Source organism: Chenopodium quinoa, unplaced genomic scaffold, assembly GCF_001683475.1.
Source record: "Chenopodium quinoa cultivar QQ74 unplaced genomic scaffold, ASM168347v1, whole genome shotgun sequence".
NCBI lineage: Eukaryota > Viridiplantae > Streptophyta > Magnoliopsida > Caryophyllales > Amaranthaceae > Chenopodium > Chenopodium quinoa.
The window spans coordinates 762383-833124 of record NW_018742607.1 but is presented as its reverse complement, the minus strand read 5'-3'; the positions used below and the strand labels follow the sequence as shown (position 1 = coordinate 833124).

The window sequence follows — 70742 nt, the reverse complement described above, 5'->3', positions numbered from 1 at the left end:
TTTTCTTTAATCAACGAGATTTGATATCTAGGGAGTAGTTTTGCTAATAAATGGATGGCCTTTATGCATCAAACTGTACCAATTCCGAGTTTGAAGATATTTCAATAACAGAAGGAATGACAACATATACCCAGTATTGGAGCAGTCTTAAGTCCTCACATGCCTTTTGAAATTTACCACTCCTTAAACTTTATTCTTCAGACTTCTCACAAACTTCCTTCAGTTCCTTGCACACAGTGGAGAATCCTGCAGCTAACACAATGTGTCCCAACATTCCCAAGTGTTTTATCTCATGAATCTTGAGAATATATATTCACCAAATTTTGCAAAATGGTAATTTCTAAGGTGGATTGGAAATTTGTGAGTTATGTAGTTTTGTGTTGATGGTGCTTAAAGACTAACATTGTAGGAGGCGGTGGCCCGGGTGCGGGTGGTGAGAAGGTTAATATTATAGAGGCATGCTGAAACTCTCATCATAATAGCAAAAAACCTGACCCATTGCTACCGGTGCTTCATTGTAATCATTATCTTTACACCTTTACTGTGATTGAGAACCAAACAACCAAGACTTGCTCCCTTGATATTCTTGCTTATAACATGTTTCAGTGTCCCATAATTCATTAGAGTACTGTGTCATTATATTGGTGTTAAAGTCTTCCCTCTGCTATTTTTGCTATCGACAATTTTAATTGATTCTGGAAACATATCAAGGGTACTTAACTTTTGTCTATTTTGCAATAACCTTTTATTTCTTGTTTGCAGTTTTGCTGCCCTCTGTTGCTGCTGTTTGTTCGAAGAATGCTGCTTCTAGTCGCCTTGCTCTACTAGGTATTCTACTGAAAACTATATGTCCCCCTCTTGAAGACTATGTGTCCCCTTCTTGAACGCATGTCCAATTATGGGCATGCTCATCTGTGAATCATCAGCATTTCTCTGATGCGCACATCTGCTGTCTTTATTTTATGATCAGAGCTTTTATTATTGCAGAAATCAGTATTCGTAATATTATTTGAACTGATGCCTATAGTTTGTAAGTAATTCCAAAATCTATGTGAAATATCTTGATAAAATTTGAGGTTTGCTCTTAATTTTATTTGAATTATATAGATAAATGTGGGCTATTGTACATTTTGGCGCCAGATCATGTTTTCTGTACATATTACACATTAGCAATGAAACTATAGAAAGAGATTTGAACCCTTAACCTCGTGGAACAAATATCACATGTCTAGCCATCTTAACTAGCAATAAATTACGATCCATTCATTCACATAAATGTAAAAAAAAAAAAAACATGAAACTCATATTACTCTTTAAATTTTTTTCAATATCTTAACGTGAAAATATATTCTAAATTAAAAAATTCAAACTCTTTATTAAAAAATTATATATATATATATATATATACCTCCCTTCGTTACGAGTTACTCGCAACAAACATGAGGATTGCGGACTCCTAGGCAAAAGATGTTAAGTGTAATTAATGAAAAATAAGGGCATATGATTAATATTATTCCAAAAAATAAATAAATAAATAAATCAAACACAACCCAGAAAACCACCAACCACCATACGCAGATTATTCGAACCACGCAACTAACACCACCTACCACCACCACCTAGCACCGTACCACCACCTAGCATCGTACCACCACCACCACCACCACCTAGCAACCCAGAAAATTTGAACCACCGTACCCAGACTATTTGAACCACCGCACCCAGACTATTTGAACCACCATACCCAGATAATCGAACCACTATACCCAGAAAATTCGAACCTAGGAAATCCAAACTACCAACCCAGAATTCGAACCCCAAAATTAACCACCATACCTAGAAAATTCAAACCACCTTACAAAGGAAAAAAAACCAATCACTAACCTTGAAAATTCGAGCGACCAACCCACGAACCCAAAAAATTCGAACCACCAACCAAACAACCAACGAACCCAGAAAATTCGAACCACCAACCCACGAATTCAAACCTAGAAATCCACCAACCCGGCACCAAAGTTAAACCACCAACCACCAAAGCCGATCCACCAAATTCAAACCTGGAAATTCGAACCCAAAAAAAGTCAGATCTGGAAAATTTGAAGCTAGAAAAATTCGAGCCCAGAAAGAGATTTAACAAAAATGAAGAAACAACAACAACAAGGAAGAGAGAGAAAACGAAGGCGACGACAAGGAGAAACGCAACGGCGGCGACTGGTGGTGGTGGTAGTGGTGGTGGTGGTTGCTAATGAAGATAGAGTGGAGATTAGTGGTGGTGGTGGAGGTGGTGGTGGTTGCCAATGAGAGTGATGATGAATTTAGATGGAAGGTGGTTGAAATTAGATGGAGGTGATGATTTTGGTGGAAATGTTTAAGTTAATCAAGGTAAGGTTTAAGTTAATTAGATAAAATTAATAGTTTAATAAGGGTGTTTAAAATAAAATAAGGGTAATTTTGTAAAATCACATAAAAAAACTTACTAAAAAAGGAAAGAAAAAAGTTTGTTGCAAGTAATGTGTACCGACCATTTTTAGTAATTGTTGCAAGTAATTCGTAACGGAGGGAGTACATATATATATGAAAAAAAAAAACTTTAAGCAACATCTCAGGAACGCCAGGCAAGTGGCAACACACTAGTTGCATTATTAAACATACCATCAAATCATCAATGACGACAATAATAAATAATTTGAAAAAATCTTCCTGATGTTGTAAAATAAGGAGAAATATAAAGATTGAGAGGGAATTGAAATGTATATGTATATATATATATATATATATATATATATATATATATATATATATATATATATATATATATATATATAGTACAATTGATAGAGTTTGCTTGAAGAATAATAAACCCTAAACTCTAGAAAGTTCTAGAGTGATACAAGATAGACATCCACAAATATGTTTAGATAAGAATAAACCATATATCTAGAATATTCCGGAATGATATAAAGAGCATAATGGTCATCCACACGATATTTCATAACACTCCCCCTTGGATGTCCATTATCGAAGACTGTGCCTCGTTAAAACCTTATTAGGAAAAACCTTGTGGGATAAAAACCTAATGAAGGAAAAAAAGTACAACATTCTACGTAATACGCTTGATATGCTGCCTCATTAAAAACCTTACCAGGAAAACCCAAAGTGGGACAAAACCGTGGTCAAGGGAAAAAGAGTGCAGCGCGTATTTTTTTCTCCTGATGAATACATAACTTGAGATCTTCTAGTGCCGCAACAATGAATTCAATATGTTTGGATATCTTCTCATATGTAGTAAGTAAAATATCATACGTTCATCTTCGAATCTCCTAAGCTGAAATTGCATCTTCAATTCTTCAAGTCTTCAATTCATGTGAACATGTGAAGTGTCTTCATTTCACCATACATGTGTTTATATCTAATATCGTTATTTCAAATATCTGTTTGACAGTTGATTTAAAAATTAAACTTATGCGATTATGACTTCTTCTGGAAGTTGTTAATAATAGAAATCGATGATCATTATTTGATCAAACATTCATTAATAATCATTTGATGACAAAACTTGACATTATTAATTTCATTCTTCAATCTCATATGAATTATAATATAACATATGTAATTATATACATTGATCATGGTTCTTGTGGACAATAAGAAAACAGTCTCACGCATAAGTATCCCGTTTCTTTAGAAGTTTCGTAATTAACTACACGATAATTTTTCTGCGAATACAAACAGTAAATCTCACTAACTCTTATATACTCAAACTTCAGGTTGAGATGTCAATGATATAGTCACATAAAAGTTTCAAGAGTTTGATAATTGTAATATTCAAAATTTTGTAGGGCTTGGTATTTAAATACGTCGTATATAAGTTTTTCAAGAACTTTTCTTACATGATTCATAACATGTTATTAAATCGACGTTTTCAATAATTTCATCACAACTATAAGTCCATTGGAATATAAATATTTCTTTGTAATTTTCTTCAAAGTTACAAATACGTCATACTATATATATTTTGAACAAACATTCACATATACTACAATTATTGTATAGAACTAATGCATCAATATGAGACATAGAAAACAAAATATACAATGAGTAATGTATCTAACAACTTTCAATATACGCAATGAATAATCCATTAACATATGACTCACACATGTATATGAACATACATAAGACTCTAAATAATGCAAGACACTGTACAGTGTGGATTTAAAAATCCATAAATTTCATTAGACTTCTGGTCCATGATAAACTTATTATTATTATCATTATGTCGACATCAAAATGGACATATATTTCAGATCTCTTATTCACTAGTCTACTCTATTATGCATATGCATATTATTCATCGGTTTCATTATGTACCGGTATCATAAAATTCCTTTAACTGACATTCCGCATGCTATTTTACTATGATATCTAAATACATTTCTCATTGGTACCATCATAACTTACTTACATCATAGGTCATCTATTATAATAATTCAGAAATCTATATCACTTTTAGGGTATTTCATTCACTATGGTATTTATATACTATTACACTATTAGTGTTAACTGCACTATCTTGCCAAATATCATATCTATTAAACATATCTTTATTTTGGAACCGATCATATACAACTTACACTTCAGGTGTAGTGATTCAAGTACAATTGGCAAGATTTTATCTCAATGTATATACATATTTAATGTGACCAAAATGTATCTTCAACGCTATGCAACATGAGTCATAACTGAATACAAATCAAATCATAAATATGCAACATATCTTGATAATGTATAGTATATACAAAAGTTGGCATATATATAACTTTTCAAACTACCATTATAGGGATAATAAATATTCTTTATTTATTTAATTTTTTTTTCGATTTTCTCAACTTTTGCTATTTCTTCTCCCCCTAAGTTGGTAAAATATCTCTTTTATAGGGACGTCTAATTCTATACCAACTTAGTATATAAATTTGCATAAAAATTCATTTCATTGGGAGGATCACAGTCAAAATTTATCTCTTATGGAGAACAATTTCAATGAAGAATCATTTATTCATTAACTTTATATTTCATGTGTATTTATTATTAAATTTTCGATAATATTTTCTCTTCCGGAGATCAATGTCAATGGGGAGACATATGTTGTGCAGTTGTACGTTTTTCTTTCTTCTCCTATTTCATATGTGCTGACATATAATAGCCTCAATCAAAAGAATTGTTATACAAGCATAAATCACTTGCTCGTAATTCTAGTAGGTGATGATCTTCTAGATCTTTAAAAACTTAAATAGTATATTTGGTGAGTTTCTGATCACTTAATAGTTGACAATAATATATAAGTTATTTTGGTGAAATTCTAGTCAGTCATTACTCCTTTATCAGTCATTACTCCTTTATATAAAAAAAAAAATCAAAACATATTAAATCTTGAAATTTTCATCAATACAAATTATTATAACTCAAATCCAAATATAACTCAATCTCAATGTTACGTCTTGCCATCCAAATATTTAACATTGAGAAAGCGTCAGCACATTATAAAATGAAACTTCAGGTTTCCATTACGGGTAATTATTATTAAACCCGGATGGCCTAATTTAATTATCACATTCAATCACTTCTCTAAATTTGAACTCTAGTCAGTTTTCAACACTAGTGATCACTTTATTAAACTTACTGTATGCATAGTTACGAATGTGATGTGATATTAGAACACCAACATGTGTTTCTTTATACAACTGGCTAGACAATCAACTAATTAATATTTTATCTAATAATTACTTATATATACTCTGCTGGAGTTTTGACTATAATCTTGATACATGTTAATCCGTTGGACATTTCATACTCTTCTGGAGTCTTTTACATAATCATGGAACATATAAATCTTACTAAAAGTGATTTTATTCTTAGAAATGTAATGAGATTTATCATTTCCTCAAATTTGTCATCATTGTCAATAGATACTCCATTCCTTTTCCAAAAGTTCTTATATTTTAACTCTATTGGACTGCAACGCTTCAGACGTACATTAGGTTCATTAGTAACTGATATTGTACTTTTGGGACAATAACTTAATTGGAGCATTTATAATTAGTATATGATCAATCATTTATATCCATCTTCAAGATGGTGTCATTTAAAAATATTTAAATAATATGCATGTGGTCAAAATAAATCGTTGATATATAAGTTATTATATGTATCAAACTGACCATCAATATATTCTATTATTTATATGCAAGGATTACATACAATCTCCCCCTAATCCTTACATATAGGGGTATGGAATGAATCAATCCAACAAACTTTAAATCCTTGCAACTTTTAAGGCATAAATTCTTTTGACAATGTCATGTATCAAGTAACGTGTTCCTTTTAGCAAAAACATGCTTATATAAAATTATACTTATAGAACACTTATTATGTTCCTCATGCCCAATTACATTCATCTTAAAAAAACGAAACCTCTTATATTTATGGGCATAATAAATAAACTTAATCATTCGTACATCCATCTTAAACTGAATTAATCATAATATTAATAAACATATATATTTACAAATATGAAAACTTTACCTCTTCAATTAAATAAACTTAATCTTTCGTACTTAACTTAATTCAAATTAATTAGCCAATTTATCTACACATTATAGAATGAGGAGGTAAAAACAATATGAGAACCTACTACTTCACGCTTTAATAAAAAAATACCTGAATCGATTGAATCAACTACACCGTCAGATCAATTATATCAATATATTGCCTGATAAAGCTTAATTAGAAAATAGAAACAAGCACATAAACAATCAAAATTAACACGTTCACGTTACATGGCTCATATCATACTTGAAATATAAAAACATAATTCAATACTTAAATTATAAATAGTTTCACATGTGCCTTAGGCTTACTTCGTACAATTTACAAGCATTCAAGGCATTAGACATAGAATTTCTCAAACAAATTATATGGGTAAATAATTGCTAAATACCAAAATCTAGCATATATGTATTACAAGTTCATGAAAACCATACGTTCATAAAATTAACCCCGATAATAATTCTACATACCCTTTTAGATTCAAACTAAACAAAACTCATAGTCAAAACAAAACTATTAATTATTTATTTTCTGCATCAAATCCAACTATTCCCAAATTGCTCATTGAACTCCAGGAATAATAAAAATACGAAAATTTGGAAAACAATATAAACATATTATGTAAAGTTTTAAAATTAACAATAACAGGATAGTTGAGAATGAACTTTCCTGATATCAAAATTTTTCCCACTATAAAAACCAGCCTTATCGTCAACTTCATATTGTCAACGTCATCTGCTAGCCTGTACAGTGGCGGATCTTGGCCGAAAATATTATAGGGGCAAGGATTTAAATGTTTTACTTCTTGTTCAAAGCTAATCACTATGTATAGGCTATTTAAGTTCATTAAATAATTAATTATAATAATTTACGGGGGGCCTGGCCCTGAATGGCCCCAGTGGAAGGTCCCCATCTGAGCCTGTAGCTCTTGAAAACGTCAATGAAAAGAAAATAAAGTATAGCCCTTGATTAAGGCTAATTTATTATATTATGGATAGATGAGAAAGATAATTCAAGATAAACAAACCAATGCAACCAAAAAATAATACGAGTAGTTCTTTGTAACCAAATTATTAATACCGTGAGACTCCTTGTACTAGTCCCAAATTAATTAATGAGGATTGTGAATGATATAACATTCTTGAAACGTGTGATTTCATTATTAAAAGATCAAAACCCACGATCAAGATTAATCTCCTTCTAATTTCTTCCCAAGATGCGACACAACAAGATAATAATGAGTATAATTTAGCACATTCAGTATACAACGAATTAATCATTAACCTAAGAAATCAACAATAAAATTTACATATTGATTAGAGCTTTGGTGCTGATAACGTGTTGTAAAATAAGGAGAAATATAAAGATTGAGAGGGAATTGAAATGTGTATTCTACTTATATTATGTTTAGATAAGAATAAACCATATATCTAGAGTATTCCGAAATGATATAAAGAGCATAATCGTCATCCACACGATATTTCATAGCACGTAACACGAGTTTATATTTACCACCTAACTACAAAATTATCATATTACTTACGAAGAATAAAATAAGAACAATTCAAAGTTGGCATAATGAGTCATCTAAAATTCTGAATCAAAGAACAAATGAATTGAAAACACAACATACGTAGTACTCCCTCCGTAACAATTTACTCACAACAATTACTATTTTTAGCCGTAATACATTACTCGCAACAAAGAAAATTATTTCCTATTATGGTATGTTTTTAATGGTGAAATGACTATTTTACCCTTAGTTATTTCTGAATTTTTTTTTTAAATCCCTAAACACTAATTATCTAACTTATAATCAAATACACTTAACCTAATCTAATCTAACCATTCCCACAAAAAATAACCCTCCCTTTTCTAATTTCATTAGAAATCATTCAACTCCCCAACTCCTCAACTACCAGAGTTGAATGAAGATCAATCAATTCTCCTCGTTCATGGTGCCGAGACTCTCCTTATTCTGGAGAATTCTCCAGATGAACATTATAAACCCTAGATCTACTCTATTTGCCTCCTTTCTCTCTCATGTTCGTCCTCTGTTCTCTCTCTTGAGTGAAACCCTAGTTCTCTCTCTGTTGTCTCTGTTTAATTTCTGTGAAAATGAGTTCCAAAAAAGCAAAGAAAGAGTCCCAAATTCGTCCAAAAAAGGGTGAAGAATCCACTATGTACATCGCTCGTAGGGGATCTGGTGTTATCAAACCAGTTCGTCGCAGTTCTTCTTCGTTTTTTCGGTACTCTGGAGGCAAAATTGGAGCGAAATTATATTTTTCAAGTGACGAGGAGGAAGTTCTAGAAGTAGATCCGGTGCAGGCCGTCCCTGTTCCGGTGGAGGTGGTTGCTGAACTACCTCCTCCTGCTGTTGAAGTTGTCCGTGCTGGGAAAACGACGAAGGAAAGCCCCAAAAATGCTGCTTCGGACACCGTGGTGTCGCCTGAGAAGGTTTCAGGCGACGGGGCGTCTCCACGGGGACAGAAGAGGCCTAGATCTGTCTGGAAGGACGACTACATTGACTGGGATCCCTGCTACATGGCGTATTTGAGGGACAAGTACCCTCATGACTTTCCCCCAGATCTCTGAGCATGTAGCGTAACTATTACTAAACCCTAATTTTATGAATTTTGCCTAAATATGAGTCCCTTTGACTGATTTTTGGTTGTGATATTCATTCCTTGTTTGATATCGTTGGATAAAACTATTGTTGTTTGGTTTTTGGTGTACAAAATAAACAATTGTGGCTTTTTTGACCTGTATTTATGTTGTGTATGGTTGTTGATTGTACTTGTTGAGTTGAATTTGTGGATTTCGTATTGGCATTGTTGGTGATTGTGGTTATAAATTGGGGGTGTTGGCTCGTGTGCTTATGGTGGTTGAAATTGTTGCTTTGGGTAAGGGAAATTTGTTGTTGTTTTGTTATATTGGGCACTTGACTTGAATTCATTGGCTGCCTGTTGTTACGGTTATATTGTGAGCATGAATTTTGGTTGTGATTTTCAGTTGGGATTGCTTTGGTTTTTTGTTACTGCCTCTGAGTTGCTTGGCTTGTGTGGTTTTTTTACAGTATGGCCTATGAATAGGGTGTTGTGGGTTTGTTTATTGTTGATCTGAGTCTGTGGTTTGGTTATTGTTGATATGAATAGCCTTTGGAATACTCTGGTTTGATGTGTGTTGATGTTGTTGCCTATGAGTCCCCACAGTTTCAGTGAGTCCCTCTCATTGGTATTTTGTGATGATGCATTGAGTCCCTCTACCCACATTGCATCATAGTTGTAGGTTTTCCATATGATGAAGGGACTCTTAAGACTTGAGCCCATTACTTAAGGGAGCTCCAACATCTTCTAACAGAGGATGTTGTTGAGGTGCCTGTTAATGGTGGCTTATATGGTTAAACTAATCCCATCTGATGGAAAAAAGAGACAATAACCAACCCATACTTTAAACACAGTGTCTACTTGTTAATGCTATGATTTCATTTGCCCAAAAAATTGTTGATTGTACAAAGTTCCATTTCAATAATAACTACCTACTAAGACTGCCTACCTACTCTATTTAACAAAATACACCTAACCATTACAAAAAAAACAAAAACTTAGTTTTCAAGTTAATGGTTATGTGTGGTAGTCTTTGGTCTTCTGACTTGGTTGCTGATGAGTCCTTCATTTACAAAAAATTACTTGTTGTCTTGTTCATTTACAAAAAGTTCCATGTTCTTACTTGGTTGTGTGAGCCTCAATCTGCATCTACTTCCATATCTTCACTTTCTGGTTGAGGTCCTGTGGTTGGAACAAAGAGGTTGTTGAGATATTGCACTGTGTCTGCAATTAGTGTCCTGTCTACCTTCAAAATGTCCTCCAAAGTCCCTTGCATGTCTTGCCTTGCTTTTCCCATATGTGGTGGATTGAAGTTGTTCCCACCTTGTTTTTCCAATACCTTAATCATGCAAGTCTGTAGTGTGATCCAAGTGTACCTATTTAGTGTTGGATCAAACAACTCAAATGCCTCTGCACTTTCTCAAGTAGCTCATCAATATTTGTTGGGAATGACTGGTATTGTATGGATTGAACTGCCTTGAACAAACCTACGTCAAACACATTAAGGTCTGGTGATTGGGCAGGTTGGAAAACAAATTGAATGTTAAACCCATTAGCTTGTGTTGCTGCCAAAAACTCTTCATCTCTTGGTACTTGATGTGGCCTAGAATTATCCCATTGTATGATAATATTCTTTTATAATTGTGCTGGCCATTGTGCATGAATTGCTGGGATGATTTTGTCTAAAATCATGTGCCTGATAGCTTCTTTGTTTACATTCTGAATTGCTTTAGTCTCCATTGTGCCTGCTTCTCTGTTTTTGCTTTTCTTTTTTGCCCTCTCATGTTTCACAAAAGGGAACAAACATACTTCCCTGAGTGAATAAGAGTCCCATCTGCAGCATAAAGTGGTTTTCCCACCATTCCCATGAACATTGCCTTTATCTTAAACCTTTTAGACTGTTGTGCTCTGTATGGGACCTCTTCATTTGGGGTTAGATAGAAAGTCCTTGTCTCTGGGTTTAGGTAGAACCACTTCTCATCAATGTGTATGTGATGTTGCATATCCATAATTGTAGGGTCCCCCTCACTTGGAATTGGATGAATGTGTTGCAAAACCCACTTAAGCCTTGCAACTTTGTGATTTTCTGATAATGCTGGGTGATTACTTGCTGACATTGCCCTAAGTCTGCCCCTTTTCTTCAACCTGTGTATCACCATATGATTGACATGTAGAGCAGCACCATAGCTTCTATTTGTGGTTCTCTTGTAAAGTGGGACAGACATAAGCCACTCATCAGAGTATTTAAATAGCTTGCGACCAGTTTTCCCTAACTTTTGGTTCTCACATCCGCTACTTCTCCCAGTCTTGTAGTAGATTTGTGTACATGATGTTTCTTTGCCAATGAGGTCAGCATTCCTCTTGGCAGTGTGTCTCCTACCATATTAAGCTAAATATCATCAACAATCTGCCTTTTTTCTTCAATGTTTAATTCTCTGCTGCTCCTCACAAATAAGTGTTGCTGATTTTGTTGCTCTGTATCTGTTTCTGATTCTGCTGATGAGATATGTTCATGTTGTTGCTGTTGAGTTGCCTCTTCAATTTCTGACCCAGAAGAACTGGAATTTTCTTCCATCACCAATTCCTGGGGGTTTAAGTTGAAAAAATCATCCAACATTTCTGCCATGAGTCCCTTATTATTATTATTATTATTTCATATTTGATGGTAGGTGATGAAGTGGAGGTGACTTGCCTTTTTTTGGGAGCTTTCAGTGGAGCCTAATTCGTATACAAATTCACTAATGCTACTACTACTAACACAGCAATTAGGAATTAGGACTAATTTCAAATTATGGTTTTTGTAATTTTCAAACAGTTAGTTGTATTCTCTAACTTCTTATTTTGAAGAATTCTAATCCCCCCCCCCCAATACCCTCCTGTGTTTGAATGAGGGTCTTGAATGAAACAGGTACTCCTTTTTTATAAGGAGCTTTTGGATTGCTAAAATTGTTACTTTTGCTGCCTTTTGAATTTTTTTTTGAATTGCTTTTAAATTTTGTGAATTTTTTGGGGGGAAATTGAAAATTTTGGGAGGCAAAAAAAATTCCCTCCCAAAAAAACCCCTCCCTTTGCGTGAATAAGAGAAGGAAAGAGAGGGAAAATAACAAAGGGGCCACATGGCCTCCACTAAAAAGGGACCACCTTTTTTTCCCTCCTTTTATTACTCTACTAATCACATGCACTTTACTTTAATTTACTTCCTTAAAAACTTTTGCCTAGGAGTCCGTTCTTCCCTAATTTGTTGCGAGTAAATTGTTACGGAGGGAGTATTATTTATTACTCCGTATTTTTCTTTGCCCAAGTATTTTTTAAGAGGTTTTTGGTGGAACTTTAAATTCTTATTTTGGAAAATAAAATAGTCACTAACCCAATGGATGTAATTTGGGCTGGTTTTGAATCTTTTCATTTGCTTATTTTTTTTAGTCTTTTCGAGTTCAATTGATTTTTGGTCCTATTTTTGAGCTCAAAATCCAACCCAATGAATGAAAGTTTAGTATTCCTGTTTAGGGCTATATAGAGTGTGGTTTGAAAATTGTGGTGCGGTTTTTAAAGATGATTGAACTGTGGTTTGCGGGTTGGTGCGGTTTTCAAAAATATTTTTATCAAACCGCAATGCAAACCGCACTTTAATGTAATTTAAAAATATAAAAGAAAAAAATATGAGCTAATCTTTCACTATTAGTTGATTAAAGGTAAAAAAAAGTTTAATATTTGAATAATAAATCAATAACTACAAAATAAAATAAAAGTTTAGTTTTAAAAAGAATAATTATAATTTTAAAAATATATAATTAAACCGAATCGCCCAACAAACCGCATTTTATGGTACTTTTTTTTTTTTTTTTTAAGTGCGGTTTGAAAAAATTACAAACCGCAATTTTGTGGTTTGGAGCGGTTTAGATTCCATATCGCACCACGGACACCCCTATTCCTACTAATCCCGATTCTCTCATCTCCCCTCAAATACATACTGTGGAAATTGTGGGTCGATAGCTACAACAGTTTGAAGAAAGAAATTTAAAGATATCTTTCTAAGGTAGAATAAGGGCATGTTCTCATTAACTGAACTCAGCTAAACTGAACTGAACTGAATTGAGCTGAACTGAACTGAACTGAACTGAGCTGAACTGAGCTGAACTGAACTGAAATGAACTGAACTGAATATTTTATAAGAGAAGGAAATTAAGAGCTGAGCTGAACTGAACTGAACGGAGCTGAGCTGAACTGAACTGAACTGAACTGAATTTCAACGTAAGAGAACAGGCCCTAACTTGGATCAACTTGTATTACTTCCTCAACTTTTGCTAAGCTTGATCTAATGTACAGGTTTGTCAATTGGACTTAAAAACCTAATTTCAAGCCTTGAATTAAACTTGGAAAACTCATTTACGTAAAAACAATTTTTCATGTACCAGATGTACTCAATTTAGATCCACAATATGTACTAATAGTGGGCGGAGGGAGTGATATAAATTTATTCTTATTAAGTGCCAGAGCTTGCTCAACTCGTGCTCATCAACGTCTCAAGTCGAGTTCGAGTTGCTCACGAGCTACTCAACTCGATAAGCACCGCTATGCTCGACACACTTGAAAATGAAATAAAAGACTTCCATATACAATCCAAACTGGACCTAATGGAAACGACTTGTAATGCCTAGACCTCCTATGGGCTGAGCCTTCAACTTATTATACACATTACCCAGAATCCTTACCCCTCTCCCTGTAATTAATGAATAAAATCCCAAATTAAATCAGAAACGGTATGGCAGTACTGAGATGGCCAGAGCAAAACAGAAAGGTGGCCGTTGAAGTGGCTGGTGAACACAATTAGCCTACTATCTTCAAGGGCAATGCTCCATGTACTACCCGGATGCTGCAGGGTGGAGGCTTGCAGAGTATATAGCTGCAGCAAGTGCTTGACGACTGCAATTTTTTCATTGAATCATACTCTTTCATCTTTTTGTTTATCGAAGTGTAATGAAATTGCTCATCGTCTCAGTCTAGTTATGCAAAGATCTAGGAGTTCTGATGTGTTGAGTCGGACAACCAATGGTTTGCTCATTGTTTCAAGTCAAAACATACTCTTTTTTTTTCACTTGCCAATAAATATTATTAAAAGCTTCAACTAAAAAACGTTTAGACAAATAGCAAATGAATGTTGCCTCTTAACCAACAGCCATTGATTGTCAAACCTGGGAGACACAAACTTTGCTGCACTTACAGTATCTCTGTAAATCATACTCCGTATAAAAGACGCAAAATACTAGGCTTTCCATCAAATTGGGGAAAGTACTTCACCATAATTCTACATGTCCATAAACCAGTTTGCCTACCAAAAAAAAAAAACAGCAATACAACAACAGCATGATAATAAGCAGGGGAAAAATAATCCATACTAAACATACAAACTACAAGGTCCATACGAACTCTGGTGCATCTTTCCTCGGCCCAACCAAAGTTCGATATAGGTACATCTTTTCTACTTTCTGCCTGTCATCGTCAAGATTGAAATCCCCTTGCTCGTTCTCATCGATGATCTCCACATTTAACCGTGGCATCTTCCTCGCAAGTAATTTGCAAGCCCCCAAGGTCACTTCACAAGACGACATCCAAAGGGATCGCATTGCTTCATACTTCCCGATGTCAGTTAGAAGTGCCGCATTTCCAAAGGGGCAATCCCGAATCTCTAACTTCCGGAGCTTGTTGCACCCATTCAACACATTAATCATTGCCTTATCACTATCTCCAGCAAAAGCAACAGAAAGCATCTGTAGCTGCTTGGCATACATACCAATGTACAGGAAGACCAGGTCAGTCAAAAGTCCTGAAATTGATAACCGCCGCAGGCTCTTGCATGATTGAACAATTGCCCCAAAACCCTCATCTAAAGGTTCCCCGGTGACTGCATCAGGTTTTATTGGATCTAGGATACACAATCGGAATCGGATGAAATTCGGGCAGTTCTTTGCCACAGTTATTAATCCAGCATTCGTCATTTGGTGGCAGAAGTAGAGGACAGAGTTGAGTTTGGGACAGCCACTTGAAATTGCAACAAGCCCTTCCTCAGTGACGGTAGCAGCTTCCCCAGGAGCAAATGGGTCAGAAGGAAAAACCCTTAACTCTTCCAATTCTTTACAAGTATCTGCAACAAGAGCAAGCCCCTTGTCTCCAATGCAATCTAATATCTGCATGGAATAAATATACTGCAATTAGACAAGTCTATGAGTGAACAAAATCTAGATTAACTAATGTATTAACTTTAATCTAATCCTGATATCAAGTCAACGAAATATCCTCAAAAAAGAACAAAAATTTCCTTTAAACATAAACACGATACAGTACATAGTATATGCATTGGAAATGAATAAATTGAAGCAATCAGTTTTCCAACCGTTTTTTTTTTTCTTTTCGCCTGAATAAATCGAGCAATGAACTATGCAAAAGTTGAAAACTTGACAGGGAACATACCCACAGGCGTTGGAGTTTCTTGCAATGAAGGATAAGCTGTGTCAGCTCAAACCCACTGATTCCAGGTGCATAGCTGAGGTTCAAAGTGGTCAGGTTCGAGCATAGTGGATAAATAGCGGGAAGACAGCGATCAGAAACTTCCAAGAATCCTGATAAGCTCCTAACTGATTCACACTTGGAAATGGCAGTCGTCAGGTTATTGTAAGTCTCAGACTTTGGATCATGAACAAAGGATCCGGTGCCCAAGTCTGCCAATTGAGGTGCCTTTGAAAGGATCTTCTGAAGGGTCTCGAAAGGAACAGTACGATTAAGCCTGAGACTCCTAAGATTTGGACTCCTAGCTACTAGCCTCTCAAGCGACGCCAGATTGACTTCTCCCTTGAGGCATGCAAAATTGAGGGACACAAGCGATGTGCAATTCTCAGGGAAGCAACTTAGCCAATGTCCCTTGCGATCATCTACCTCATTTTCTTGCAAGTCCAGCTCTCTCAGGTTCCTAGAATAATGGAGCACAAAATCAGAATATAACTTACGAAGTATAACTTTTCCCTCTTGTGCTCATATCAATTCATCTTCAATAATAAAGAAGCTTTAAGTTAGATCAACTTCAGCACACAGAGGAAACAAAATGGGCAGAAGCTAAATGATACCAATCTCAAAAGAGCACTTAAAATAAATGCTAGGCCAATCTGAAAATAATAATATAAACACTCTCAAGTTCCTTTGCAGTCCTCTATCTATCATTACACATTTCCCCTCCACAGCCCTAAATCTATGTTCTCCTTTCACCCATCCACTAAGCTGCTTGACCACTAGCCTTCGCGAAACTTAACTTGCTAAAGTGCAGGAAGTGTCAACAGGAGCAACCAAAACTAAAGCAACCTTAACATTAACATCTTTATCTTCAAAAAGCATTTGCCCAATCATCTTTATTTCTTCAATCAATGTTTTAGGGCATCATTTTAAGAATTCTCAAAAAGTTATTCCACAAAAAATAATAAAACCAGCAACTATTATTCAACTATCACTCACAAAGCCACCTTCAATGAATCGAACCAAAGCCTCAGCATAATATATGCATTGCAGAACAGTAGACAGACGGTATATTCGATCTAAAAACAATACAGTAGAAGAAACAAAATCACGACGAAAAGCTAAACCCTTTACTCTCAAATAGAATGTCCCACTCTATAGGATGCGTCATCTCACCAAAAAAAAAAAAAAGGCCCCAACTTTGGGTTCCAAAAGTTACTTTCAACTACCACAATTAAAATAAGATCTAAAGAGAGAAATTTATGATCCTAATTTCCAACAGAACAAGTCCAGATTGGTAGTATTTTCACCAAGATTCCTAAATTAACTAAGCAAATCAGCTGACTTCCCCAAAATTAATCCTCCCACCTTAGATGCCAAAGCATAAATCTGATACCATACAAAAAAGTCAAACTTGCATATTTATACTTGCTTCTTCCTTTAAAATTCCTTAGATCGTCATTTCCTGATTTGCCCTTTCTATTTATACCACTATTTACCAACTATTTCCCTTTTTCACTCAATTACTAAATCAAATATCCCATTTTTTTTTTAAATCTTAATTAATCTTTTCAGTCTCATTTTTCTTTAAATTAGTAAAATAAAAATACCCATTTAGCAACTAATTTCCAATTTAACTCACTACACGAAAATAAGTTTCACAGCTGAAATTAACATGAAAATGCAAAGTAAAGACACAAAAATAAAATAAAAATGAAAATATACCTGCAATTGGAGGCAATAGCAGCAAGACCATCAGTAGTGAAGCCTTCACAACTGACCAAAACAAGAGACTTAAAATGTTGAAAAGATTTAGACAAAAGTTCAAGACTTTCATCACTTACAACCATCCTTTTCAACCTAAGTCCTTCAAGTGAAGGGCAACCCTTAGCAAGAGCCTCAATCCAAGGGTAAACATAACCTCCCCAATCATGAGGTACCAAATTAAAATCTGCAAAATGAGGCTTTCCTTTTAAAGTAAGTACCCTTAATCTTGGAAACCTTCCTATTAATCTTTCTGGGTTAATTGCATAACAGTTTCCTATAAATATTTGAGATCTACTTTCTCTTTCTACTTTAAACCATGTTTTGCATACTAATGATACTGAGTTTCGATCTTGGTTGCTTGTTACAAAATCAAATATATGCTCTAATACTTCTTCTGGGAAATAATTCATCCTTTATCTAAATTCATATGTTTAAAAAAGAAGGAAAAAAAAACAGATCTACTTTAAGAAAAACATAATAAAAATGAAATTTTTTTTGTGGGTTTTGTTTTTTTGAGCTAAAAAGTCATAATTTTTAAGCAAATCAGAAGGAAATGATTGCAGAAATTAGATCTAATAATTTTACAAAATGAGCAAAAAAAAAGTATGACCCAGAAAATTAATTTCTCTGAAAATAATCTACAAGTGAGAAAAGAAAAAGAAAGAAAATTTAAGGTTTTCTAAGGATTTTCTCTCTCTTAAAACTTTCTCTCTCTACTGTGAGAGAAGGGAGAGTGGTAAGATAGAAAGAGAGAGACAGAGGAAGAAGGAGGAAGGAGGTTAACTTTAAACTCAACCATGGTTAAAAGAAATTAACCATGGTTCAAAAAGTGTTAAAGATCGGACGGCTGAGCGTGGAGAGCGTGGAAATTGTGGGAAGGAATCTTGACCGTTGAAATAGGTAAAGTCCAAATGCATAACATGCATGTGTCCTTATCACTTGTTTCGATGAGAGAGCTCCTTCTGCAAAAATCAAAATAACAAAAAAGTACGTGTATTCCCAAAATATCCTCATACTTTGTTTAAAATTACTTGGGTTTTAAGGGTATTTGTTGGGAATTAAGAAGGGTATTTGTTGGGAATTAAGAAGGGTATTTTGGGAATTACGAATTTCGATGTAAACCTGGCCATGTGAGGGGCATCTTTGGGTCCCACTAGCTTTTGTTTACTCCTATCAGTGTTAAGAAAGCGACTGTGGGAGCTTTTTTATTAATTTTTTAAAATTTAAAGTAAAATGAAAATTCTTACTCCGTAATCTTTTAAAAATGAATTTCATTTTTATTTGGAGAAAATTATAATTTTGAGTAATTGATAAAGATATGATGTCGATATGATACCCTGTTGTAATGTCAGTGAATTATTTCTTTCAACTCAGTGATTTATGTTGCTCTAATTATTTTACTCTGTAAATTTTAGTATAAAAATTAAACAAAAAAAAAGGGAAATAGGAAAAAAAAAAAAAAAAAGAGTAAATAATTGATTTAGGTAATTTGTGTGATGATGAGCTATGACTGAGGCATCATTGGCTACTTTAATAATTTGGAAAATCGAGTAAGAAAAAGTAAAGAAGAGAATGATTTGGACAAATCTAAAGACTTTTGCTTCTAATTACGTCTCATTCTACACTTAGCTTGCTTCTGTTTTTGTACTTCTTTTCAATACGGAGTACACAAATTTGCCAAACTTCGCCAAATTTATGTGAGGGATTGATTATGAAATTAAGGATGTTCATTGGCCTAAATTAGTTTTGAAACTTAATCTTTATTTTTTTAAAAAATTTATTTTAATATATTTTGTTTGAAATTATATGGGTTTAAGATGTGTATTAAAGGCAAATAAGGCAATGTTTGGCTTATAGTTTTTTTTTTTTCTTTTCTTTGTGTGTGTTTAGTGAGAATCAATCCCAAAATCTCATGAAATCGAGAAGGAAGCTCTAACCACTTAAATTATCCCTCATTTTCTTCTCTTTTAAATGTTAGTTGTTAGTTATTTAAAGTACTTTTTTTAGGGAAAGATAACGATGTTAAATTATTAAATGAGGGAAAGAACCCAACTAAACAAACTCCGAACATTCATCGGCATCCCACCTAGCAACCAATTGGGCAACCGTATTACGAGGTCTTTTAATATGCTTAAAAGAACAAACATCAAATAACATGCTACCTAATCTAATATTATCATAGACTAAATGGACAGGAGTTAAGTCATTCCTTGCCGAATTAACTGCTTGAATCACATTCACCGAGTCACTCTCAACATCCCTATACCCCAGTCTCAATGCCAGTTGCACTACATATTCAGCTGCCTTAGCTTCTGCAATTTCAGTCATCGTACAGCTTGCCCTCTTCACAGCAACCGCAACAATATGGCCCTCCTCATCACGCAGCATAGCCCCAAGTCCCACATAGTAGCCTTCCCTCACATGAGCATCAACATAAGCCTTTATTCTCCCCGCAACAAGCCTCGCCCAACTAGTAGCAATAGTTGGGCCACTACCAGTACCGCCAATTGGGGCATTTTGCATCACCCTTGCAGCATAAACACTATAATCATGAACATACTTCATAAATCCAGCAGCAAGCATAACAGCATGAGGAGTCTCATCTTCAAATAGCATCAAATTTCTACCCCTCCAAGACGCCCACATTAGTGCAGCAATAGAGCTCACCAGACTTGCATTAAATTTCCTGCATAGCTACGCCCACATTTCAGCAAAACTAAAATCTCGGTGTATCATCAAGCTACGTATACAAGTCACTATTTTATCAGAGTTCTTTAGCAAAAACACAATCAAGCAAAACATGCAAAATTGATTCATTCTCCCCCACATAGTGTGCAAGCAGTATCCATAGTAATGTGGCACTGCCATAACCTTTCCTTCACAACCATATTTCCTTTAACAGCATTCCAGACGAAGTGTTTCACCTTTGTGGGGCTTCTAGCCTTCCACACTGATTTCTATAATTCCTCCTCTTCAACATTTCCTGCATTACTAGCACCCATCTTTGCGAGTCAGTAGCCTGATTTCACATAGTATTCACCATTCTTCGTAAGGTACCAATATAGCGAGTCTACTTTCTTCAGACATGAGAGATAGATAGCCAAGATAGCAGCCTTCGTCATCTCATAAAAAAAAAACTCATCAACAGCAGCCACATTCCATCCTTCTTATCCTCCATCAGCAACTCACTCACCCTCATCACATCATCAGCAGCCCTAGGGACACGATTAAGCACGGTAACTACATCTTGGTTAAGCAGCCACCCATCCTTCCAAACCTTCACACTATCACCATTTCCCACTCTCCACTTAAGACCATCGCTCAGCAACGATTTTGCACCCCACATTCTCCTCCATGAGTAACTCGGGTCATGACCCCGATTAGCCATCAACACATCCGAGGGCTTGAAATACCTAGCTTTGAGAATTTGATGGAGCATCAACTTAATTTTTGAATGAAGCCGCCAACATTGCTTTGCCAATTAAAGCATTTGGGGTCATGGAAACCCACGCCCCCTTCCTTTTGGTTGACATAGCTTGTCTCAATTCTGCTAATGTAGTTTCTTATCATTTCCCTCAAACCCCACCAAAACCGGTTCAAAAGGATATGAATTTCATCAATGAGGCTTTTTGGAATTTTGAACACACTCATCGTATGTGGGAATGGCTTGTGCTACTGCGCTAAGTAACCTCTCCTTCCACCCATTCAACTTCTTCCAAATTATTTCCTTCAAACACGCAAAGATAACTTTTTTGGATTTACCAATAACAGTCGGGAATCCCAGATACTTCTCATGCTTATCTACCTCACGAACACCCAAAGTATCATTTATAGCTTGCCTCTTATCCTCTGGAACACATTTACTGAAAGCAACTTATGTCTTGTTTAGATTGACTTTCTGACCAGATGCTCTTTCATATTTACTGATAATTTCATCTATCATTGAGCACTCCCTCAGATTTGCTTTTGCAAAACGGATACTATCATCGGTTAAAAAAAAAAAAAAAAGAGACACCTTTAGGGTCTAATTACAAATTTTAGCACCACTGAGCTTCTTTTCATGAGATGCTTTCGACAACAGAGTAGAGATAGCATAAGCACATAGTAAAAATAAATAAGGTAAAATAGGATCACCTTGTTGGAGACCTCTCGTCGAAGAAACAGAGCCAGGCATATCACCATTCACCTTAAAAGAGAACAACACACTACAAATACAATTTAGAACCCTGCCAATCCAATTGTCATCAAACCCCATCTTCTCTATAACCTTCTCCAAAAGCACCACTCCACCCTATTGTACGTCTTACTCATGTCAAGCTTAAGAGCCATCAACCCATCTTTTCCTTCCCCACGTCATTTCATAGAAAGAAAATTTCAAACGCAATCAAAACATTATCAGTAATTAATCGACCCGGGACTAAAGCACTTAGGTTTACAGAAATAATATCATTCAGAAAAAAATTCAATTTATTCGCCAACACCTTAGATATTATTTTGTAAACCACATTACAAGAGCTTATCGGTCTGTACTATGTCATATCTTTCGGATCTTCACATTTGGGAATCAACACAATGCACATTCTATTAATCTCACAAATATCCACTTTTCCACTCCACCATCTTTGCATAAGAGTAATAATATCGGGTCCAATAATATGCCAAAATATCTGAAAAAATAGAGCATGCATACTGTAAGAAATATTTTAAACATCAAACTTATAGCCCCACTGTAGTCACGCATTTAAGCATGGTGGCGTTCAAAGGGAATACAGCTAGAGCAAAAAAGTCGTCAACAAGTTTAAGAAACTTGTAAATTGTTCACGAAGTGAAAGTTACAACCCTTTCACGATTGCAGAGATTTTTAACTCCATAGTGGTCCGATGGTACGAATCTAGCCTAAAAGAGATTGAACTCGTCCTAAATAGATCTCTACTTTGTTTTTCTTATATTTATGTGCGCTTTTCAAGCAAAATACAATTATTATTTTAATCATAAACCTATTTAGTCTATGTTAGTTTATTATTAATGCACAAATAAATCTATTATTGGCGATCACTTGAATTAAAATCATATTAGCTTAATTCAAATTATTAATTATCTTACTAAATGTGATTTCAAGCACAAATTCTCTTAAAACCTGCAAGAGAGGGCGTGATAAAGCAATAACAATAATATATCAAGCGACATATAATTATTAACAAATTATATATAAACTATTCATAAATTAATAAATAACATGAGATTATTCGTTAATTAACAAATAATGTAAAACTATATATATAATTTGACACAATAAATCATCATAATAATCTCATCAAAGCATAATAATAACAAGATCCTAGGCATGATACTAACATAATTAATAACAAATCCTAGCATGTCACTAAACAATAAAAATCAAATCTTTAATCCTATTATGATACTAGAAATCAATAAAGACATCTTAACATGATACTAGGAATTAATAAAATATTCTAAACATAATTTCTATATCAAAAGAATAATCAAGTAATCAAATTACTTATTTTGATGTCTCGTACTTCTTTCTATTAAAACAAGACACACGTTATAACTGAAAGAAAAATATTAAACAATAAATCTAATCAACGAATTGAAATAAGGATTTAGGACTAAACCTTCATACCTATAAACTTTTCTAGGGCAACTTTGAGCTTGGTTAGGTGTGTCTAAGTCTCTCAAAGGACGTATGGTGTATTTTTGTAAAAAGGTGTAGAAAAGACTTAGAAAAGTAAGAAAGAGATAGAAAGAATAAGCTTTAGCTTAGAGAGAGAAGAGAAATGATGACTGTGGATGATTGTTGGTGAATTGAAAACGGGTAAAATCTTCCCTATTTATAGAGAAAAACGACCGAAAAAGGTCAGAAAAGAGTCAGAATTTGACTCGAAGTAAAACTGGTTCCAACACGGCACGATAGGATCATCGCGACGGGATGACACTATCGCACAATGATAAGCCTATCGCGGCGTGATAGATGATGTATGATAAATTGGGTTAGCCTAGTTTGTAAATATCTTTATTAAAATCGATTTTAATTTTTTTTTAAAGCACTTGTTTTATTCCATGTAAAATTCTTAATCATTATCTTTTATTAAAACTAGTCGTTGGAGTACGCGCGTTGCGCGTGCCCCCCGACGGCAAGATAAGCAATATTCGTTGAGTGTTTTGCTTGCTGTAATATTCGTGGTGTTGTTAAAATATGAGTTAATAAATATCTTGTTTGTTAATAGTAGTAATAAAATCGAGTATGTCTAGGAAATTGGTCAAAAAACCGCTATGTGTCGTGACCAATTGGAATGTAAATTTAAAGATAGTAGAAGCGGTTGACGCACGTGTGTATGAACATTGTGCATATAATCATATGTACGAAAAGGAACTTTCTATTTTTGTGTTGTTATAAAATGCAAGTACAGGAATAGATTGTGTAAGAATTTGAACGGCTTTAGTGCTGAAGTCATACAGTCATATATTGGAAGAATCTGTCATGGTTACATTGATTGGTCAATTCATGTCCTTATATTACGTGGTTTGTGGCGTTTTGCTTCCTGCACTCTGTCTGTCTTCTCCTTTTTTTCCCCTTCTCTCTAAAATCACAATTCTAATTTTGTGGTAATGGGTAGCACTGACAGCACTGCAACTACCGGCAAGGTTTTCTCACCACCAATTTGGAGGCCTAATGATCGGAAATCTAAAAAAGACTATGTTGCAAGCTTTCGCTTGTACACCATTGAAATGAAGATGAAGATGGACCGTCATCTAGAATTGCTTGATCAAGGAAATTCGAAGGACGAGAACAAGAAAGAAAGAGGGGAAACAAGTAATAAGAAAAGACGAGGCGTTGAGAAAAATGGCTGTGGGGAATGACCTGTTATTATTATTGATTCAGACAATAATGAAGTGGACAAAAAAGACAAGGAGGGTGTTGGTGCAGAGGGGAAAAAAGAGGACGTTGAAGAAGAAGATGATAGTGAGGAAGACGAAGAGACTGATGAAAGTACTGAAAGTGATATGAATTCTAATTCAAGAACTGAATCTCAGAAAGAAGGTGTTGCTGATTTAGATGAAGAAATGGAATCAAGTGGTGATAGCTATAAAGAGGATGATGATGACAGCATTGGTGGAGACTCTTCTTTTGGGAACAATGAAGAAGGAAATCCAGAGACAAGTGAAGATTCTTCAATGTTTCGTATGAAGATTGCTGATTGATTGTATACTGTTCATGGTTACGTGTGTTTTTGGGGTTTAATTGCGCTACTGCTAGGGTATGAAGTGAAGGCTTGGTAGGACTTTTTTTGGGATGTTAGTTTTTGATATCAGATTATGCTGATGTATTTTCATGATTTTCATTGTTTAGGTATCCTTGTTGAATTGTTAGATGTAGATACGTATTTAGCTTTTGGGAAGTCCAGAATCAGTTTAATTAGTAAAGGATGTTAGTAGGTTGTAATTATCTGAAATTAAGCTCTTGCTTTTCTTATAATGAATCGTTGATTTTGATTATGTAATTTGTGTTTTGCGTGGTTGTATATTTATTGTAGTAAACTGTTAATTAGCATATTTTATAGCATACTACCTAACATATTCGATATATTGCACAAGGTTATATATTGCATAAGGCTATCAACTTATAATAACAATTTGGGAGTTTTCTGATGTCCAATTATTAGCCTGTTGAAAATATAAAGGAATCTAAGAAGCTGTAAAAAACATAGAGATATGGAATCTTATACTTCAGTTTTTTTTGCCAAAATAAATTACAGTAGTACTGCCTTAAATTTCCTGTATTAATATGTTAAATAGTGTAACAGTTACAAACTCTTAATTCTATGTATAAATAGAAACACTTTTTATAGGTTAGTAAGCACACCACGATCTGTATTTGCCTTTTTTTGGGGTGTTGTTTCTTCATTTCATAATTTGGAGTTTATGTTCATTAGCAAATAGGGGTCTAGCTTAGGAATTCAATGGCAGAATTTCCAATAGTATTTACAGTACGATATGGGAGCGATGATGATCATGATAAGAAGCTGGTATACAAGTATATTATTAGCGGCTTTATTGTTGTTGCAATTGCATCTAAACTGTATTTTGTTGTTTGTCTATGTATGCCTTCATTTTTGTCATTGTCCTAACAATTGCTGAGTCTATGTATTATCTTGCATAGTCTTGCTTATGTATAACTACTGCTTTATGTGCAGCGTATCCCTGATGGTTTCAAAAACGTGCTAGAGGATGGTTTTTTAAATATCGAACTATTTGTGTGTGATGGGCATGGATCTTGGTTAGTAACTCTGGTGCACGAAGAATGCGGTACTGATTGGGGAATATATCTTGATGCAGGGTGGAGTGATTTTGTTGGAGATAATGGTTTAGATGTAGGTGATGTCCTACTGTTTACCTATTTAGGGGACAGCTCATTTAGTGTCCGAATTCAGACTGATAGGGAAGCAAAGAAAATAGAAAAAAGACATGATGATACCTCAAGAAGTTCTCATAAAAAGCGTGGGCGGAAACCAGCCATTGAAGGACTTTCATCTAAAATGATTAAGACCAATGCTTGTCTTACTCAACTTGCAGCTGCTTGTCAGGAAGAATATTTCCTATTTTCATTTTCAGCAGCACATATTCAGCAAGGAGTTATAGTATGTATTCTAAGATGTTATTCACTTCTTGGTATGCCTATTATGTCTGTGTGCATGGACTAATACAGTGCTATTTTGTTACTGTGTTGCTTGCAGAACGTTCCATTGGATTTTGCTAGGTTGCATTTTAAGGATTTCCTTGACACTACAGATGTAATTCTCCAGAATGGCAACACAAAGTTCAGCGCTCAGCTGAAGGTTACTAAGATTGGGAACATAATTAGTACCTGCTCTATTAAGAACGGGGTTAACAAATTCATTGATTACTTCAGTGTTCAGGTAGAGGAAGGTGCTTTGATCAAGCTCAGAAAAGGGAACATAATAATCTTTGATGTCAATCTAGTCCTAGTGTAACTGTTTGGATCCACTTGTCAATCTAAAATTAAACGTGATTAGGAATGTTTGTTCTTTTTTCTTTTGTTTTTTTTTTTGTTTTTTTTGGGTAGTTTTCTTTTTTTCTCCGAGGTTGTGTTTTGAGAGTAATAGACTAAGTATAATAGGTAGAGGTTTTTCCTGTTCTAAGATAGAATAAGCGCAGGCACTATGTAAGTTCCTTGGTTACGTATTTTATGATATGATAGCAGATCTAATTTGAAGATAGTACTGAAATCTTTCATTTGCTTATTAACTTGCTATGCAGCAGTATTGTTCAAACCAACTAACCAGTTCAATTTCAGCAACTAATATATGGTTGTATAGTGACATATTCAATTTGCACAAAACGAATCAAAAGTTTATTCCATTAGCGAACTTATAGCTATATATGCGAACAAGGTAAATGCACAGCCTCATTAGTCACACATGCAATAAAAGTTTAGTTTTTTGCTACTGAGGGGAAAATGGATCCGAAAAATATCAAACTGTTGTTGAAATTACATATAGGCAGATGGCTGCTCTTACAAAATGGATTTGTATACTGAAGCTGACTAATAGCAAGTGAGAAGTTGTTACCAGAGTCCATAGCCTGTGTAGAAGCATTAGCAGCTATGTTCCATAATTCGATATATATTTCTTTTTTGCATTGATTTTTATGTGAAGGCCAAGACTTTCTATGTTACAAAAAGTACCATGAATTGTATACCCTGCAAGATTAAACTGAAGTGTAAGTTCGATCACCTGATTATCTTAAAGGAAAAATAGTAAGGGAATGCACACATAGACAAGAATATAGCCACACTGATATTAATAGAGAAAATGACATTTATAGATATAAATTAGATAGAAATTTGCCTTGCCCTTTCATCAGATTAATAGCAAACTGCACTATTAGCTACAACCTATAGTGCTTAAAAGGGTGCCAATGAACTGTGATTAAAAACTGAACAGAAAGAACGTATAATAACTTAGCTTATATTAGCTTATATTATAGATAAGTACCCTGATTTAAGGATACAAGCTAGTACATCATAGTTACCCTTGCATTACTATATACATAATATAAGATTTTAGGCATACTAAGTTGAGTGTCCTACAGAGAACTGCAGAACAGCGTTTGTTACAGAGGTTTAGTACTATATACATTCTTGATGTTTATAGGGAACACAAGATGTCCAAAATGTTCCTTCTAAACAAGCAAAAGACATCCTAGATTTAGCAAATTACCATATAAAGGCAATTGATTTAAACCCACATTCTAACAGCAAAAGGTGGCACACATATATATATTTTAGCCTGGATTCTAACAAAAGTCACAAAGGAGGCTTCAAGACGCGTCTTCAGTGTCAGAACTTTCTTTCTCAGAGTTGTTTTTGAAAAGAGCTGTCCGGAGCTTCTTTCTAGGGCCATGCTCCTCATCATCTGATTCCTGCATCTTGTCAGAAGGCATTGGTTCTTTGTTTTTAGCATTGCTGCGGGAACGAGTAAGCCTGCTCCATGTAGGCAATTCAATGGTTCGTGCTTGTGCTTCTGTGATTGTGATTCCTTTACTTGGTGGTTGAAACGGTGCATCAAAGCAATCTGTGTCGAAGGCCTGAGAAGCTAGCCTGAACTCATGGAGTTGAGCTATCTCAGCAAGGACCTCATCACTCATTTCTGTATTGTCTTCACTGTCAGTACCATTTCTCTCTGAGTTACAGAAAGATGGTTGTTTGCCATGCATTTTAGCTCTCTCAGAAACTGCATCCTCATTCATGGAAATTTTCTGTATTTTCTGTCCTTGATTTACTGCAGAAACAATCTCCTCTTTGTTAAGACTTGAAGATGATGAACCTAGAAGCTGGGCACTTGGTTCTACATCCTCCATTTCAATGGTTTTCAGAGTCCAAAGGAGAACACTGTTCCTTGCAAGTTCCAAAGTTGGTGTCACTTGAATGAAAAAAGGCTTGGTCGACAGAACTTCTTGTACAGCCTTGAAAGCATCAAAATTGCCCTGTAATATTTAGAGTATCACATAAATAGGTAGTAGATGATAGGCATTGCATACATACTCGAATGTCACTCACCAGCAGTAAAAGGTATGTAAAATGCAAAGTTGCAGCAAATAGGTTCTAATTTGGAATAGAAGGTCATTTAAATAATGAGTAGTCTATCAAGTCAACCATGGCCATTGAATGTAATTTTTATAGTGCAAATTAGTATCTATATATAACAAGTATGCTCGAAAAAAGTCTTTACAAATTTAGAAAGGTGTGTATTCTTACAGTGGTTTTCATCTCCCAAATTTCAGCTGCTGTCTTTCGGAAAAGTTTTTCTGTGTCATCATTAAAGGTTGTGAATGACATAGTTCCACTGGCATCAATAGCTTCAAACTTGAATGTTACTCTGTAAAAAACATACAAATTAGTCAAGGCACGTGTAATAATTACTTTATCGTAAAGCATAAATAAAACTGAATAACAGGACTATACTTGTGGACAGCAGTAGCATTGGATTTTTTGCATGAAATGCAAGGAAAGCGAGTCCCTAGAGAAAGATGTGTTCGCTTTCCACAGCCAAGACAACCTATGTAGGCATTCACCCTTTGCAAGTCAGCTTCTGGTATAGTCACTCTAATCCAAGCTATCTCATCAGGAGTTGCATTAGCTGCCTGCGTGCATTAGTAGCATTAATCATATATCAGATATCAGGTGATAATTATGTCTGTAGGAAATGCTGTGAATCATTATTTATGGCCTTTTTTTTTTCCTAGTTATTTTTCTAAACTTAATTAGAATAGTGTGTAGAGGACCTTCTTGTTTCGGAGTTCAGCTATTGTGACAACTTTCTTTTCAGTTCCTGGGTAGCTGACATTTAAAATCCTCTCCTGGCGATCTAGCAATACATGCTGATACAATTGAACCTTGAAACAGAGAGGTAGACATAACTATATTGGTATTTTGAGAAGGCCTAATTGTACATTCACTATATATGCAATACAAGACTCACCACTCACGAAGCATGTCTGCCCGTGCTCCTTTAGGATTTAGGATGATTCTTGTCGACATAGTAGTATTAAGAGTAAATCCTAGAAAGAAAACGCAAAATCAGTAGCTATTTGACAGTCAATTATAGCTGTAAAGATGTAGATGATACCTCTTGTATGGCGGGTTTTCAGTGCTGTAAATCCAACAACATTGAACTTTTCAGCCCAATTCATCATAGCATCGCAAGGCTTTCCAGTGAGATCATTCCATGCTGAAATTGTCATGGCATGGTCTTGGCTGATTTACATTCAAGCATTGGCAAAAAGTTAGCTAACTACTAATGTATGTATGAGCTATAATAAAGAAACACTGAAATTGCATTGTCACCTTGTGTCTGTAATAGATATCTCTCGCACTGGACTGTCACGACCACGTGTGTTAGGGATCAGCCTTGGTGCTTCTTCAACAAACAAAATCACTCCAACTATATCTGTGTCAATAAACAGGATACTATTACATACTATGGAAAGCACTTGTGCAATATAGACCCTGAATAAACAATCTATGGCAGAAAAATATCATAGCAGATTTATAAGAAGCGAACCAAATCTGGCATTCGGATCAGGTGATCTAGGAATAGTTGATAGAGGTTGATATTTCGGCTCAATTGGTCCACTTTCTGGATTTAACCGCTGAATAATAGTTTGTTGGCCAACTGTCATTTGGTATGGAAGTTCTTCAAGGTTGAATTTGTACTGATCATCCACAGGTGATATAGGAGCCTTTGAAATCTCGTATTGACCAGATGGTTTGAGAACATCTTCATATGCTTCGATCTGGTCTCCAAAAAGAGCACATCGCATCCTGTTTTTCTGGTTAAATAGCCAGCATATGAAGTAATTAGACACTTACATTGCAGAAATCTACTACTCTATACAGAAAGAAAAAGAACACTCACATAAGCAGATTATTTCTAACTAAGAAGAAACCCTTAGGTAAACATCCTGCCCTTTATTTTTGTTGTTTAACAGGTTATCTATACTGTTGTACATACAAATGTGTTTTAAAAAATCAAAATGGCAATCATAACAGAATTATGGTTATCTATACTGTCCTTTATTTCTCTTCCTTCCCCCTACTGCACCTATAACAGAAAGCCACCATGGGAAAAGAGGTCATGCATAAAAAGCACATAATAAGTTTAACATATACTGTTAAAACTAAATCACACAAACCATAGTTACCTTTTCATCTTGTAGAATTATTGTTTGAAAGATCACACCAGGTTTTTTAGGTGAAGGCTGAGCTCTTCCCTTTTCAGTTACAGTCACTTTCACTTTGTAGTCCTTACTTTGAGATGTTAGCTCATCTAAGTATGCAGGTTCCAGCTTCATCTTTGGTGGTGTATTCATAGTCTATGATTTGTGGAACGTAAAATAGTAAGCATGTATACATTAGCAAGCTATAGCATGAAGCATACATCTAAAGTGATTGTAAAATTTCGATCTTAATAAGAAAAATGTAGCCCTAAAGCAGTATATATTTGCATGTACAGAGTATACTGTATGTATACATGCATAATCGTGTGAGGTGCACTATTATAATCAACCATTTTTACTGATTCATTTTTCTACCTAGGATTTACTTTAAACAATTCAATGGCAAAACATCCAAACAATAAAAGGGAAATAAAGGATGTACAAATGAACATAAAATCATAGACTTGTAGGGATAAATTTTAAAGGGTCTATGTAAAAAGCAGCAATAAGCATGACAAACATAATACACTAAAATGAAAGCTTATATATAGAAATTAAATAAACAAGAGTCTCAGCTACAGTTTTAATAAGGCAATATGTATCTATAGAGATTCTGCTGTATTTGTATGAACAGGAACTACAGTGTAAGGATTCATTCTTTCAAGTGAAAACCCTAAAAAAAAAACCGAGGGAAAAAGGAGAATATACCACAGCTAAGGAAGAAAGCCTAGAGAATAATTTGATGCTTCAAAAGGGCTGAACTAATTTGGTATTTATAGGGTGAAAAAGTAGGTAAGCAAGTTAAAAAAACCCTTTTCTTAACAGTAACCGTTTGGTCACAGTTAACTTTCTTTTTCCTCAAGTATAATTACAGCTAGCAAGCATAATAATCTGAGTTGTACTTTTTTCCTTCTACAATAAGTTTAAATTAAGTAATTATTATGGCTAACAAAACACCTAGGCACTTAAATGGGCAGTCAGAATTTTTTTTTGTGGCTAAAATAAAGAGAAAGTACAAAACTGATATTTTATAGCCTTGTTTACTATGAATAGTGCCTTTGACTTGTACTTCTTCTCTTGTATCTATGCAAATGAGCTATACTCATATTTCATTTATAAAGAGTAACTAAGTATGCAAAGTTTGTAATTCTAATTGTATGGGCTACAATAATAAAGCCCAAAACATATTCAGTTTAAAATACAATACAAACTTTATTAAAAATTTAAAAGGCACAAGAATTTACTACTCTAGTTCTCCCGAACCTACGGGCTACGTTACTTGCGGTTGCTACCATTTTTTGTGACTTGCTTAATCTATTCTAAGCAACAAATTATTTTACTCTATGCATACTAAATGGAAAAAAAATGAAATCTTATATGCGAGTATAGTATTCGAACAGATACTTCTAAGCTACTATAAAGAGTGTATCACAAGTATAGCATACCTAAGACGAGGAAAATCTGTAGTGCAACTGCAAAGGCAATACTACTAAGCCATAATGGACTATTCTAGTCTTAAAACGAAACCAAGTATATTCTGGTGACCAAACATTGCATAATCATAACAGAAGGGTTGTTATAGCTATACTGAATTACCTGTGCAATGTAACCGAAATAACTAACCTACATTGCTCACTGTGACGAGGAAACCTAACTGAAGGCAAAACACCCGAAGACAAAAGGGATAAACAATTTACAGAATTTGACTAACTAGTGAGGATGGCTGCTATGCTCATTCACATTATTAGACCCAACAGCCCTTGTATTACTCCCAACCCGCATTACTTCTCACATTTGTTTTGTATTCTCCACTTTTTGTGCAACAAGTCTAGGAACGTGGTGCGAGCCTTCAGAAGCTTGCTTTATCTCTAACCTGAACACCAGGAGAGAAAAGCACAGAACAATAAGCAGTCTTTTAGGTGCAAAGAGAAACATCAAGTTACAGAAACATTTTAAATTTTTATATATGGCAATATATTAACCTGTGCAACGACAGAAGACCCTGATATTCCCTGAAATTAAGAGTGATAATCAGAATCTTCATTTCAAATTTTTATCTTGGGAAATCTGTATGGTGGTTATATCAGGGTTTCTCCATTACTGAATAAGCTTCAAACTGCAATATAAAAAACACATGCTTTTGGCCTCCTGAACTTCATTAAAAAGCTTCTTTATCTTCTTCTGTTCTTCAATATACTTCTATTTGAATTCCTCACACTGAGCAACTGCAGAAAAATTGAATGCAATCTCTTAACATCTACAAATAGCAGAATAATTCTGTGTCTTCCTACCTAGCATCTGAATTGCTGAAACCATATTGGATAACTCGGGAATTGAATCAGCAGTTTCATGTGCATCATGGGCAAGCTGAGAATGTTCTTCCTTTATATTCTGTGTAAGTTTGCAACTCATCATTTGCTTGATAAAAGGCATTGCAGATGAAGCTCAATTACTAAGAAATGTGAGTGCAAAGCACTTGTATAGTATACCTTCATTTTTTCTTTTAAACCAGATATTGCTGTCATCCAGAACTTCTTATCCTGCTCACAGATGCTAGATATGGCCTTTTAAATTTTCAGCCTTTTTCTCCACAGTCTGGTCTATAGACAAAAAAGGAAAAAATATCAGGGAGGTAATATACAAAATTTAAGCATGGTTTTGTATCTAAATTTAAAATATTTGGAGAATATACTTGACTGAATAATCACAATATCAATTCATAATTTGCCAAAACCACACAGAAAATTATCAGCAGAAGGCTCGTACATAAAACTCTCATTTATCAAAATTTTCAATGAGTTGACATAAAATAAAGACTTAAAACCAAGAAGCAATCTCCCAATTTGTTTCAAACAAGAAAATAGCACCGGAAGAATTACGAATCAGATACATGAAGATGTCAAAGTACTTTTTCATATATTGGACATCAGATGGCAGGAAAAATATATTAAGGTACAAATTTATAGTGTCCTGTTGTACTTAACATAATTCCATAAACAAGGGCTCTATGAAGTTTTTACCTAGAAAATAAGACTTGAACACTCTGTTGTCAAGCTCCATTCTAACCTTTTCCACCTGCTCGTTTGCTGCTGTCAATGACATTCAAGCTTGATAGCATTCATCTGTTTTTCGCTGACACTGCTTACTTAATTCTTCTATCTTTTTCTCATACTTAGCTGTCGATTTAGGTCGTAAGTCCTTTTCCTGATGTAAAGTGTCATTACATGATTCAGAAGCAGCAATAAAATCTTAACATTAGAAATCGAGAACTCTAGTGTACCCATTCATTACCTGAGCTAGAACTTCTATTTCAGCTGCACAATTCTGACATCTAAATACTTCATGTTTCACCTGAGAATGTATTTCAAAGTAGAAGTAAATATGATAAAATCAGAATTAGTTGCATCTTTGTGAAGTCAGATTTGGAATAACCCATAAATTCTAGGTGCAATCTACCTGCCAATTTTGGTGTTTTGTGAATGCAAATTCCGGTAACTATCGGACTTCCACTTACACCTTCAAACCTTATTAGGATCATACCATCCTCCTTAATAGTGGCTCTACAGTCAAATCCTGCACTGAGCAGACTATACTTGTCATAGTGTTGGACACTGTATGTAACTGCCGAAGGATATCTTCTTTTACACCAGGGCAAGACAATACAAAAACCACACTATACTGTATCTGCTGGAATAATGCCTGCTAGAAGTAGAAGCTCAAATGACACTACATTCTTAACACTATTAGCAGAGTGCTGATCTGTATCACGTGTGGTAAAAACAGAAATATCTTTCGATTTCTTGGCTCTTGATAATGCAACATAAAGCTGCCCATGAGAAAAGCATGAACGTGGAAGATAGACAGATACTTGGTTGAGAGTTTGCCCTTGAGACTTGTTAATAGTCATTGCAAAGCTTAATTTTACAGGAAATTGTTTCCGTTCAAACATAAACGGGTAGTTCACAGATTTAGAAGGTCTTAAATTTATCCTGTGTATGAATACTTCTTTGCCCTTGTAATGAACAACTGGTATCGTACACTGGATTACATTCGGATAAAACTTTTTACAGATTAACCTGGTACCATTGCATAACCCTGATGAGGGCAGCAAGTTCCTCAGCAGTATAACAGGGCAGTTCTCTTTTAACACAAGCTCATGTGGACTCATTCCACCAGGGCAAAGCTTGTTAATAAATTCAGTAGGGTATATGTTGCATGTATCGTTCAGGATTGCATCAAAACTCTTGTGCGTAACAGCTTGTCCAGGAAACTTCTCAATCATGAATGTATTTATACAATCCACGTCATCATTCAGGGGTGTCAAGATTGCCTTTTTAGTGAAAACCTCATTGTCAAAGGAGACATTACCAATTTCTGGGAATGTTGTTATAGTAACAGTAGGCACTAAGTCTGGAATGCTTTCAGTGCACTGTACAATCTGTTCTGGCAAATTGACCAAAGCATTTTCTGTTCGCTGTAATTCACCATTACCTAACCGAAGCAAAAAATCAGCACACACTGGATCTTCCCTCGCTCTAATATTTTCTGTTAGTCTAAATTTCCTGAACTTAGGCCACAGATAAGAAGTAACGATACTTGCTTGAACTGCTTCTTTCATAGTCTTCCGAGGAACGACTGGCAGAACCTGCCTGAAATCTCCGCCAAATACAACAACCTTCCCTCCAAAGACCACCTTATTCCCACATATATCCTGTAATAAAAGATCTAAAGACTCTAGATTTTCCTTTCTAGCCATAGAAGCTTCATCCTATATTATCAATGTAGTTTCCTTCAACAATGCTGCTAAACTACCCTGTTAAGGAACATCACACACTAATGACCCCTCATGGTCAACTGGAATCTTAAATCGGGAATGTGCAGTTCTACCCGAAGGAATGTTTGCTGCAGCAATTCCTGATGTAGCTGTAGGCAATACAATTTTGTTCATCTGCCGTATTTTTTCATATAGAGCATTGTACAAGAAGGTCTTGCCTGTCCCTCCAGGGCCATCAATAAAGAAAGCGCCACCTTTCTGCTGCAGCACATGTTCCATTATGCATTCAAAGGCTACATTCTGTGCAGCATTTAGCTTTGACCGACAACCTAAGCATTCCTCTGGGATCGGTGCATCAAGAGCATCTATGATATCTTTTGTACGGCTAAATTCATCACTAACTTCTAATGTTAAGTGTTTTAGTCCAAAAAAAGCAAGAGATCTTCCCATGCCTTCAAGGTGCTGCTCAACAGCTCTAACAGTGAGTTGCTGTATCTTCACCGTCTGATTTGGAAACCTATGAGAGAAATCTTCAGCAAGGAAGGAATAATAGGTATTCCAGAGAACAGCAGGATCTCTTGGCTGACAGAACATCAGAACCGTTGCAAAAAGGCGACGTAAAGCAACAGGCATATGAGTATCGCATGCTTCAGCCATTGTCGAATTAGTTGTATCATCAGCTTCAATAAGACCCCGCTTTAGAGCAGCTTCTTGAAAAGTTGGATACACACAACCATTCACAGTGCGTAAATCTTCAAATGACGTAGGGCTCCTTACATTCAACAATAGCAATCTAAGGAAGAACCTCTCACCTTCTGCAGGAAAGACAAACGCTAACCGCCCAACTGAAATCCTGTTCTGAACTCTTTGTTTCCAAATCTTATTACTTTGATGCCACGTGTAGTGCTCGCAAAATTCACCATACAGATATCCTAAGCCATGTTCAGAAGCAGCATTCATGGCAAAAAATTCAGTTAGCTGAGTTCTTGATCGTTTACCATCTGAAACAACAGACTGTAACCTTTCATGAGGATGAACTCGAACAGTCTGAATGTTAGGTAAATGCACTTGTAAAGGCAAAACGGAAGGATACATGTCAAACAGATCAAAACTGAATATCCTCCATGCAGCTTCACAAGGAGATACCCATCTTCCTGATTGATACTGGTGAATTTCATCAACAGGTTTGCTATTAGAATCCACAACATTGTATGAAATTCTATCATGACCTTTGTATACATACTTGTATAAATACTTGACTGCTTTAATAGTCGAACATACCTCGACATTCAAATGGCAATCAAACAGCATAGAAAGATAAGGATTGTAGGGAATAACCCACTGATTGTCTAGCTCTGCATTTCTTATACTAACCTTTTCTCCAGTTTCTCTTCAGCGATACATAGGATAACCATCCTTATTATTTGTTGTTTCGCTGCAGAACTGCTTAGGATACTTGTTTTTACAGGTACGCCTAAGTCCATTTTTGCGCATGCAAGGACACTCTGGATTCAGTATACCACAAGGGCCATGCATCATATGCGCCAATACAATTCTTCTTAAACGGAGATTAGTCTCAGTAGGAATTTCAGCACAAACAAATCTATCATAGTCAGCAGGAGATTTGAGCTTGTATTCGGGTTTCAGAATAATCAGGAAATGAGCATGTGGGAGCCCTCTTTCCTGAAACTCGATTACATAGATCATGGCAGCAACTTCCCCAAATACGTTTTTCTCCATAATCTCTTTTTTCAGTGCAAGTAGCTTTGCTCTAAAAATCCTTGCAACCAAATCGGGTTTATCCTGTGCATTTTCACCAGCACCAAGCTCAGCCTTTATTTCAGGCTAATTAGCATTACATGTAATTGTTACAAAAAGATCTGGCTTGCCAAATCTCTGGACTAAAGCCATAGCATTTAAATAACGCTTCTTCATATCACGAGGACCACCAATACAAGTAGGAGGCAAAATAACTCTACGACCAACATTTTCCCCAAGAGTCTCCCCGGTATCCAGTGAATCCAAAATACCTTTATACAAATCGGCTCTTATTGTGTCCTGATTGTTTCTAAAGTAATCAAGCCTTGTATTTTCAATCTTCACATACATATCGACAATGTACTGTTGGAAACACCTTCCTGCTCGCAGCAGCATATTATAAGGCCTGATCTGCAATCTGTACGCATAATACTCCCTAGCAGAGATAAACTTGTCTGCTTTAGTATTCTTCCTCTTTGAACCTACAGTGAGAAGGGCAGCCTAAATGTTTCAAATCCAAAAATATAAGAACAAAAAAATTGCAATTAGATAGCTTAGGCTAAGAAATGCTTACGGGATTCTTCCTGATTTAATAATTCAGCTGCTGTATGGACAGCGCAAGACATAATAGGATCTGGAATTGTATCTGTTGCTGTCCGACTTGGATGAGAATTCTTTTTAAGCCCCTGAGTCCAGCCACATTCTCCCCGAGGAAATAACAAAGGACATTGGAGCGGATCATAGCAACCATAATTATGGTAGATTCGGTGAGACTCATTAGATGTTGCAGTCACTAATATATGAGGGCCCAAGCTTTGGCTAGATGAAGCACTCTCTTGCCAGATGACAGCAACATCATCAGCAGCAGGAGCATTATAGATGCGTTGATCAAGAACCGGGGCTTGATTTAGCACAATTCTTGTATCTGCATGAATAGTTTTATTTCTTAAAGTCCGAAAGAACACAACATAAGGATTTTGTTGAGATACCTGCATTAGAATACTGATCACATCTTCTCTTAACTCAGGAAAACAACCCAGCCTATGTTCTACCTCATGCTGGCCGTCATAAAAGTACAGCTGCAAGTATTTTGGATTACCCTCATCAGGCAATAAATCTGGAACAAAATGATACATTTGCCCATGCAATTTGAATACATAAATCCCTTTGTAAGTGCTTGCATAGTAATGACCCCCAAGCGAACTAAATGCAAACAAGTTATTATATAGTCTAGCATATTTTCTAAAATGCACAACACCTTCATCTTTAGAAGTAAATAAGTACACAAATTCATGAGGATAGACATTCTCAGCTATTGTAATGTCTCCATTCCCACTGCAAAAATGTAAGGACTCAAACATAAATTTTTTTGCACGCATTTGTCACAGAAGAAAGGCATAGCAAGTCTGAAAGGTTCTGCTGGTAACTGTCTATCCATAGAAGCAGCAAGAACATCTACCCAAAGAACCAAGAGCAGAAAAAAAAAAAAAACATGAGAAATCTCATAAGAATGCAAAGCAAAGAAAGCAATATATATAACCACAGAATCATTTACCTTCTAGGTTAGCTTGTTTCTGTGTTTTTTTACAAGCATTTTTTTTCGGTTCTGCTACTCTACATGAATCAGAGGCTTCATCATGCACGGTATATCACAGCTAAAGACAAACTTTCCAAGACAATGTAACACAGTATAGCCACTACCATGGAAAAAGACAGCATGCTAGCATTTATGTACAGAAAAAGAAGGCTTTATTTAAACAGCAGAAAGGATGATAATAAAAGGGGCTATTCAGTTAATATGGTGTACCTATCCAACTGAGGCATAGAAAGTTCTTGTATACATTTCTGTCGCTTTGATATACAAGTCCGTGGACGACATTTAACACCAAGCTGGGTGTCTGGTAAAGGCGGGCTGCGTTTAAAGCTATTGATTATTTTTTTTCCTTTCCCGAAAACCCTTGCTAGCATTCCTAAGTAATACAACATTGCCAAATGTATGTACCTAGCAAATTCTGACTGTGATGTCCTTTGGGAAGCCTTATTTAATCTACTGCATCACTTTCGAGATAATTGAGGTATGCCATAGTGACAATCTACCAAAAACCAGATTATAATTACACAAAGCAGTAAATCAAACCAAGGACAACACTTTAACTTATGTAAGTGGTAATGCATCAAGCTAAAACAATACCCATAAGTACGACCACAAAACTGGTTGTATACTTTGCCAAGTAACAGGAATTCGTGTAACCTTCTGCAAATCAAATCCGTAGTTGATGGCAAACTTTAAGTCTTGGATCTGCCAAAGTAGTGAAGAAAAGGGTTTCAGAGCATGAAGAGTCCTACTCACAAGAACAATCGCGCAAAGCAAATTAAAGCATCAGGCAAAAATATAGACCTATGAAAGTACATCAGAACATCTTCTGGCATCAGATCAAAACAATAATAAGCAAAAATATCCCCTACTGAAACAAAGCCATAGGAAAATCTAAGAAGGAAAACTCTTTAAATAAGGCAAAACTCAGAACCTGACATGATAAACACTAAATAAATAATAATTTCATTCATTAAAAGGTAGCCATAATAGGCAATACATGAACGGGCTTCATTACTGGCCCGAAATTCCAGCTACATCATACCAGCTAGCACCTCTAGTTCAGACAAGCGTAAGTGCTAAACAAAAGTTAAATACAAATTAAAGCTGACCACAACAGCAGTAAAATCCTAACAACTGGTGACACACCGCTAACTATATAAATTTCAAAAGAAGCTAGACCTTCTACACAGAGCTATTCAGTCCTAGCACATTTGTAAACAGCAGATAACTCAGCTAGACCAGTAACCATCTGATCAGAAATATGGACTCCTACGCCACTTGCATTCAGCTCATTTCTCTCGATCCTACACTTCACCGGTAGACTTGGCGGAAGTGCCAGAACTGGAATCTGGTTTGCCTCGTCAGCTGGTGTCACACATGAATTGCTAGCCAAACAGGTAGCAGGTTGAGGCTGAACAACATTCCTTTCCAAACATTCAATATGCCCTTTCAGCACCAAATACCTCTCCCTTATCAGAGAACATTCTCCACTCATCTTTGCTGCAGCACCATAGTTAGCATCAACTATCTCTAGATTGAACACAGAAGCTATAAAGAAGCATGCTTTCTTTGCAACCCTTTGCTCAGCAATTGCTGGTTCAGTACAAGGGTCACTGAAAATGCATTCCATGGCAATACTATTGTGAGCATAGGTAACCATCAGCCAAGACATATAGCCATGGCCATCTAACCTAGTGGTCTCAATACCAGTCACAGTGACACGAGTCTTTCTCACTAAGACTCCCAAAAACTGTGCAAGATCCATTGCAACATGAACATCATGAAACGATACATCCTCTCTTGTACTGCACTCTGCACGTATGGAATTCAAATCTTCTCTGTGCTGTACTAACTCAGCACATCTATTTTTATATAATTTTACACACAGGCGGTACATCTTAATCCGTTCATAGGTGAAATCAAACACGCGAACATTAAAACGGCTGACTAATCTCTTCACAGCCTTATGAGCTGCTCTCTCACGAGATTCTTCGACAGAAGCAGCATCTCCACCGTAGAAAACGAAATTCGTACGGCAGTTAGGCTTACTAACCCGCACAAAAACATTGTTCTTAGCAGCATCTATAAAGCCATAAACCGGAGATGGAAACTGCAGCCAAGCAACCACCTTTTCCAAAAGAGGCTGGAAAGGAACAAAGACTCTATTTGATCCTCTAGCCATAACCTGTAATGGAAAAATTTATTTTCAGGACAAAGTATGTAGAACAGGACACACTCTTTCTCTCGCAAAGAAAGCACTAAGCCCTATCTACAATAACTAACATAAACTGTAATCAATCAAAGGGCAAAAAACAAGTCTATACAAAGAGAACCCTGCTATACAAAGACAATAAGTCCATGTTTAATGGCAATATAAGTAACAACACATCGATTATACCCTCAACTTACAATCAGTAATAAGAATCAAAATACCAACAACTGGAAAGGTGTAAAGAAGCCAACCAGTATATATTTCAGTTAAACATGAGGCACATGAGTCCTTCAATCTTCCTTCCTCCTACATACTCCTTTGTAAATGCACATCATCACCCTAATCCTTCAATTCTATAATACATTAAGCCTTAAACTTATAACAACACAACAACAATCACCCATCCAAGAGTATGGTTTCCTTGCTTAAACCATCTCACTAACTAATGCACTAAGTCTAACAAATGAATGCAACACCATATTCTTCATGTTACCAAACAAAACAAGCAACCTTAACTCTCCTAAAAAAACGACACAACTTTGTGCCTTTTTTTTTTTTTTTTTTTTTAACAAATCTTTAAAATATCATGATATACCCAAAGCTAATAGCAACACATTAGAAAAAAGCATACTATCAAACAAAGGAGTTCAACAGCAAGAGGCAAGATAAGCATAACAACCACCTTAAAAAATGTTGTAAGCTGAAGAAGGAAAATGAGCTGCGACCAGCAACAACGCAAATAGCATAACCAGCAAACCTGTAACCCCACAAACAACCACAGTAAGAATAAACCAATCCATATGTTCATTAATAAGTATTCCCACTAATTCTTGCCTTCACAAAGTATTCAAATTACTACGGTCATTTCAGGACACAGAGACCTATTTAATGATTCAAATAATTCCTACACACCACAGAGCAATTATACCACTAAAGAGCCACTTCCAACACCAGAAGCAAACACAAAAACGAAGATCAAACCATTATCACGGGGAGTCAAACAGCAAAAGAACACCGGCAAAGATATTACCATGAATTAAGTTTCGATAATCTTAGGCCCAATTTGTCAGGGAATCCGAAAAAAACTACATATTCACAAAGCAAGTCGATCAAATACAGAATATAATGTCATCTATAACAAAGCACAACCTCTTAAACATACACTCCTCCAGAAGAAATTCAGATCGCCCACGGTCAGAAAAGGAACACTCCCCCTCTCTATATATAGACAACGGTAACCAATGGCACCCCAATTACATAACCCTAGAACTACAAGACTTTTCCATTCATATTCAATGTCAAAATCTTTTTTAATTACAGAAAATATGACACTGAAGTAACGACCAAGTAAATGACTCCATTAAGGTAACACAAAGGCTACACCAAAGACAACATAACCTACACCACGATCCAGAGGAACACGAAAACATACCAGCCACTGTGCGAGAAACAACCATACCCAAATCGTACGAAATCCATTCCAGACCTCATCATCAACCCAGAAGTGTACGCAACAAACCCAACTACAGGAAAGACCCAAAGCAAAATAACAAAGCAAGAACAAAAAGAACCTTCAAAACCAGAACGAACAACAACACCTTAGCTGGCAGGCAAAGACAGAACGCACGACAGCTGTAGGCTTCAGCACACACGGCAAAAATTTGCAATAAAGCTAAGCAAGGGCAATATCGGAAATGCATTAAAATTAAGGGCAAGGCTGTAATAGCACCACACAACACTATTCACCAGCTATAGTATTTACATTTGCATGTTTATAAGGTTTAAAGATAAAGTTTAAATTTAATCTTAATGCCTTTATAACTTAAAACAACCTTCTAGATATTTTAGAAGATTAAGATAAATCCTAATGAATTCAGGAATATACCATTTAAAACTAATGAACACTCCACATGATTATTGAATCTGTACATGAAGCCCAGTTTGGGTCCATTTTAGAATTTGGTTATAATTTCCTCGTTATAACTCGGAATTGAGCTTATAATATATCGTTATAAACCAAACTAAACTGAATTGGACGTTTTTCATAAATAAGATACGAAATGAATGATTTTTGAAATAATAAATGAATTATTTTTATTAAAACATTTTAGAAACAAGGATATTCATGAGACTCTTCAACATTTCACCTTACTCGATAATCAATGACGTGAAAAGTACTTATCACTAGGTTTGGTTTTTTGGGAGACACAATCATATTTCTACAATTTGAAGGTGACAAGTGGAAAGTCACTTTCACAAAATGGTTATTAATTAAAAATAAAAATAAAAGATCAGTTAAAGGCTTGTTTTGAGAAAATAAGGGGCAAAGGTCGTATTGTTCCCAGATAACACAAAGGTACGCTTATTTTGATCAGGTCGAGAAAAGGTGAGATTACTCTTTTCAATATATATATTTTTTTTAAAAATATTTTAGTAAAATATAGGTAAATAGAATATTAAAAATGCATAGTTTGACCAATAACATCTAAAAATAATATTGGAAAAATTGGTTATAATAAAGGATTTTTTGACTTTTACCACAAAAAAAAAATCAACAAATTGTTTTTTACCACCAAACTTTTAAAAGTTTTATTTTACCACCAAAAAAAATTCTAAAAATTGTTTATTTCCATCTACCGTAAAGAAAACCGTTAAATCTAACAATTTAAAAACACATTCTTCGATTTTCATGTGCAATACATGTTCTTCCTAGGTTTAGGGGGGCATTTTGGTCCAAAAGGGTCCAATTTGAGGCCATAATTGACAAAAAATGATCGAAAATGCCTCTTTTGTGTATTCACACATATCGAGGTATTTTTAAACACGCAACACAAGGCGTTTCTGATCATTTTTTGTCAATTCTGATCTCAAATTGGATCCTATGGACCAAAATGCCCCCTAAACCTATGAAGAACATGTTTTGCGCACAAAAATCGAAAAATTTAAAAAATTCCGTTACGTTTTTTACGGCAGGTTTGTTTTCATATATAGGTAATTAAATAAATATGGTCAAAGCAAATCACGTGAATGGTAATAGAAGCTATAATGATGTAATGATTTTGAAACAGATATAACACTACTTTCACTCTATGTTTGTTCTAAATATATTAAGAGAAGATTAAAAAATGTGATGAGAAAAATGAAAGATAATACTACCTCCGGTCCAAATTACTTGCAACTTTGGAATATTTTATGTCTCACAAATAATGCCCTAAAGTTGCGAGTAATTTGGACCGGAGGTAGTATAGGATATTATAAGAGACAATATAAAGTCACATATTTTCTTATTCCTCTCTTTTCTCTTTTTATTTGTTTGGAAAATTTAATATAAATAATCCAACTTTCAGTCATTTTATCAAAATAATTCTAATTTTTGATTATTTTGAAATAATCTAAAATTATTCGAAGTGTTATTTTATTGCTTTTGTTAAGCTCTTTTTTGACTATATGTAACATAGATTTCTAAATTTATCTAGACAAAGCATTATATGTAAGTAAAATTAAGGGCATTTTAGGTATTATATGTGGACATTGATGTTTGTTGCGCTACATCACCCCTTGGCTTATATGGCCGCTTCTCAGCCTCTAGCAACTAGATGCTACTATGTCTCTAGCCGGGGGTATAGAAGTAATTTCGCCTGTTTATGAAAAATAAAGGAAAATGAAGGAAAAGGAAAAGGGGTCACGTGAGGAAAACGGGAAACGGAGTTCCATTTTTTCAGAGTTATACACTGAGGAATAAAGAATTGAGCAATGGAGGAGAATCCAATTGCTGAATGTTGAGCAAATGGAGGCGTAGAACGGAGGATTAAGGAACCCGGTAGGTGGTATATAGCCGGTAATGGAGGAGGAGAATGTTCGTGTCAAGCGTCGACTAGATCTTGTAAGTCGTTGTCTTTCCTTAAATAAATTCGAATACATGTGTTGGAAGTTGTAGTTGCTTAAACCTGCAAAATTATCCATCGTCGAGTAGCTATGAATGGTGGGAAATTGTTAAATGTTGTTTGTGTGAGTGAATTTGTGTTGCATTGTTTTTGTTGTTTGGTGAATGCGGGTCAGTCGAGTGGCTCCACTCTTGTATCAATGAATGCGTTGAGATTTATGTGTTAAGAATTGAGTGAAGATTGTTAAGATCCATGTAATTGCTTTCATTTGATAAATGCTGGTAGAAATTCTTTCTGGATTATCTCCGACTGAAAGTCTGGAAGTTGATTAGCGGTTGCTCCAGTATGGATTTGTTGTTGGTTTAATGTTGTTGTTTTTTGGTAGATTAATTGAATTACAAATGATATGGTATATTGTTATGTTATGTTGGTATTGTGTTTTACAAGCTAAATGTTTGTTGTGAAAAAGTTTGAATTAGTTACTTGTAAGTGTAATGTCTACAGAACATTGATTTGGTCGATAAATTAAATTTGGAAAATGATGTTGATTGTTGTTTTGATGATGACGAGTTGGATGAACATGATGTTGAGGGTGAAGAGGAAGAGGAGGGCGACGAGGTGGTTAGAGATAGTGATGAGGATGAATGTTTGATCATCAGTGGTTTCACTGACATTGAAGGTGGTGAAGAGGATGATTGTATCATTACTGGTGGCAATCAGTTAGAGGATGACTGTATCATTACTGGTGGCACTCAGTTAGGGGAGAATATTGGGGATGAGGATGATGGTGGCTGTCCTTCTAAAGTGGAAGCACCTGCAGTTGGAATGGTTTTTACCACTTGGGAAGGACTGCATAGTTACTACAAGGAGTACGGTAAACAGGAAGGATTTGGTGCGGTGTGTGTTGGTGGGAGGAAGCCTAAAAAGGATGGGTCATCATCAAAAAAGGTCAGCAATTATGTGTTTAGGTGTGAGGCCTATGGGACAACAAAGTATAAGAGTGTAGTAAATGGCAAGAGGGTGGCAGTGAGTCACGACCCTTTGGTGAAAAGGAAGTCTAAGAAGTGTGAGTGTCATGTTGTGTTGTATGCGTCAGTGACAGAGTCTAGTGAATGGAGGGTGGTTAATGTAATTAATAGTCAGAACCACAGTGTGGAACCTAAGGACTCAAACCACATATCAATGTACAAGAAGGGCAGAATAAATAAGGCAGTGGCCTGGAGAAGAGAATTGATAACGATTATGGTGTCGGATCCTCTATTCCTGCTATTTACAACAACATGGCACACCAAAGGAATGGATATGAGAATGTGGGGTTCTCCAAAAAAGACATGTATAATATTGTGAATAGGAAGACCCGGCTCAAGTTGAAAGACGGAGATGCGATGGCTATGCTTCAGTATTTCCATAATATGACCGAAGAAAACCAAAATTTCTACCATACCTATCGGGTTGATGAGATAGGAAGGCTGAAGGATGTGATGTGGGTGGATGCTCGTAGCAGAGTTGCGTATCAAGATTTTGGGGATGTGGTTTGTTTTGACTCAACGTACATGACCAATAAGTATCACATGCCCTTCTCTAATTTTGTAGGTGTAAACCATCACGGTCAAAGCGTGCTATTAGGATGTGTGTTGGTGTCCCACGAGGATGCTGAGACGTTTGTGTGTTTGTTCAGGACCTGGTTGGCTTGTATGGGGGGGGGGGAAACCACCCTATTCCATAATAACTGACCAAGATCAAGCGATGAGAAAGGCAATCGATGAGGTGTTTCCGATGCCGAGTACTTATCATAGGTGGTGCATGTGGCATATCACGCAAAAATTTGGAGCCAAGCTTGGAGGGTTGTCCAAATATGAAGAAATAGCGGAGGAGCTAAAAAATGTTATCTACAACAGCTTGACTCCGGTGGAGTTTGAGGCGTCTTGGTCGGTTGTCACGGAGAGTTACAATCTGCCCGAAAAAGGAGAGAGTTACACTTGGCTAGAAGGTTAATTTTGTATGTGATTTGAATTACAACTTATGTTATTATATATATTTTTACAGTTTAATGTATGTTGTTATTAGGTTTGTATAACGAACGGGAGATGTGGATCCCGACATATCTAAAACATGTTTTTTGGGCTGGTATGCAAACAACCCAGAGAGTGGAAAGCATAAACAGTTTTTTTGATAATTATGTGAAGAGGAGCACGCGGCTTTACCAGTTTGCTCCCAGATATTGCAAGGCTATGGAGAGCAGGGCAACGGATGAGCAGGCGGCTGATGCGAACAACAAACGTTATGTACGCCCTTTAATAACTGAGTTAGTTGTGGAGCGTGCGTTCCAAAAATTGTACACGGACACAAAGTTTAAGGAAGTGCAGATTCAATGTTGTATTTGACCACTCTGTCCAGGAGGGACATCTCAGATGGTGTTGTTGAACATGTGATTGAGGACCGAGTATGGATTTGGTCAAACTTCAAAAAGAAAGAGGTTCCCGTGGAAGATAGGAAAAGGTATGTGGTGGTGAGATTTTGTTTGGTAACGTTGTTTCCAGTGTGTGATTGAAAACACTTTGAATGCCACAGGATTCCTTGTAGCCACATTATCAAGGTGTTGGATCTGCATTCTGTGAAAGAGGTGCCGAAAGCACTTGTTCTGGACAGGTGGCGTAAAGATATTACTCGGAAACATACAATGGTAAAGGTTGCGAACCATGATCCCTTTAAGACAGAAGAGGTGCAGCGGTATGATAAGGCAATGGTTGCCTTGGAACCGATTTTACTTAGAGCCAGTATGTCCGTAGAGTTGAGTGGTGTCTTGATGGAAAAAATTCGGGTCATTGCAATGCAATTTGATTAGAAGGAGGGTGGTAGGGCAGGAGTGGAATCTGTGGTGGGAGGAAACAACACTGAGCCAACCGAACACCAAAATAGGGTGCCACTTACCCCTTGTTCTGTTAACAATGCGGGGGGGGGGGGGGGCAGCAACTGACGCACGCACTCCAGTTGACACCCCCATGACCCAATCTACCCCAGTTCTTACCCCGGCATCTACAGCTGTTCAAAACTCAACCAATCCAACTGCCACCACCGTTACTCCATCGGTTCAAGACCCAGTGAGTCGAGCGAGGAAGAAGGCACCCAGTAAAAACCAGGCCAAGAAGAAGTCAGCCAACAACCAAAAGAAGAAGAAGAACCAGAGTAAAGGAAAGGGGAAGGGGAAAAGAAGGGGTATTTCAAGCTCAAGCAGTGATGATGAATTCGACAGCAGCAGCGATAAGAAGAAGAAGTCTGCCAAAAAAAAGAAGAGGAAGAAGAAGGGAAAAAGGAAACATAGTTCAAGCAGCTCAAGCAGCGATGAAACAGACAGTAGCACAGACATGCAACCAAAAGTAAACAGAGACAGAATTAATTCTGATATTGCTAATACTGATTGTCTCGTTTGTATTTTGTGGTAGTTGGTTGTTTGGTGTGAATTAATTCTCATTGATTTTTGTGGTATTGTTTTTGTTATTTGCCATGGTATTAATTTGTTCCTTGTGAAACAGAAACAGAATCGTAAAGCCCCCCGTAAAGCCCCAACATCAACAGCAGGACAGGCATGTGGATTAACAGGCCAACCACAGGAGAATGGTTTGTCTCAAAATTCGATGTTGTATGCCCAACAACAAAACCAGCAAATCTTTGTCCAGCAACACAACCAACAACAGCGTCACCAGCAGTTTGGGCAGCATTACCAACAACAACAGTTTGGGCAGCAGAAACAGCAACAACAGTTTGGGCAGCAGAAACAACAACAACAGTTTGGGCAGCAGAACAAGCAACAACAGTTTGGGCAGCAACATCAGTTTGGGCAGCAGGACCAGCACTTAGTTAGTCAACAACAGAGCATCCAACATAGCCTACAACAGCAGCTATTTATCCATGAAGAACAACATAACTTCCACCAGGTGGTAAGCAGGAAGCAGCAGGTACGTGGTGGAGTAATGGCTCGTGAACTCATTTTTTTACCCCCGACGTCGAACATGATATATTTCCTTCAATATAGTTTGTTTTGAATTACTTTATTCTCGTGTAAGTTGTGTTCATGGTGGTGTGGGGTAATTTTTTTTTGGTTACAGGAAAGTACAAGTGATGTTGAAGGACCCCAGAACAATGTTCAAGGCCCCCCTCCAATAAATTATTCATCCATGGGTGGAATTCAAATGACCAACACAGCTACACTTCAATATTTTACTAATAATTTTAGTAGATGAACAATTGTAGTAATGTTTTAGCATAGGAACAACAATGCAGTTTTACAATGTAAAATGTATGTTTATTTAACGACTCAGTGCAGTTATATGGCTATTGCCATGATACACATAAGACGACACCTAAGTTATATATAAATTAGTAGTAACAGTTCAGAACTTGTAGCAGCACTAGGTGAAAAAAGGCATTTGGCAGCGGTTCAAACCCGGTCTAAGGCACCGGTTTGAACCGCTGCCTATGTGAGGGGTGCCAAAAACCAAGTTTTTGGCACCGGTTCAAAACCGGTGCCATAGGGTGGAATAGGGACCGGTTAACCGGTGCCAAAAAGGCCCACTAAAACGGATACACAGATTAAAATACGAAGTACATTCAAAGTTTCAAAGATCATGTTCAAACGGATCAGTTTCCTCGTCAAACAATCCGGTGTTCTCAGACAATGATTGTTGTTCTTCTTCTAGTTCTTGCATAATCTCCGTTGCATCATCTTGCTCTGGATCATAGTTCTCAGTGCCATCAATTTTGTATGTCTGTATTTAAAGGAAGAACATAAAATATTAAAACAACAATACAGTAGGCATTGTAGGACTAGATACCAACTTATCAGTGTGATACACTAGAGTACACGGAGTTACGACAAAAATACCAAAAATCATCATAAATAAACTAATCATATGACGATACCAACTTATTTTTGTGGTACACCAGAATAAACGTATACGATATGAATACCCAAAACGATCATAAATAAGCTAATCATACGACGATACCAACTTATTGGTGTGATACACCAGAATAAACGAATACGATATGAGTACCAAAAAAGATCGTAAATAAGGTAATCATATGAAGGTATTCCATGTTGATGTTCCCATACCAATAGGTAACATATATCCATTTCTACTATGAAGTCATCTTAAAGGCTGCATCTGAGTTCACGAATGACTAAAAATACAGAAGAACATCTGAGTTCACGAATGACTAAAAATACAGAAGAAAGATAGTTACTTGTATTGGAAGTGAATACAAAAAGGTTTTGATTAACAAAACAAAAGATTACCTTAAACTCCACTTCCAGCAGCAGACCAAATCTAACTCCTATACCTTGGTGCATGTAACGTGGCTTAAAACCAATTGCATTCCATACCATAACCACACCTCCAGGCCCATCATCTTCGTACGCTTTTACTGAGTATGAAGGAGGCAAATTGGTCCCACAACCAGTTGGTAAGTGAATTTGGAAAGCAACTTTCCGTGATTATAATGACTACTGGGTTGAAGTAGTCATCGATTTTCAGGAAATTGTCCATGAAAGACCGTCTAGTTAAGCCTCTTGCATTCCAGAACACAATGTGGTCTTCAATTTCAAAAGGGTCTCTGTTATCTGCAACAACTGAACTAGAACTGACCTCCAAGGCAAAATACCTTCTCTTTGTCTTGCTCAGTTGTAGTGATTCCACTTTGATGTACAGATTATAAACCTCGGTGTCCACAACCATTACGTGCAGCGTATTTGTAAATGATCCTATGAATAGGTAGGTGGGCGCTTGTGGTAACCTGTAGCAAGTAGTCAATTCCGGCCGAACTATGGGCTCTAGATCAATCAAGGGAAGTAAGAATCTTGGAAGTAGAGTGTCCTCTAGACTATTTGCAATGCACCATCTAAAAAAATCGACAAGTTTTCCTGTATAGTCGCCTAAGTCCTCCATGTGAGGTACATGGGAAGGTCTGACCTTATCATCACTTGCCTTCATGAACCTAGCAGTCGTGCCAAACCACCTTAACAAATCCTTAACCTCCCTCGTCGCAAATATTTCATCACGCACAATTTCATCTGGAATGGCGTCATCCATCATCGCTGCTGCTTCGCTAACGTAGTACTTACACTTTGTGTAGTCGAGCTCCGGATTATTTGGCTTGATTGTTTGGAAGTAGCAGCAGTTTTTCGGATGTAATTTGAGTGACACAAATTTGTTGCTATTCATTTGTCGGGTGGAAATACGGTGGGTAATGGACATTGGCTTCCTAGCCATTTTTAACTTTTTACAGTGGCTGAGATTATTTTACACTGGGGTGGGGGAAGGTAAAAGTGTATTGTATTTGATCTACTTGAATATATACTTACCGTAGAAAAGTTTGTTTGACGACAAGACAGTTTAAGTGCTTTATGTTTGGTGTAATATGGGTACCAAAACAATGACAACATATACCATATTTGATGTGAAAACATTAGTCTGTATGTTACACAACAACGTTGGGACAAATTTTGTAAACTTACGGATGGGGAATAGGACGGGAGAAACGAGGAATTCGTACTACTGATTAAACCGTGACATTGATGTGTACTGGCGAAGGTGTGGGCGGGAATTTTCCCTCCTAATTCAAACCATGTATAATTTTCAAATTTTTATACAATATAAGAAGGGAAAAGGAAACCAAATGTTAAGGAATTTTTTTTATTTTCTGAGTTAGCTCCAAAAATAAAAAATAAAAAAAATAAAATATAAAAGTGAACTGTAACAGATTAAGGCAATTTAATGATTCCTCGTGTTAGGGCCATTATGTATAAGGGTGTAATGAACTGCTGGGTTTAATGAATTGACTAAATTGATGACACTTATTAAACATGTAACCCCAATTGACAATTTAAGAAAGAAAACAAACCATATATAGGTAATCACCAAGTTTTTATAAGATAACACATACTAATGGCATTTCCTAAATATTTTGGTCACAGGTATGAGTTCCAGATTTATAATTTTTTTGTGTATGACATAAACGAAGACAAAACTGAGTACTAAAATCACTATCGAATTCACTTGACCGATGAACACAAATCAGGACCTGAATCACCATTTGTTGGTATTAAATTGTATGAATTTGGTAGCAATTGTATGAACTTGGTAGCCAGTCGGTAGGCAGTCAAATACCGTACATAACAGGACGTTTGGTTTGACCCGTGACACCGACGCGGATTTGGGCGGGAATTTTCCCTCGTAAAGGTGAAAGTTGAAATTGCATGCCTTAATGAAATCATATTGCAGTACTTAATGGGTTGAGTTACCAAAAACCCAAAAAATGGTCCCTAATCAAACTAATTGTTTTGTAATCGATTCTTTTATTGACAAACTTCTACATAATTCGATGTTTTCAAGTAGTTGGAAAAGTGACAACTAATACGTTCAATTTACTCAATTCAGCCGAATCTAAAAAAACACCTCCGTTATCACATCCGCCTTAATGTAATCACATAACTTGACGTAAATGAGATTGAAAAGTCATATTTGTCTCACACATATAGTTAGAAAATTCAAATTCACTCAGACAGCATTCTAAAAAGTCAGATTTCTCTCACACATATAGCCGATTCGATGTTTTGTGAATAGTCATCAATAAGACAATACCTAACCTAATCAACATAAATACGGAACATAAACGATTGAAGTAGGGGAAACTTAAAGTCATGGATTCAAAAGGTGTATATGGCAATCAAATTCATTCACACAAACGCAATGGATTCAATCAAATTGATGTAAGCAATCAAATGCATTCACACATACGCAATGGATTCAATCGAACTGGAGAAATCAAAATCAGTGACATATAGGCAATGGAGTCCATTGATGAAGATGAAATTCAAATTCCGTCATATTAGGCAATCACACAATAGGTATTGATATAGATATAGATGAACATTATACCCATCGACATTATACCCAAATTCAATCACACATTATACCCATCGACATAGATGTAAGTCAAATTCAATCAAACTGTAAGGATTGATATAGATAGGGGTGTACAAAAATTGGCCCGGACCTGAAACCGGACCTGAACCGACCTGAACCGGACCGGACCTGTTGATTCAGGTCCGGTCCCGGTTCTTAAAAATCCAGGTTCCCGGTCCCGGTCCGGACCCGGTCCAAACCCGGGGTTTTCAGGTCCGGACCTGAAACCCGGGAAATCGTAATTAAAAAAAAAAAAAAAAACAAGAAAATATCTGATTCTCTCAGCCTCCCTCAATCTCTTTCATATTTTTAAGTTCTAACCCTAACTCCCTAAGCCCAAACTCTCAGCCTCCCTCAATCTCAACTTCTCAACGCGGCTGTCCGGCTGTCCCAACTCGCTCCGGCCACCGCCCACTGCCGACACCTCCCTCATTCTCTCAGGCGATGCACACCGATAATATCTGGTAAGTATTTGCTTATAATTTTGGTATTTTTAATTCGAAATAATAAATTAAGTGTGAGAATTTATATGTTTATTCTTGTTTCAAATTTTCAATTGCTTTTAATGCTTGTTTGATGTTTGCATGTTGAATTTCTTATTTTTAGTTCATCTCTTTCGAATTTCTGTTTTTTTTTTTGGTTTTTTTGAGTTTAGGGTTCATAAGAATTAAGAAGTTTAGGGTTTAGGGTTCAAGTGCGAAATTTAGTTCGAAATTTTGTGTTTATTATGATTATTAAGATTAATTTAGTGCGAAAATTTGTGTGGTAGGGTGGGTTGGGGTGGGGTTATGGTGGGGTTACGGTGGTACGGTTCTGGTGTATGGGGGTTAAGGGTTAAGGGGTGGCAGTGGGGTGGGGTAGGGTGGGTTGGGGTGGTGAGCTGGGGTTTTTGGGATGGCTGGATGGAAAATTGTGAATGTTGATGGGGTTGTCGGGAGTGGAGATGGGGTTTTCGTGGTGGCTGGTAGGGTCACCGAGAGTGGAGATGGGTTTTCGGGGTGGCTGGGTGGTGTTTTGGATTGGAGGGGGTTTTGGAGTGGTTGAAAGGAGTCAGGGCAATGTTGGTTCTGTTTCGGAGCGTGTAGGGGTTTTTTGTGGATTGAGAAATTGGGTTGGATTGGTGTTTGGCTCGATTCATTTGGAGCAAGGTTAAATGTGTACTGTTGGTTCCGATTGTGATTTCCTCCTTTTCAAAGGTGAGAAGGATGGAGTAGCAAACTCACGGGGTCTTTTGTTGGATTGAATGTTCTGGGGTTGAGGTGGGTCGATGGTTTTGAAAAAACTCTTGAGATTCACTGTGGTTGTTCTAAATTTTTCAGTTCTCTTTAGGCCAATATTCATGTTTGAGAGATTATGGGCAAGCAATATAGCAGACTTACATAACCCACTCTTGTCAACCAAAAAAGGAACAGACATATAAGGATTCAAAGAGAAAGTATCTGCTTATGGCCAACTCTATTACACCTAGAGCACAAAATAAACAAATTCTCATATATGAAATTAATCCATTTACACTCAAGAGTGTCCAAGGTCCAAGTAACAACCAGATAATAATGGTTCCAAAACATGAATTTAAAGTTTTACTCTAACTAAGCATCTAATTGATCGTGGAGTGGGGTCATCAATACACAGAATGTTTCCAGCCAGAGTAAGCATTGGTTTAACGTCATTAATGTCACATAAGTTCAGAGGTACCTCATCGAGATGAAACCAAATAGCTTCCTCGTCAAATTTTATATCTCTGATTGACTCACCATGTTTATATCTTAATATGACTTTGTTTATACATATTTGTGTAATATTTTTGTATTGAAGATGGTTCAAGCGTTACTTTGCACACAAGATTGGCTTAGAGCTAAGGAAGTGCCAATTGTTGATGTGGAAGAAAATTTGAAAGAGTTAGAGGAAATAGAGAAAGGTAGTAATAATTTTATGTATTTGAAATTTTGTTACACCAAATTTATTATTTCATTGTTATCAATCATTAATATATTCTATATTGTATTTTATTTAGAGGTGCAACGTGGTGAATCTAACGATGTAGACGATGAAGTTGTTTTCGTGGACTCATTAGTGTGAATCACGCGATCAAAGGGAAAACAACTCGTTGGAGAATTTATGTATTCCTAGTACTTGAGAGTTGAGACTTAAGAGAATTTATGTAATTTTATGAGTTTTCGTGGACTTATTTGTATTTTCGGTGGACTCATTTGTATTTTTGGTGTTTGAGAATCGGGACTTTATAGACTTTATGTAGTTTTGTAATTGATAATTTTGGTTTGTATGTAATTATTAAATTATGCAACAGGTCTAAAAATCACAAAACAGGTCCATATGCAGGTCCATATGCAGGTCCAACAGGTTTTGTATTAAAAAAAAACGAAAAAGACACAAAACAGGTCCATTCAGGTCCAAACCCGGACCAGACCTGATTTTTCAGGTCTGGCCCGGAACCGGACCTGTTAATTCAGGTCCGGTCCCCGGTCCTCATAATTACCCAATTCAGGTCCCCGGTCCAAACAGGTCCGGTCCAGGTCCGGTCCGGTTTTGGACCGGTGTACACCCCTAGATATAGATATAGATGAAAGTCAACTTCAATCACACTGTAGGGATTGTTATAGATATAGATGAAAGTCAACTTCAATCACACTGTAGGGACTGATATAGATATAGATGAAAGTCAACTTCAATCACACTGTAGGGATTGATATAGATATAGATGAAAGTCAACTTCAATCACACTGTAGGCATTGATATAGATATCGATGAAAGTCAACTTCAATCACACATTAGGCATTGATACGAAAGAAAGTCAAACGCAATCACACATTAGGTATTGATGAAGAAGAAAGTCAAATTCAGTCGCACAAGCCTTCAAATTCCGTCACATTAGGCAATCACACAATAGGTATTGATATAGATATAGGTGAACGCCAAATTCAATCACACATTATACCCATCGACATAGATGAAAGTCAACTTCAATCAAACTGTAGGGATTGATATAGATATAGATGAAAGTCAATTTCAATCAAATTGTAGGGATTGATATAGATATAGATGAAAGTCAACTTCAATCACACTGTAGGGATTGATATAGATATAGATGAAAGTCAACTTCAATCATACTGTAGGGATTGATATAGATATAGATGAAAGTCAACTTCAATCACACTGTAGGCATTGATATAGATATCGATGAAAGTCAACTTCAATCACACATTATAGGCATTGTCGCTTTGATATAGAGGAAAGTCAAATCCAATCATGGGGAGAGTCCATTGACATTGATATAGAGGAAAGTCAAATTCAATCATGGAGAGTCCATTAACATAGATGAAAGTCATATTCAATTACACACTAGGCAAATCGGGTGACGTTTGGTATAGTAAGGCATCTTGTTGGTGTATTTGTCGAACCAACAAGACATAAGAATATACCAAGTGTTATATAAAAGTGTGTGTTTGTAAAATAGGCACATATTTTTGGTGCACCGTCGCGTTAGTTGTCGAACTTGACTATGACATTTTTAAATTTGTTACGCTGCGGTAAAAATACCGCCTTCCCTTCTGTGCTCAATTTTCAAACATTTGATAATAAAGTAAAACCGCCATTGAGATTTCATCTGTCTATAAAAAGGCAACGGATTACAAGAAATCTGAAAATGAAAACTTGACTTACTGGAACCCTAAAAAACACAATTGAATCAAACCATAAAAGGACACAAACAATTGAATCAAACCATACAAGGACACACACAATTGAATCTCAATTTTAAAAACAAAAATACAAATTCAGAAATCAGATTGAATAACATGTCCCGGTTTGAGCAGAAAATATTATGGGCCGAAGCTTATCAATGCCCATTTTGTATCTCCACTGTTTCAGATGTCTGATTTCGGATTCAAGTACGAATCCCGGCAGACCTTTCTACAAGTGCAGGAAATGCAATTCCTTCAGATGGGTGGAAGAGGACAACATAATACGGTCTGATGTTTTGATCCCAACCCGACTAGTTGAGGCTGGGTTGGGTCCAATAGCAAACTCAGTGGTGGATATTCGGGGGAATTTAACTACTGTCAAACGCATGCTGCTGTCAATGATGTTCATTGTCTTTGTTCTTGTTTGTTTTCGTATTTAGGGATTATTTTATGGATTCGGAAATATGTACTAAACTAACTGCAGTTTAAAATATTGTCCGTATAATATGAATGCGGATTAATGTGATTTTATCTCCTATTGACATTATAATGCTTGTGTTTCGGTTTATTTTGCTGGTACTTCTTACTCACCCTATTATTGTTGGTATACTGATTATCAATGTTGACATGGCACAGTGTTGTTAGATGTAGAGCATAATTACTCATGTATTAAGGGTATAAAAAGAACGAACATCTCTCATTTGGTTATTTTGTTAATTGGAAAAGAGGTAAAGGGTTTATTTTGGTTTTTGGCTTCTTCAGTCCTCCTCCCATTGCCGTTCAATTTTTTGCTGAGGTACGTGTTTCTGTCCTCCACTTCACCTTCCATTTTAGTTCAATTTTGTATATGGTGGTTTTTGTTGTCATGTTTTTCCTTGTTGTTTAGGGTTTTTGTTATGATTGTTTTCCTTCCTTGATTTGTTTGAAGTTTTATGTCGTTTGGCGTTTTATTTGTAGTTTTAATTTAATTACATTGCGCAGATGAGATGCCCAATTAGTGACCGGGGTAACCTGAAATACAGTTCGGTGAGATTGACCGATCTGTGCTTGATTTGTATTGTATATGGGGCATTGCTGCAGAATCGAATTGACGTTTTCTGTGTTACAATCTTTAGGGCAACCTCAGGAAATTGATGCTTCAGAACAGATCCATTGAGAAGCAAAGGGAGAGACAATTGAAACGCGAAGCAGCTGCTTCAAACATGAACAAAGGCAAGGTGATTGTGAAATCGGCTGAGGAGTGTGTTCTGAATTATAGCTTGGAAAATTTCCCTATTCTTAACCCAGATGACGGAAACTGCAACGAAGGGAACCCTCTTCTGGGGCTAGTTGATGTGTTCAAGCTGTTCATCAACCACAAGATTGCAGCTCAATCTTCTGGAAAACAAACTGCACATAATAAGGTTTCATTAACTGCCAGTATTCTTTATGTATCTTGGTTTCATGTAACAATGTCAGCAACGTAACATAACTTGTACTTTTAGGATGGCTTGGTTGAAGGAGAGCATGTCCCGGCCCAAGTTGGTGTGGTGGGGAGTATGAGGAGTCATTGGGAGAAGACTAAGAAGTAACCACATTTGGTTTGTAAGGTTGATGCTTTTTCGAAATTGGTCAATAAGTTTGATGAGTCCAGGAGGGAGGTTGTGAAATCTAAGGGGTTTGAAGGGTTGCTTGATCTGAAGTTGACCCATTTACCCCATTAGTTTTGTTACTGGCTGATGATGAGGGTTAGTGGTGATGGGACGATGTTGTTTGGCGATGGGAAGCTGCTGGCCTTATGTCCGGAACAAATACAATGTGTATTGGTATTCCTATGGGTTCTAAGCCTGTTCCTAGGACTGTCGACGCTGGTAATAGTGAAGTGGAGCGTAAGGTTCATCAGGTTGCTGCTCGATTTGGCGACAGTAAAAGTGATGGTATCCTTGTCAATGCAGCAGCTGATGCGTTGCTGACCTTCAAGAATGAAAATGGAGAGGGTGAGGTGCTGGAGCTCGGCACTTCAGAAGAGAAGGACTCCTTCAGGGACGCGTTCCTAGTAGTTGCTCTGGGTTACTTATTATGCACAACAACAAATGAATTGAAGCTTGCGTCTACTGTACTTCCCTGCTTAAGTCTTGGGGTGGAAACTGCGCAATATGACTGGTGTACTTTTATATTTGACTGGGTTCTTGACACGGCAAAAGGGTTTCAATCAAGTTTTCAAAAAAATGGTTACCGCGCTGGTTGTGGTGGATGTATCCTGTTTCTGCTGGTCTGCTGTCGCTATCTGAATTCAAATGAGCTTCATCTTTTTTATCAATACAATGTGATTCCATGTATTAGTTGTTACGCTCCGTTCTTCTCACTTCTCTGGGTAACATGTATTCTACTTGGATCATTTGAAGCGTGTTCCTGTTAAATGGGGTGTCTACCCAAGACTTGCTGTTTGGTCTCAAGACAGAGTAAAAAATGTTGTGTTGCAGGATAGGAAGTCCGATGATTCATATGGTAACTTGCACGTAAGATACGTTTGTTGGACATGTGGGTTTGATTAAAGGGGGTAGTACTGACAGCTTACTCTTTATTTGTCCTGCAGTCATTGAATATTGTGTATGGGGAGAATCACCCATTGACTCCTAGAGAATGTGACCACAAGACTACGGTAGATCGAGTTGCAGAAAAGGTGTTTCTCTAAGTCCTTACCGAATTCTAAAATGATTGCAGAAAAGATGAATTATGTGACCGACTTTGTTGGTTAAATGGTTGTAGGTTATTTGTCTATTAACACCAAAACTAAAGGAGCTGGTGGAGAAGGTCTTCTTGGAAGCTAAGGGCGGGAAAAAGGAGACTGAAGGTGTCGTAGTGAATGAAGATGACAACGCCCTTGAACTGTTGGATGAGACTCTGTTGGACGACACCGTGTCCCCAGCTTTGTAATTTAGGCATTGCGTTCGCTCTCTGAACTTTTTTATTGTTGGTTTAATGTTAGCACATGTTGGTATTTAATTGGGACTCTGTCCGAGTTGGTTTATGTATGCCCGTTGTTGGATTAGACATTGAAATGATGACCTTTGGATGGGTTTATGTACTAAAACACATCAGTCACCCCTACAACTTCAAAATTGTGGTTTCATTAAAATACATTTTTTAAACATCAATTGGTGTGATGAGAATTCGAATTGATGAGAATTCGAATTGTTGAGAATTAATAGTGTAGTATACTTCACAGAAGTGTAGTATAATTACCGAAAACAATCTAGGAGAAAGTTAAGTGATAAGATAGTGTAGTATAATTAATAGTGTAGTATACTTAAAAATCGTAAATACAACATCAATGCGACTGACTAGGCGAAAAGTTTTGTACTAACCACAACACAATTCACCTATTTCAACCGGAAAAACGTCAAACACGGGTAAAATAATTGAACAACAACACAATTCACCTATTTCAACCAACAACACAATTCACCTATTTCAACGTCAAACACGGGTAAAAACGCCAAACACGGAAAAACGTCAAACACGGGTAAAAACGTCAAATAATTAAAATGTTCATTAACGTTAATAGAAGTACCAACCAACAACACAATTCACCTATTTCAACCAAAAGTGCCAATTAAAAACTTCACATAATTGGTAATTCATGACTAATAATTCATAACTAATTATTCATAACTAATACAACCTTTCACATAATTCATGGAACCATTAATATATTCAAACATAATTACTTACATACTTCAACAATTGAAATCCAAAAGATCCAATTAAGACAGTTACACGTTGATAACTAATTATTTACACATAAACTTCTAAATCTAACACAGTCTAACATAAAAAACATAATATATTATAACTTAATCAAATCAACATAATATACTTTCAATCAGAAAAGGAAGATGGAGCAAGGCAAGGGATAAAGAAGTTGTTCCCCCGAAACCGACCGATCTAGCCATGAGCAGGTTAAACTAAAACAATGACCTCCTCACAGCGGATTCAGGGACTTCCTCGCCGAACATAATCGTCCAATCCTCCTGGTCCGACGAGTCCCTACTTTTCTCCGAAAAAGCCCCGTCGCTGACGTCGTCGTCGTACCCACCAGGATCATTAGATGTAAACGAGGACAAACCAGGGATGTTTGACTCAGGGGGTGGAGAGGTCGTGGAGGATGATGAGGAAGACCTGGCTGATGACTTGGATGACTTGGACGACTCCTTTTCCGACTCCGACTCAGAGTCGTCAACCACGGGCAGGGGTGGGGCTGGTGGGGCCTCAACCTCATCATCAGGAATGATGACGGGGTTCGTTTCATCACCGCCTGGTCGTGGTGGTGGTGGAGGAGCAGCGTTGGCGGTTGGTTGTCCTGCCATTGCAATGAAATTTTGTTTTTATTTTTTTATTTAATTTAGATTAGAAATTGAGAAAAGAGAAAAGAAATGAGAGAAGAGAAAAGAAATGGAGAAAAGAGAAAAGAATTGGGAAGAGTGAGATGGTTATTTATAGAACATTGACTGAAAACCTTTCGTGATTGTTCACTTCAATGGTCATCCGTCATGATTACTTTTGGAAGGGAGGTTCAGTTTTTACATGGGAACTATAAAATTTGTACTAATTATTACGTGCTATATACCATTTACCTACCTATTTATGCTATTTTAACTTTTTGTTACAATAATATACTTCGTGTTTTTGTTTTAAAATAAAAACAAGAATATACTTCGTAAAACTAATAAAAAACTAGTGTGCAATTCTTCAAATCCCATATTATGAATTCATTTACGACATCTCAATATGAAATCTCAATATACCTCGTATCATTTTGTTAATTAAATTTGATGTTCCAAATATAATTTAGTCATTGTAATCAATTTTAAAAAATGCGTACCCCCGTTGGATGTTCAAATAAAATATAACTTGTTTTCCTTGTTTTTGTTAATTCAATTTGATGTTAACTTAACACATCTCAGATTGGGCATACGTATCCTGCCAAATATTGGTACATAAGTTAGTATATTTTACATATTTGTTGGATATTCAAATCAAATTCATTCTCTAAGTTATTACGCTACTGTCATTAATTATTTTTTTCTCTCTCACTCTAATTTATAACTCTAGTTTCATTGTATTTAATTTTTTTTGTTCTCTTTCTAATTTAATGATATTTATCTGTGTACTTTCTCTGTCTATTTTATGTCTCAATTCATAAAGTCTATTTATTGATTACTTCTAAACCTTTTTGCAGAAGACCTATAGATGTTAACTAAATTATAAAAACTTTGTTATAGCAAGTATTTGTTTGTTTGGTCTTCATCCTAGTGATGTTGGTATACAGTACTGGATACTAAGTATAATTCATACATAATTCACACTTCAAAGATAAACAAGGTGCAAAGTTAAACTAATAAACGACACAAATTCAGAAAGAACACCAATTATTAAATTAAAACACAGATTCAGCACCAATTATTAAATTAAAACTCAAATTCAGAAACAAGGTGCAAAGTAAAACTAATACACAGGAACAAACTCAATCTCCCACTCGGCGTCGGACAGTTCCTCATCATCAGTGCCTTCTCAATTCACGTTAGCCTCGTCGGGAACCTCCACCTCATTGTTCGCGCTGGAGGATGAAGAAGACGTTGAGGAGGAGGACGACGAGGAAGAGGAGGTTGAAGAGGAGGATGATGAGGAAGACGACGAGGAACGCGAGGCGGAAGAGGATGAGGAGGAGGATAAGGAGGAGGAAGTGGAGGAGGAGTCTGTGACTGTCCTCTCGGAGTCGAACTCCTCATCTGAAGGAGCGGCGGCGACGGCATCAGTGGCGGCGGCGATGAGTGCGTCGTCAGCCTCCTCGTCGTTGTCAGTTAAGACGATTGGGTTGGCATACGCCTCTCCGGGCATGACATCGTTTGACCCAATAGATTCGGCAGCCATGGGTTTCCTTGATTGATGAGAGAGAAACTGAGTGCTTTTGTGGATGAGTGAGAGAGAGTGTGGAGTAGGATTGTGAGTAAGAATGTGAGACTGAGAAGAGGGAAATGTTATTATATATAGAACAATACGCATGTATACATGTCCATTCAGTTCATTCAGTTCACATGTTACTATACACAGATATACATGGGGAAGATAAACTATTAAAACACAAATTATACTAGTTCCATTGAAACCTATAAAAGTAAGGATAGGTATTATCCTAGTCAGTCCAATAGTATGTGGGTACGTGAGAATATGTAAAGGTGATATCAAACAACATCTCTTTTATGTAAATCGCAACGTTATACGTTTTTAATACATAATTTTAACATCACTATAGACACCCATTTGTGTCTCCCCAAAACCAAACCCAGTGATGAATACCTTTCGAGTCGAATCATAATCGAATGAAGTGAAAGTGTGGAAAGTTTAGTGTTGCGGATAGTTTTAATTTTTTTTCTCTTCTCCCTGTTTTTGAAAACTTATTTAAGGAAAATAGTCAATCCAGTTTGGTTGGTCCATGATATGGGTCCAATAATAGTGTAGTTGGATGGGGCTTGACAAGAGCTTTCCAACGATATATTATAAGCCCAATTCCGATGAATATTGAGGAAGTTATGGCCAATTTACCAAACTGGGCCCGGTTTGAGCTTTATATGCGGCCCAATGATCTAGAGGAGGGCCTAATATGATTTATCATTCCTAATGTAATTAGGAATGGTTTTAGTCTTCTAGATTCTTCTAGAAGGTTCTTTTCATTCCTAATTCAATTAGCATTGATAAATTGACTTTTGTTGACTTTTCAGAGTTTTAATTAAAATCAAAGAGCATTTTTGAGGAAAATACGATTTTATCCACCTGAACGGTAATTTTTATCTGATTTTAGAAAACGCGTGAATTTATGAAATCAGCGACAAACGCCAGCTGTAGCGCCTAGCGCTAGTGTTGGCGCCTGGCGCCAACAGCCAGCGTTGGCGCTGGTTCTTTTTTTGTGCGCCAATGCTCTGTTTTGATAATTTTATCTTTTTGGCTGATTTTCTCTATAAATAACGTCGTAAAAACTCCATTTTCATTCACCTACAACCATTTTTCAATTCTCTTTCATTCTCTTTAATCAATTCTCTCCCTCTCTCTCTTTTTTGAACTAGCTTTTTACATACAAAATTTCGCATTCATTAGATTTAGATACACCTAGCCATATTCGAAGTTGCCTTCGCCCTAGACGTGAAAGGTTTAATTTCTAAGGGTTTGGTCCCAAATCTCTCTTTCAATTATTTAATTTAATTGTTTGTTTATTATTTTCCTTGAAGTTACTAACGTGTGTATTTTGTTATTAGAAAGAGGTACGAGGCATCAAAGTAAGTACTTTAATGGTTTTTATTGATGTTATGATGTAGAGATCATGCTTAGATTGTTATTTTGATTCCTAGTATCATGTCTAGGGTAATTTTAATATTAAGTATGATTGTTATGATGCCTTTTATTTTCTTCCTATTATTTATGATTGTTAGTATCATGTTAGGGTTAAAGATTTCATTTTTATTGTTTGGTGACATGCTAGGATTTGTTATTAATCTTGTTAGTATCATGCCTAGGATCTTGCTATTTTTATTATGCTTTAACATGATTATTATGATTATGATTATTATAATTATTATTATGATTATTATTATTATGGTTATTGTTTTGATGATTATGAACATGATTATTTTGATGATGATTATAATTATTATTATGTTGCTTGATGATTATTTTTGTTGCTTGATCACGCCTTTTATTGCATGTTTAAAGGGAATTTGTATTTGTATTCACGCTTAATAAGATAATTAATAATCTTGTTTAGGGTTAATTTGGTTATAATTCAAGTGATCGCCAATAATAGTTTTATTTGTGCATTAAGTTCAACCAACATAGATAAACAGGTTTAGGGTTTATCCTATTGATTGCATGTTAGTCAAAAAGCGCACATGAATACGATTAGAATAAAGTAGAGGCCTATTATTAGGGCAGGTTCAATCTCTTTTAGGTTGGATTTGTACCTTCATCCCCGAACCCTTATTTGGTTCAAGACCTTATGGAGTTGACGATCTCTTGGATCGTTAAGGGGTGTAACCTTCACCCTGTGAACGGTTTACAAGTTCTTAAAACTTGTTGGCGACTCTTTTGCTCTATCTTCTTCCCTTTTGGACGCCACCGTACTTTAGTGTATGATCTCAGTGGGGTTCAAGCTAAAGGGATTAAAGCTTGAAATTTATTCCCCACAGTTTTTGGCGACTCCGCTGGGGAGGATTTCTATTTTAATTCCTGAATTTGTTTCGGCAATGATTTAGAATGAGTGGATGAGACTCGAAACGTTCTAAGTATTTCATGTGCGTAATTTTGATTAACATTATTGTCATATGCATAAAAAAGATCTCATTGGAAAGACCATCCGTAATGTGTTTAAAACATAGGATTTTACACGTAGGAAATTTGAGAAATATCTTTCACAACTAGGACCGAAATAACACTGCGCGAAACTGGAAAATTTTATCGAGCACAGAAAGCTGCTGAGGCATGTGGGAAGTAGCGCCAGGGGCCAGAGCATTGGCGCCATGATTTTAACTGTAGCGCTAGACGCCAGCATTGGTGCTAGGCGCTACAGATAAAATCTGGCGCCAGTCTCTGTTTGCTGGCGCCAACTTCCCCCAATACCGAGCCAGAAATATGAGTTCTAATTTCGACCAGTTTTTCGTATTGTTTTCTCGATCCTACTTCCTGATTGAATTCTTTTCTCACTTTTCTGAAACCCATATGTGTTCTACATATGGACATAACCCTCTGGGAATTCATGCTCCATTTACCTGATTGAACACTCTGAGCAACAAAGGGTACATCTGAGATTGTTGAATTCACCAAACCATGGAAGCGAGTTTTTCTAAACTCGCGGTGTCCCATCCACTCGCGCCAACCCTTTACAGTTAGGCTTCCGCGCGGTGCATCCGAAAAATTAACCATGGACCTTCTATTGACTAAACCATATCTCAAACTTTAGAGAACTAGAGCCATGGTTAGGTTGCAAACTCATTGCATCATATTGTGCCTACTTGACTAATTGTGCATTATTTGTTGTGCATATGATCTAGGATTTCTTAACCGTTTGTTTGACTTGTGTTGAGATTAAATAAATTAATGACTTAAAGAACTTTGCCCAATTAATTAATTAATTAATTAGAGTCAATAAAGTCTAATATTTTAATCAGAATTGACCTAGTACGACTTTAGGCATACCCCAGTTGATTAATAACACCGAAAACAGTCCCAGATTGAAGCTCCAGCATTGGCGCCAAAATTTGAGCTGTAGCGCCACTCTGTGGAGTGTGGCGCCTGGCGACAACTCTGTCGTCTGGCGCCAAGCTACACAGTGCGACGCCAGTCCTGTCGTTTGGCCGACAGTTCGGGTTATTGATCGAGTCATCACCTAGTGTCTAATTAACTAGTTTGCTAATTAATTCGGTTAATTTTCGTTGTCAATAACACCTTGTCGAGTCATTAATTGAGTCTAGTCACATAGTCTAACCACATGGTCACGACACGAGTCTTAACATATCACCTACACTCACTAGTCTTAGCACACACTTTGAGTACACATCACCATGACCATGTCTTAGGTTCATGCATGAGTCGGCTTTTTCCGTCATTTGAGTTGGGGGTACATTCTATTTCTAATTCTTCATATCCCTCCATCTCCATCATTTTTCTTCACATTTTCCATCTTTCTTCACTTCCTCCATCCATTGCATGTTGAATAAAGCTTGAGTCAAATAATTAACAATAAGTATCCCCAAATTCCTTTTCCACAGTACTTGGTCGAGGAGAGAAGGGCAATTAATCAAGGACAACCTCTTTGTTCAAGTCTCACTTTCTGATAAACCGATTCGTCAAAAGAGGAAGGCTAAAAAGATAATGGCAAGTCAAGAAAAAGTCAATGAGCTTAGGAACCAATTGGTTACCGTGACTGAGACACTGAAACTACTCACACTCAAGATCGATGATCCCGTGAAGCAACAACAGATGGACCTCATGCAAGAGAGTCTAAGCAAGCTATCTAGTGACTATAAATTTCAGGGCATGAGTTTACAAGGGGTCTCGCTGGACAAGGAACTTCTTCCACATAAGTTCAACGCCACTTACATCCTTAAATTCAAGGCAACAGATAACCCTTACTTCCATCTAAGAGCTTTCGAAACTATAATGAGTATTAAGGGTATCGATAAGAAGGTTTTCCCCTCTATGTTCCCACTATCTCTTGAGACCATTTGTCAACAATGGTTCTTTTCTCTCGAGAAAGAAAAAACCTCCACCTAGGAGTCCATAGCTAACGCTTTCGTTGATAGATACAAGTGCAACATCCAAGACAAAACAGACCACAGACAACTTGAGATGTTAAAACAAAAAGAAAACGAAGGGTTCACTTCTTTCTTCAACAAATGGAGGGAAACTTTCGTTAATATAGTCAAGGCTCCTACCGAAAAAGAATCTGTGAGGATGTTTATCAAGAATCTCCAAGGGAAGTACTCAAAGCACTTAAAATACCAACACAATTTGAATACTTTCAAGGCTGACTATAATATAGGCATTGACATTGAAGATGACCTTCTGAAAGATAATAGTGCGAGAGGAAAGAAAAACGACCATCCTTCTTCTTCTTCTCCCATTGATGAGGTACATGCTACGAACGCCTCTAAATCACGAATCAAAAGGTCAAAAAGAGTGTTCACCCCACTTGGCATGAGTTATGAAACAACTTTAGAGAAGTTACACCACAAAGGACTAGTCATGCTCATAGGGCCCATCAAAGATCCAGCTCCAGAAGCCAGGCCACCTAAGTGGGACCCTAATAAGAACTGAAAATATCACCAAGGAAAGGGTCATGACACTGAGGAAGGTTGGAAACTCAAAGAAGCTATTCAAGATCTGATCGGTAACAATGAAACTTCCGAGATTCTAGCCATCGAAGATGACCAAGCATCCTTTGATCCATCACTTCTTATCACACCTGTAGGAGAGCCCATGATCGAGATAGCTTATATGACCTCTCTCGATGAAGTGGCCATGATTGGGGAGGATGAAAGTCTTTTCTTAGATAATACCAAGGAAGACTTGTCAAGTCTAAAAGTGGACGTTCGAAAACTACAAGATGTCATTGCCATGCTCTTGAATGTGGTAGAAGGATTAGCAAATCGGGTGATGGTCATCGAACAAAATTCTCGCCAAGGGTTTAATGAAGAACTCAATGCTCCTAAGCCACAGGGAAAACGGACCATTGATGAATACACACCAATAGGAATGATTTATAATGAAGCTTTTGACTGTCTTCACAATCAAGGTCAAGACCCTCCACCTAAAAAACGTTTTCCCAATTGGGACCCAAATTCGTATTGTCGATACCATAGAGGTCGCGGTCACACTATTGAAAAGTGTCTTGGCCTCAAGGATCGTGTTCAAGACTTCATTGAACCAAATCTCCTTCATGTTCCTCCGCGCGACAAGAAGGCCAAGATTAGTAAAAATTGTAACAGTGGCTGTAAAGGGAAGAAGAACGACTATCCTTCTTCTTCCGGAAACACCTACTCTAGGAATAGTGTTGGTACTTTCGACCTTAGTGAGATCCTAGCCATGGGTAATAGAAAGCAACCAAAAAGGGAATTTACCCCTATTGGAATTAGCTACGATAATGTTTTCAATCGACTCCATGCCAAAGGACTCATTACTCCCATTGGACCTATTCAAGATCTCCCGCCTGGGAAGAGAGTGCCTAGTTGGAATCCAAACGAACACTGCAAGTACCATCAAGGTAGGGGTCATGCTACTGAGAGGTGTTGGAAGCTAAAGTAGGCTATCCAACATTTGATTGATAATAACAAGCTTCCTATGCCTCCAGTTAACAAGAAGAGCAAGTGATGATAAAGGAAACAACAAAAGACAAGAGGCGAGCTTCAAACGACAAGATTTCGTGACCTCTTTTTTCTATTTCTTTTTTATTTACCCTTTCCCCAATAAGTCTAGCATAGGCACCTTTTTATTCTCCTTAGATTTATTTTGTAGGATCATTATTTATTTTCCTTTAATAAAATGAGCATTTATTTCCTTACATATGATCATTTAATTACATTGCAAACAAAAAATAAAAAAATAAAAAATAAAATAAAAATCCATGTCGAATTAAGCACAAGGTTTACCAATGATTTGAGGCACCCCTTGTAGCCACATCATATTACCTTTCACCTTTCAAATTTACAATCCTTTCTTCATAAACCACTTTGAGCCTCGTTTAACGATAGACCTTTATTTTTTCAACTTACATCTACCTAACCTTGGGATGGGATGGTGTGCAACTTATGAAATTCTTAAAAAAAAAAAAGCTTGAGTGATTTCAAAAGATCAAAATAAAAATAAAAGCAAAAAATAAATAAAAGTGTACAAAAGGGCAAGTGTTCCAATGTCTTTGATATGAAAATATCTTCGATAAGAACACGTCTCAGATTGTGTCTCTTATCGAGTGCTCGGTACCATGCCTGAGAAACATGAATGCCAAGTGAGTGATAGACCGCATGATCGGGATTGCCTACACTTGCAAAAACAAAATAAATGCTAAAGCAAAAAAAGAGAGCTAAAAAAGAGTAGAAACTCAAGCATGAAGATTCAAAAGCAAGGTTGCACACCTTGGGGGCTTATCTAGGGTCTTGAGCCTTTATCCCCTTCTTCTACAGCCTTTAGCCTAACCACGTTACAATCCTTAAAAAGACCTTTTTGAGGTATACATACACTTGTGCGAGGTTTGGCTAGAGCTACGTTAGGCCTGATTCCTAACGGATACGTAGGCAACCTCACATCGAGGTGCGGCCGTAATAAACATGCATTAATATTTACATTTATAATTGATCATATCAAGGGATATCCTATGCTCATCCCTATTCATTTAGATCTAGACTTGGGGGCTTGATCCTTATATCATTAGCTTACCTAGCCTAAGAGTCACCACCATTTGACTCTTCTAAAAAATATCTTTCCACACACTTAGCCCTTGCGTCCTAACTTTAGTGTCACTTTCACACACTGCACAGATACATGACCAAATATATTTCCCTTAGGAACCCTTTGTCATGAAATCTTAACGCTGAAGCATGCTTCGTAAAAATCACTCATAATTGTCATTGCATCACGAAGTATGAAGTGCTTAGCCTCCGCGCCTAAGTTACCCAAATACTTTCATCATTGAGTTAACCATTGAGATAGCCTAGGATGGATTAATCCTTGCACCTTGAGAGATAGTATCAAACAACATTTGACTAAGCTCATTCAACATGCATCTTCACACTTCGATTCTTTTTTCGCGTCTTTCTTTTTCGGGAGAAAGTCGGTACCCTCCACACAAAAATGACGAAATTTTTTTGCTTTTTTGCATTTTCGAGTCGCACAATCATAATACAATGCACACACGGGTAACGAGTCACACGTGTCATTTCGCTTCGAGTCGAGTCAACCTCGAGTCAGTCGATCACAGCGAGTCAAGTTTATGCCTTGAGTTGTGTCGAGTCAATAAGTCAAGCGACATTAAACCTTAGGTCAACCCTAAGATAATTGAAGAAATTGGAAAAGTTCTATAGTCAAAAATAAATACAGGTGCAGCAAAATAGGGAAGACCCTACTCCAGCGCCGGACGAAAACATCTAGCGTCTGGCAATAGATTTCAGCGCCTGGTGCTAGATCACAACATCTGGCGTTAGAGTCAATTCTTGGCGCCAGAGATATTTCAGCAGCAACAGAGCTCGAAGCCTCTCAGAAAGGTGATTTCGACCTCATACATCAATTTCGGGTTCCTTGGTACGCCAGTTAGCCCCTATAATATATTTGACATGATTAAGTAGTCAGTTTGATTACAATCACAATAAGTGGTCGACCTGATGAAAGATCGTCTCACTTAGCTTAAAGCGCCTAAGAATTGGCTCATCACGGAAACACCGACATACTGGTTTTAGCGGAGGCAAAGTTCAGGCGAGCTTTAGAAATCGACAAACGTTGGTCTTCGGAAATTTTTTCTTCAAAATATTATCGCAACAAACGTTCAAGTACCAAAGCTCTATTGTTTAGAGACGCATGAAAATATCCATCAAA

At 36.5% G+C, this 70742-nt stretch overlaps 9 protein-coding genes across 17 annotated transcripts in view; 4 read left to right on the top strand and 5 right to left on the bottom strand.

Annotated features, from left to right (window-relative positions):
- The window catches only part of LOC110721207 (cysteine-rich and transmembrane domain-containing protein WIH2-like), a 7488-nt gene extending 6349 nt beyond the window's left edge, over positions 1–1139 (top strand). The window contains exon 3 of the mRNA XM_021900358.1: positions 763–1139. Within this exon, the coding sequence (XP_021756050.1) occupies positions 763–811 (49 nt within the window). The 3' untranslated portion in view covers positions 812–1139. The remainder of the gene's footprint in view (positions 1–762) is intronic.
- A 13229-nt stretch (positions 1140–14368) lies between these two features.
- LOC110721206 (protein AUXIN SIGNALING F-BOX 2-like) lies at positions 14369–18224 on the bottom strand. The gene is made up of 3 exons (XM_021900356.1): positions 17439–18224; positions 15681–16176; positions 14369–15397 (listed from the first exon to the last, which is right to left on the bottom strand). The coding sequence occupies exons 1-3, from the start codon at positions 17888–17890 to the stop codon at positions 14621–14623; spliced, it is 1725 nt and encodes a 574-aa protein (XP_021756048.1). The 5' UTR covers positions 17891–18224; the 3' UTR covers positions 14369–14620.
- A 5886-nt stretch (positions 18225–24110) lies between these two features.
- On the top strand, positions 24111–24704 carry LOC110721233 (nuclear polyadenylated RNA-binding protein 3-like). Its single transcript, XM_021900382.1, has 2 exons — positions 24111–24315; positions 24385–24704. Exons 1-2 carry the CDS (start codon positions 24111–24113, stop codon positions 24702–24704), a joined length of 525 nt encoding a protein of 174 aa, XP_021756074.1.
- Positions 24705–25462: 758 nt separating this feature from the next.
- LOC110721232 lies at positions 25463–26494 on the top strand. The gene is made up of 3 exons (XM_021900381.1): positions 25463–25528; positions 25697–26140; positions 26237–26494. The coding sequence occupies exons 1-3, from the start codon at positions 25463–25465 to the stop codon at positions 26492–26494; spliced, it is 768 nt and encodes a 255-aa protein (XP_021756073.1).
- Positions 26495–27475: 981 nt separating this feature from the next.
- On the bottom strand, positions 27476–34340 carry LOC110721230. Its single transcript, XM_021900380.1, has 15 exons — positions 34281–34340; positions 34032–34091; positions 33230–33280; positions 33054–33131; positions 32723–32752; positions 32614–32652; positions 30726–30896; positions 30086–30353; positions 29869–29971; positions 29651–29778; positions 29511–29582; positions 29307–29389; positions 28987–29165; positions 28780–28900; positions 27476–28508 (listed from the first exon to the last, which is right to left on the bottom strand). Exons 1-15 carry the CDS (start codon positions 34338–34340, stop codon positions 27843–27845), a joined length of 2109 nt encoding a protein of 702 aa, XP_021756072.1. The 3' UTR covers positions 27476–27842.
- Positions 30914–42848, bottom strand: LOC110721203. Of its 9 annotated transcripts, none has more exons than XM_021900348.1 (12): positions 41764–42848; positions 39464–39571; positions 39275–39365; positions 39080–39184; positions 37847–38351; positions 34197–37754; positions 34032–34091; positions 33761–33944; positions 33230–33340; positions 33032–33131; positions 32723–32752; positions 30914–32613 (listed from the first exon to the last, which is right to left on the bottom strand). In XM_021900348.1, the coding sequence occupies exon 6, from the start codon at positions 36823–36825 to the stop codon at positions 35557–35559; it is 1269 nt and encodes a 422-aa protein (XP_021756040.1). In that variant the 5' UTR covers positions 36826–37754; positions 37847–38351; positions 39080–39184; positions 39275–39365; positions 39464–39571; positions 41764–42848; the 3' UTR covers positions 30914–32613; positions 32723–32752; positions 33032–33131; positions 33230–33340; positions 33761–33944; positions 34032–34091; positions 34197–35556. The 9 variants fall into 9 exon arrangements, with proteins under 9 accessions (XP_021756040.1, XP_021756039.1, XP_021756041.1 ...); XM_021900347.1 differs by having other exon boundaries at positions 32723–33131; positions 37847–38197; positions 38262–38351; XM_021900349.1 differs by having other exon boundaries at positions 32723–33131; positions 41764–41838; positions 42112–42848.
- On the bottom strand, positions 34414–35496 carry LOC110721229 (ATP-dependent DNA helicase PIF1-like). Its single transcript, XM_021900378.1, has one exon. The coding sequence runs from the start codon at positions 35494–35496 to the stop codon at positions 34414–34416; it is 1083 nt and encodes a 360-aa protein (XP_021756070.1).
- On the bottom strand, positions 36907–38651 carry LOC110721228. The gene is made up of 3 exons (XM_021900377.1): positions 37847–38651; positions 37387–37754; positions 36907–37317 (listed from the first exon to the last, which is right to left on the bottom strand). Exons 1-3 carry the CDS (start codon positions 38649–38651, stop codon positions 36907–36909), a joined length of 1584 nt encoding a protein of 527 aa, XP_021756069.1.
- Positions 42849–46245: 3397 nt separating the features above from the next.
- On the top strand, positions 46246–47810 carry LOC110721227. The gene is made up of 4 exons (XM_021900376.1): positions 46246–46497; positions 47152–47270; positions 47363–47464; positions 47537–47810. Exons 1-4 carry the CDS (start codon positions 46246–46248, stop codon positions 47808–47810), a joined length of 747 nt encoding a protein of 248 aa, XP_021756068.1.
- The last annotated feature ends 22932 nt before the right edge of the window (positions 47811–70742 follow it).

Excerpts from the sequence above, each read along its gene's own strand:
- LOC110721206 (XM_021900356.1), bottom strand. The coding sequence starts at position 17,890 with ATGAATTATTTCCCAGAAGAAGTATTAGAGCATATATTTGATTTTGTA. Across the intron at positions 16,177-17,438 it reads GCTATTGCCTCCAATTGCAG|GAACCTGAGAGAGCTGGACT; the intron begins GTATATTTTCAT and ends CCATTATTCTAG. Across the intron at positions 15,398-15,680 it reads AGAAACTCCAACGCCTGTGG|ATATTAGATTGCATTGGAGA; the intron begins GTATGTTCCCTG and ends TATTCCATGCAG.
- LOC110721233 (XM_021900382.1), top strand. The coding sequence starts at position 24,111 with ATGGGTAGCACTGACAGCACTGCAACTACCGGCAAGGTTTTCTCACCA. Across the intron at positions 24,316-24,384 it reads GAAAGAAAGAGGGGAAACAA|ACAATAATGAAGTGGACAAA; the intron begins GTAATAAGAAAA and ends TTATTGATTCAG.
- LOC110721232 (XM_021900381.1), top strand. The coding sequence starts at position 25,463 with ATGGCAGAATTTCCAATAGTATTTACAGTACGATATGGGAGCGATGAT. Across the intron at positions 25,529-25,696 it reads ATGATCATGATAAGAAGCTG|CGTATCCCTGATGGTTTCAA; the intron begins GTATACAAGTAT and ends CTTTATGTGCAG. Across the intron at positions 26,141-26,236 it reads ATATTCAGCAAGGAGTTATA|AACGTTCCATTGGATTTTGC; the intron begins GTATGTATTCTA and ends TGTTGCTTGCAG.
- LOC110721230 (XM_021900380.1), bottom strand. The coding sequence starts at position 34,340 with ATGACAAGTATAGTCTGCTCAGTGCAGGATTTGACTGTAGAGCCACTA. Across the intron at positions 32,653-32,722 it reads GGTCTTCTGTCGTTGCACAG|ACTGCTTATTGTTCTGTGCT; the intron begins GTTAATATATTG and ends TGCACCTAAAAG. Across the intron at positions 29,583-29,650 it reads GAAAACCCGCCATACAAGAG|GATTTACTCTTAATACTACT; the intron begins GTATCATCTACA and ends TTTTCTTTCTAG.
- LOC110721229 (XM_021900378.1), bottom strand. The coding sequence starts at position 35,496 with ATGGCTAGAAAGGAAAATCTAGAGTCTTTAGATCTTTTATTACAGGAT.
- LOC110721203 (XM_021900348.1), bottom strand. The coding sequence starts at position 36,825 with ATGCTGTTTGATTGCCATTTGAATGTCGAGGTATGTTCGACTATTAAA.
- LOC110721228 (XM_021900377.1), bottom strand. The coding sequence starts at position 38,651 with ATGCGTGCAAAAAAATTTATGTTTGAGTCCTTACATTTTTGCAGTGGG. Across the intron at positions 37,755-37,846 it reads ATTAAATCAGGAAGAATCCC|GTTCAAAGAGGAAGAATACT; the intron begins GTAAGCATTTCT and ends TTCTCACTGTAG. Across the intron at positions 37,318-37,386 it reads TTGGCAAGCCAGATCTTTTT|GATAAACCCGATTTGGTTGC; the intron begins GTAACAATTACA and ends GAAAATGCACAG.
- LOC110721227 (XM_021900376.1), top strand. The coding sequence starts at position 46,246 with ATGGCACACCAAAGGAATGGATATGAGAATGTGGGGTTCTCCAAAAAA. Across the intron at positions 47,271-47,362 it reads GTACGCCCTTTAATAACTGA|GAGGGACATCTCAGATGGTG; the intron begins GTTAGTTGTGGA and ends CACTCTGTCCAG. Across the intron at positions 47,465-47,536 it reads CCCGTGGAAGATAGGAAAAG|GATTCCTTGTAGCCACATTA; the intron begins GTATGTGGTGGT and ends TGAATGCCACAG.